The 53,381-nt window shown below is 49.6% G+C and overlaps 1 protein-coding gene across 2 annotated transcripts; it reads left to right on the forward strand.

Annotated features, from left to right (window-relative positions):
• The first annotated feature begins 637 nt into the window (after nt 1-637).
• LOC123823818 (Fc gamma binding protein) lies at nt 638-38,748 on the forward strand. 2 transcript variants are annotated; one of them, XM_045846839.1, is made up of 21 exons: nt 638-857; nt 1,188-1,244; nt 2,423-3,673; nt 5,381-5,730; nt 9,113-9,683; nt 11,734-12,338; nt 14,796-15,363; nt 17,356-17,948; nt 20,127-20,715; nt 20,843-21,042; nt 22,209-22,347; nt 24,246-24,586; nt 25,592-26,165; nt 26,535-27,151; nt 27,510-28,053; nt 28,902-29,473; nt 29,649-30,222; nt 31,194-31,393; nt 34,880-35,260; nt 38,206-38,477; nt 38,579-38,748. In XM_045846839.1, exons 2-21 carry the CDS (start codon nt 1,190-1,192, stop codon nt 38,586-38,588), a joined length of 9,006 nt encoding a protein of 3,001 aa, XP_045702795.1. In that variant the 5' UTR covers nt 638-857; nt 1,188-1,189; the 3' UTR covers nt 38,589-38,748. The 2 variants fall into 2 exon arrangements, with proteins under 2 accessions (XP_045702795.1, XP_045702796.1); XM_045846840.1 differs by lacking the exon at nt 2,423-3,673 and having other exon boundaries at nt 640-857.
• The last annotated feature ends 14,633 nt before the right edge of the window (nt 38,749-53,381 follow it).

A 53,381-nucleotide genomic window follows, 5' to 3' on the forward strand; every position in this document is an offset into this window, starting at 1 on the left:
ACCTCCCAGAAAACAAATAATTCTCCAGGAAGTAGAACCCAGTGTCTGCGTGGAACCAGGAAACAGAGGCCTCTGTCTTTCTTTGCACACAGCCCCAGCCCCCAGTTTCCACACACAGGAGCCTGCCTCTCCCCTACAGTCCTTTAGTTTACAGTGCGTCCTCTGAAAGATAAATAAGCCCAGTGAGGTTAGTTTTACCGATTCCATTTCACAGCCAAGTTCCCCAGGAGTCCCTATGGGATAGGGGTCAGGGAGGGTGGAGGTATTACATCTCACTCCACAGGCCTAAGTAGGGTGCTCAGGTACCTCCCTATCTCAGACACTGCACCCTACCCCCTAGTGGTGCCTGGAAACAGGATGTGGGTGGCTGGGGAAGAGGGATCAGCTTATAGGGACTGGGGAGCAGCCAGCACCCGGATGCAGGTCCTTTGCAATTGTTGCTGGCAGGAGCCAAAAGAAAAATCTGCAGGCAGCTTCTGTTCAGCAAACAAGATCAAATACCATCTTCCGCCCTACTCCCCAGCCCCCAAGGACCCAGGGTCTGAGGACCCTGCTCCCCAGCTGTCTCCCTCAGGGACACCACCCTTCTAGGACTGAAGTTCCCAGCACGATCCCAGGGCACAGTCACCAGCTGTTCTCATTCCCTCAGGACCCAGGCACCCAGGCTTGCTCTCTACCCTTCACCCTTCACAGGTCTTCAGGGTCCCCATTCCTCCTGGCCCTGCGATCAGCAGCCTCCTCCAGGAAGTTGGAACCATCTGCCTGGCATGGGGCCCAGGGTGTGGCCTAAGGAGCCAAAAAAACTCCATTATATAGCCCAGCCCAGGGGCTAACCCTGGAGCTCCAGGGACCTGCAGGTGAGAGAAACTGGGTTCCCTTTGGAAGTGGGACATCAGATCCCCTACTCTTGCCCCTGACTCCAGGCCTCCCCACCCTACCCTTGGACCCAATGGGCATCCAACTCTCCATCTTTGCTCCTTTCGTGCCGTCCCCACCCCATCCCCAGACCCACTGGATATCCAACTACCCTATGCACACATACACTGGCCCTCGATCCAGACCACCATCGCCTTCCTGCTGCCCAGGTGGTCATTGTCCTGAGACTGGGCCCTTTTGTCCTCTGGGACAGTCTCCGGCAGGAGGGGCAGACCAGCCTCCCATGACCCTCTCTGTTTCCCCACTTGCAGACATGGGTTTCCTGTGGAGCTGGTGGACTCTCTGGGCTGGAGCAACCCTCCTGTGGGGTAAGTAAGACCAAGATCTCATCTATCTCCTTGTTCTAGTCTGGGAACTCTGCCTGCCTTTGTCAGCACCATCTTTTGCGCCCCCTTCCACAAACCCCTCTCCCAATGTCACCCCAGGCTAGCTGCAATGGCAGAGAGGCCCCTTGGGCTCTCCAGAGAAGCATGGTGGAATTCAGGTGAACGCCTTATCCTCACATTCAAGATGCAAAAACTACCACTCGTTGATTTTCTGCAACTCAGCAAAAGTTTGGATCCTAACCTTCATTCTGCTGAGTTGGTGGAAAATTTCACTAAAGTTATTATTGGAGGGCTTGGCATCCAGTTCTTCAGGGTTATGTCCAGGGTCTTAGGTAAAGCCGAGGGACTAGGGAAAGGATGGGACACCAGGGAGGGTCACCTGATCCCTTGGCCCCGTAGGACACTAGGATCCCTTTCAAGGCTCCCCTTGTTCGGCAGACACTCCTATAACTCCCACACTCTCCCCAAGAGCCTGTAACTTCTCTCCCTCTCACTCTCTCCCTCCCTTTTCCCCTTCCCCTCCCCGCCTCTCTTCTGGAGAATCTCTTCCCATTTGAGGGTGTTGAAAAGTACCTACTGCTCTCTGTTTCTTGGAGACATTTTGTCCACACTACCATAATCCCCTCTTTCCCTTTACCCACTTCACACTGTCCCCCTCCCCCAATTCTATTAAGACAGAAACCACAAATTGGCAACTGAATCCAGCCACTTTGGGCTCCATAGTGCTTAAAACAATTTTGGGTTGGAAATTTCACATGGAAATTGAGACAGCCAGTTTCTCTTGAAAAATGGTAAGATCTGGCACAAAAAAGGGAAATAAGAACCAATAAGTGATCAAAATAACAACAGGCTAAAGCTAGTAGCAATGCCCCACTTTCAATGGTGTATGAATATTCTGTTTTTACAATCACTACCCGAATTCTTTCCTATTGCCTGGCCCTGTCAGCATTCAAGTTTAAAATCCCTGTCCGAAGCACTCAGGCCTTTGGAAGACAAAAGTCAGAAAGGCTGGTAGGTGAGGACTGCACAAAAAAAGGAGAAATGAAAGAGAAGAGAGGGGGGGAAACTCAAGTTAATATTTAATACATTATCCAGGCCCAGGGCAGGGGGTTACTTCTCTGATGGATAAGTGGACCCACTAGCGCATTTTTCCACTTAAGCATTGACCCAGGAGGCCTCAGCAGACCCCAGCAACACTGGAGGGGAAGAATTCCTCACAGCCTTCCTGCAAAACGACCAGCCAGGGATCAAGAACCGCTTCCACCTCCACCTCCTCCTCTCCAGTCTGTCAAACAGCACTGCCTCGGTCTCCATTCTCAGCCAGGCAGACAACACTTCACAGGATGTCACAGTGAAGCCTGGGCAGTCAGTCACGGTCAGCATCAGCACCGAGGCTGAGATGATCGGCAGCAACATCTTCCAGCATGCAGTGGTAGTCAAATCTGACCACACCATCTCAGTGCAGGCCATAAACACTAAGCCCAACACAGGGGAGGTGACGCTGCTGCGGCCTGTCTGGGCCCTGGGAACTGAGTACTTTGTGTTCACAACCTCTAGCCGTTCAATCAAGAATGTCAAGGAGTTTGCTGTAGTGGCTGGTGCATCAGGTGCCTCCATCAGTGTGCAGCTGAAGGGGGCAGTGACATTCCAGGGCAAGATCTACCCAGCTGGCAGTGTCCTTAGTGTGACTCTGAAGGCCTACCAGGTAGCCCAGGTACAGAGCGAGGCTGATCTCTCAGGGTCAAAGGTCACAGCCAGTAGCCCCGTGGCTGTTCTCTCTGGCCACACCTGTGCCTCGAAACACACAAGCTGCAACCATGTGGTGGAACAGCTGCTACCCACGTCTGCCTGGGGCACCCGCTATGTGGTGCCCCCTCTGGCCTCCCAGGTCCGCTTCGATCTGGCCTATGTCATGGCCAGCCAGGCCACGAAGCTGACCTACTACCATGGGAGCATCAGTAACGTCAGAATGCTCCAAGAGGGTGATGTGATTGAGTTTGAGGTACGGCCATCCCAGCCACTCTACCTGTCTGCAGATGTGGGTATCCAAGTCCTGCTGTTTGGGGCAGGTGGCAATAGGGACAAAATGACCTATGATACCTACCTGGTCCTGATCCCGGATGTGGCAGCCTACTGCTCTGCCTATGTGGTCAGTAGCATCCCAGGCTCTAAGGGTGTGGCCGTGATGGTGGCACCAACAAAGGCTGCTGATGAGTTGACCATGGATGGGCGCAGGATGGGACCAAGGCTCACCTGGGTAGAAGTACCAGGCAGTGAGTTCTCGTATGCCGAAGTGGACCTCAACACTACTAACTTGATCCACGTGAACATGGCCACTACTGACTTCGGACTGCTCACCTTAGGGCTGGTCCAGTCTGGGGGATATGGGACAGCAGCGGCCTGCATCCAGTGTGAGTAATAGGAAATGATACCTGGCCCTATCTACTAGGTGTCCCCTTTGTGGGCTCTCTTGCCGTTCTCCTTTCCCCACCCACCTGCTCCTCTGTGGCTTCTGGCTCGACTGGGCTGTTTTCTTCACCACCACCTCCAGCCTCCTTGCCATCCATCCTTCCTTTCTTCAAGGCTTCCCAGACCCCACTACTTGCACTCCCCTCCCCACCCCAGGAACAAAACTCTAAATGTTTAACAATGGTTGTGACCCAGGGTCCCAATTAGTCAGAAGAGATAGCAGAGCATGAAGTGGCATTCTAGAAGCCCCTGCGGTACCTGGCATCAGCACTTTGTTACTTTTGGGGAGATGTGGGGGAAGGATCCTAGGGGAGAGCCAATGTGCCGAAAGCAGGAATCTTTGGGTAGGGTTGAGTCAGCAGTTTTCTACCAATATTTTTGGAAATATGTTGATATTTTAGCAATTGATACACAACTATACCAGTTGCTAACTGCGGCTCTCTCACAACTGATATTGTAATGTTTATGCCCAAACTCAGGAGGTCTAAAAGTATAATAATAATGATGTCTACCATGCTAGAGGAGTTATCCCTCAGTACAACAGAGACCATTCTAGGTGTCTCGTACATGCTAACATAGCTCATCTCCAGGACCTGGCCCTATGTGTAATCTCAGGCTTAGCACATTGAGAAGCTGGCCCCGGCAAGGCAGTGTTTGAGGGCACAGATGTGAAAGCCGGATTTCTGGGGTTCAAGTCCTACTTCTGCTTGTGTGACCTGAGGCATGTGACTTTACCTCTGTGGGCCTCGGTCTCCACTCCTGTAAAATGAGGATAATAAACTTCACCTTCATAGGTATAATGAGTAAACATTTGTAAAGCACTCGGGAGGTACCGGGCAAATGAGCAGGGCCAAGCTGCTATCACAAACAGACAGAAGGCAAGAGCTGCTGAAAACTAGGAAGCAGAGGAGGAGGGACTGTTTCTCCTTATTTGGAACCCCCTCTCCACCCCTTCAAGCTAGGACCTTAGACACTGGGGTTCCCAGAACTGGCAAAAGTACCCCTCCCACCGCTCCTCTCCAGGGCATAAAAGCCACTCCACTTCAGGGGGTCACTTTGGGCTTGAATAGTAGAGTGGGGAATACCTGGGGGCGTCCCAAACCTGGCAGCAGTTCCTCTCCAAATATCTCTGTGAAGGAGGTGTTGTTGTCACCCCCACGTTGCCAATGAGGAAACCGAGGCACAGAGAGTTTAACATTCCCTGTCCACTGCCACACAGCTGATTGGTTGAGCCAGGATTCTAACCCCAGCAACCTGACTCCACCACCATTTCCATTCTGTTGAACAATCTCCGTCTTCCGTCTTTTGCCCTAAGATGACTCAGTGTTTTGACCTGCGTAAGAAGGTATGAGAGAGGGAGAAACTGGGAGAGGAAATTAACAGCTTAAGATTGCCATGATTATTCCTGATGGTCCTTCTACACTACTTTCCAGTCCTTCTGGGCTGAGCTGGGGAATCAGGAAGCCTGGGCTCCAGCCACGCCTGAGCAGCTCTCCCCCTGTGAGACTCCAGACCTCAGTTTCCCCACTTCCAAAATGGGTAGTTGTGAGCAAACTGCCCAAACTCTGCAGCCGCATTGCTCCAGGATTCCCACTCACATGGACGCATTCCTAACTGCTTATCTCTCACCGCCCCTCTTCCCTCCCCAGCCCAGGGATCTGCGGAGAAGCCTTCCTGCCGAGGTGTGCAGTGCACTTCCTCCGAGCTCTGCCAAGTGGTGGATGAGCAGGCCAGGTGCGTGCCAAGATCCGTGGCCACCTGCCGAGCCCAGGGTGACCCCCATTACACCACCTTCGATGGCCGTCGCTATGACATGATGGGCACATGCTCATATACAATGGTGGAGCTGAACAGTGAGGACCAGACCCTGCCAGCCTTCAGCGTAGAAGCCAAAAATGAGCACCGGGGCAGCCGCCGCGTCTCTTATGTGGGCTTTGTCACCGTGCGTGCCTACAGCCACTTTGTGTCGCTGGCCCGTGGGGAAGTTGGCTTCGCCCGGGTAAGTGTCCAGAGTCTTTAGAATTTAATGCCCATCAGTTAGAAGGAAGACACAAAGCCTGGGTATCAGGCCCCCAACCTGAGCTCTTCATCATGGGTGGACGGTGCCAGAAGCAGACCCAGGGAGTGGGGTCTGGAAAAAAGGAATTTGAAAATCCAGGGCAGAATCTTAAATTCCTTTTGTGCAGCAGTTGTACTGTACTTCTAAAAATGTTAAAGGTGCTCAGAGATATGGGTAGGGAAAAGGTTCATGCCAATGTGGTTTGTAATGGCAAAAACAAAACAAAAGAAAATAAAGGGAGAAAAAAAAGAACAAATTGTCCAAAAATGGGGAATTTCTTAAGTGACCAAACACTAAATTTAGTGAGCATCTACTATATGCCAGATTCGTTTCTTAACATTTTTTAGGTATCAATGCACTTAATTTTCACAGCAATCTGTGGGGCAGGTATTATTATTATTATTGTTATTATTATTATTAAACACTTTCAGATGAGGAAACTGAAGTCCAGAAAAAGGTGTAACTTCTAACAGGCTTCAAGCTATAAGCAATGGAGCTGGGAACACAGGCAGGGTGGCTCCTGAATCCCAGTTCTTAACCTCTAGGTACCTCTGCCTCTGGAAAATGGGTTGCTACTCAGTCAATACAGTAAGAGCCTAGAGCAATTATTCCCTTTTCCTCACTATGTTATTATGAAAATGTCCAAACATCTGAAAAGTTGAAATCACTGTGCAGTGAACACTCTTATGCCAATCACCTAGATTCTAAATATTGCACTGTTCCTGATTTATCCCACTTGCACTATCTGCTCATCCCTCTGCTCATTCAACAATTCATCTTATTTTTTTAAGCACTAGAGTAAGTTCCAGATACCAGTGTATTTCACCCCTACAGACTTCGACATCCATATCATAACAGAGATACAATATTTTGCACTTCTTATTGCTTACTTTTGAAATAAAATTTACACATAATAAAATCCACAAACCTTAACTGTACAGTTCACAGATTTTTGACAAATGTGAAACCCAAACCTGCATTAAGACACAGGATACTTTCGTCACTGTGGATAATTCCTCCACGTCCCTTCCCTGACAATCCCCGACCCACCCTGCATGCAAGCGCAGTTCTGCTTTTTTCCCACCACAGATTAGTTTTGCCTGTTCAAGAACTTCATATTAATGGAATCATCGAGTATAAGAATCCTTTTGTGTAAGTCTTCATTTGTTCAGCATAATACTTTGGAGGTTCTTCCATGTTGCTGCAACTGATTTTTTTAAAATAAGGGACATCTTCACTTAGCTCCAAACAAAGAAGGCATGTTGTGAGGGAGGGGTCTTGTTTCTAGCCTCTCCTCATCTAACCTTCCTCCACTCCCCACAGGTGAGGGCTTTTCGTAATGCCTTGAGTGTTCATAAAGGGTTTCTTTATGCAAATATGAGCAACCACAAACATACACCCTTACCTCTCCCTTTTCTTAGCAAAGTGCCCTGTACTGTATGCTCTGGTTTGCACTGCACCCTCTGCACTGAACCATGCATTCTGGAGCTGCTTGCAAATCAATGGATAAGGAGCCTTCCCTTCTTTCTTGTAGCTGCACCCTTCTCCATTGCATGGGCACATCACAGTTCGTTTCACTCAGTCCCCCATGGATGGACACTTCGTTCTCGAAGGCAAACAAAACTGCAGTGAAGATTCTGATACTTCCCTCATGTTGTGAGTGCGCAGGTGGATCTGTGAACTTCACAGCCGAGCGCATTCAAGTTGATGTTCTTGAGGTCGAGAGGGATTGAGCACAGACTCAGGGGACTTCGAATCCTTGAGATTACACGCAGAATTTTGCACATGTTGTGCCATTATTCAGGGAGCATGTGCCTCACTTTTGTCGATGACTTGACAAAGGTTTAGAGCTTCTGGTGGAATCGTGGCAGGATGTCCACAGGGTGTTGTCAGGAGAGCAGAGGATTTCGTGAAATGATGATATCAGCATGGTCTTATTATTTAAATATCAATGTATTTAAAGATAGAAGAAAAATCTGGCAAGATTTATAAATGTGCATGAGTGTGTGTTTACAGCAATATGGGTGGTTCATCTTTTCTCAGCTTATACACATTTTGTAAGTTTTCCGTAATGAACAAATATTACTTGTACCATTTAAAAATGGAGATCACTACTCCAGGGGAGAGATGGACTTGAAGAGTGGTCCCTGGACTGGGAGCCTGTACGTGTGGGGCCTCAGGCTGTCTTGGTCACTGTTGTGTCCACAGCACTGCCTGGTGCAGACTTGGACACACAGTAGGGCTCATGGAGGCCTTGCTGACGGACTGACTGACTGACTGACTGACTGATCTAGCATAACTTCAGACAATCTCACAGGCTGTTTACTCTGTATGTTACTCCATTTTCATACTCCATCCTCTTGGCTAAGATGAATTTGTGTATAGAAAGAATAAAAAAGAGATGCTCAGGAAGAGGAAATGGGTCCAGGGAACAGAGACATACTCTTTATCTTCTGGCTGGACCCTCTCTCTACTGGGACATTTGTAAAAAAAACACCCTTCCCTGTCCCTATTTTCATGATTCTTCCTTACTGATCTTTTACAGCTCAGCTCAGTTGCCACTTCCTCCAGGAAGCCTCCCCTCACCGGCAAGTTTGGGTCTGGCCCCTTTTTAGGCTCCCACAGCCTCCTGTGCTTCCACTACCCCAGCCTTGTCCATTCTGATGTGTCACTGTCTAGTGACAGGTCTGTCTCTATTATTGGACTGGGAGACCCGTGAGAGCAGGGTCAGTGTTGTCTTAATCAGCCCAGATCTCCGTGACCTCCCGGGAGAGTGAGTGCCCAGGGAGTGTTTATTTGACACAACAGTGCCTTCGTTCGCTCACTGAGCACTTGCTGTTGCATGAGGCACCATCTGAGGCACTGTTCCAGGCATGAGGGATGAAGCAGCCAGCAAAGCAGGTGAAGATCCCTGTTTTCTTGGAGCTGACAGTCTGTGGAGTTAGACAGACGGTACATGTAAATGATATTTTAGAAAGTTAGAAGCTATGGGAACAAAACAGAACAGAAAAGGGGAGTGAGAAGTAGGAGTGAGACGCCATATAAAATAGGGTGGTCAGGGATGGCTTCCCTGAGATGGTGACCTTTGAGCAAAGCTTTTGTAAGAGGTGAGGAAGTGAACAAGCCATGTGTGTGCCTGTGAGAAGAACAATTCAGGCCACGGGGATAGCAACAGCAAAGATCTTGAGGCTTGGCTGGTGGCAATAACAGGAGGGAGGAACCCTCCTGCAGCTGGAGCAGGGAAGTGAGTGGGAGGAGATGAGTGGCTGAAGGCCAGAGCACATAGGATCTGACCACCCCTTCCCTCCTTACCCCTCTGCAGATTGACAACCAGCGCTCGCGGCTGCCTGCCTCATTGGCCAACGGTCGCCTGAGTGTGTACCAGAGTGGGATGCGGGCCGTTGTGGAGCTGGACTTCGGGCTGGTGGTCACCTACGACTGGGATTGCCAGCTGGCACTGACCCTGCCCGCCCGCTTCCAAGACCAGGTGTACGGACTGTGTGGCAACTATAATGGCAACCCCACTGACGACTTCCTCACACCTGATGGGGAGCAGGCTCCTAACGTTGAGGAGTTTGCCACTAGCTGGAAGCTGGATGATGGAGACTACCTGTGTGAGGATGGCTGCCAGAGCAACTGTCCCTCCTGCACCCCAGGGCAGGCCCAGCACTATAAGGGTGACCGTCTCTGCGGCATGCTGGCCAAGCCCAATGGTCCTTTTGCCGCCTGCCATGATGCTCTAGACCCCCAGCCCTTCCTGGAGAATTGTGTGTACGACTTGTGTGTGGCCAACGGAGACCGGTCCAGCCTGTGCCGTGGCCTCAGCGCCTATGCCCAGGCCTGTCTGGAGCTCGGCATCTCTATTGAGGACTGGAGGTCACCATCCAACTGCCGTGAGTGATGCCCTAGTCAGAGCTGGGAGCACATGGTGGGAGGCAGGGGACCCCTTCCATCTGCTCAACATCTGAGCCCTTACTGTGGTACAGCCTGGAGCTGGATCATGTCAGGGACAGGGAGATGGCCAAGATGGCCAGGCTGTGCTCTCAGTGAGCCCAAGGTTGAGGCAGACATATCATCTGACAGTGACAGGCTGGAGGGGTCACAGCTGGGCTGGGGGAGGCACAAGCAGAGTGGTCAGGGCCAGGATGGGAGAAGTCAAAGAAGCCTGTGGGTCACTAAAGAAGCTTCCAGACTCAGCCTTGGGGATTAAGAACGAATTATTAGAGAAAGGGATGCCCAATCTGCAATTCTTAGAAGGACTAGGAACTAGGCAGGAAAAAGGAAGCAGGAAATGAGTTCCAGGCTGGAAGAAGGATATGTGCTAAGTTTGGGCTGAGCGGTCCTCTTCAGAGTCCCGCAGCAGCCATGTGCACATTTCTTCATTTACAGCCCTTCCACGACTCCCCGACATCCTCTGGGTAAAGTCCAAGCTCCCCAGGCAGGTGTCCATTCCCTTAATCCTTCTTTCACTCATTTATTCATTCACGCAACAGGCATGTCCTGAGCCCTTAGCTGGTTCCATCCCCATGCTGGTGATGGACACCCACCTGTCCCTGCCCTTGTGAGGCTCCCAGAAAAATGTTCAGGAGGCAGAAAGGCTAGAAAAGGCAGAGGAGAGGCTTCCAGGCCCAGGCCCAGGCCCCGGCCCCGGCCCAAGGCTTGAGACACACTCTGGAGGGAGAGTACATCTGAGGGAGACACTGAGCCATTTGAGGTTTGTCTTGGTCACTGCTGTGTCCTTACTACCCAGTTCTTACCCCTTTCACCAGAGTTCCTAGTGCCTGGTACAAAAGGAGAAACCAGCCAGTTCACCTATCCACTGGTCCAGGCCCTGTCCTTGGTGCTGAGGACTGAGCACAGACCTGGTCCCCACTCTCACAGAACTTATAAACTATTAGGAAGACAGACAGTAAGCAGTAAACCATGGAGTATCTTCAGAGAGAAAAAAATAAAGTTCATTTAATAAGAGCAATGGGGTGCTCATGGAGAAGGTGCTCAGGGAACACCATTTTGAGGAGGCATTGGGGCAGAGACTGGGGATAAGGCAACACAGTCAGCGAATAATAATAAAGGTGCTTAGTTGGTGTCTCTACATGGATGAACTCATTTACTCCTCACAGCAGCCCTGTGAGGTCAGTACTATTATTATGCCACTTTACTGACAGGGAAACTGAGGCACAAGGTGGTTGGAACTGTTTGCTCATGACCATACAGCTAAGAAGCGAGAGCCAGCATTTGAACCCATGCCTTCTGGGTTTCTGTAGCCTTCTCTCAAACAGAAGCTGCACTGCCTTTCCAGGAAAGGTCAACACAGGCAGAGGGGACAGTCAGAGCCAAGGCGCTGAGCTGGGAGTGTGGCCACCGCACCGGCCAGGAGGCCACTGTGGCTGCCGCAGAGTGAGTCAGAGAGAGAATGAGAGGAGGACAGAGAGGTCATGAGGGCGGGTGGTGTGGGGCCTCATGGGCCAGCGGGAGGGCTTTGGCTTTTACTCTGAGCAGGAGGGAACCACAAAGGGGCTCTGAGCAGGAGAGGGATGTCATCTCATTCAGGTGTTCACAGGGCCCCTCTGGCTGTGTGTGAGGACCCTACAGTAGGTAGGGGTAGGATGGGAGACCAGAGGAGAGCAGGCAGGAGGCTGCTGGGATGGATAGGACCAGGGTGGGGATGGTGGTGAGAGAAGAGGGCAGATTCTGGGTAAACTTTGAATATGGGGCCCGCAGGATTTGTTGACAGATTGATTGTCCAGGGAATAAAGCCGAGAGGGGTCAGCTATGTCTCAGAGGTTGGGGGCCTGATCTCCTGAAAAAGGGAAGTACCTTGAACTAAAAGGGGGTCTCTGGAGGAGGAACAGGGTTCAGGGCGGAAAGTCCTGGCACGTTCCGACCGAGGCTGCCTCGAGGGCCCCAGTGTGCTGGCCTGACCTGGTCCCTGTCTCCCCGCAGCCATGTCCTGCCCCGCCAACAGCCGCTACGAGCCCTGCAGCCCCGCCTGCCCGGCCTCCTGCAATCCCACGGCTGCGCCGGCCAACTGCTCCGAGCTCCCCTGCGTGGAAGGCTGCACTTGCCTCCCGGGCTTCGTGGCCAGCGGCGGCGCCTGTGTGGCGGCCTCGTCCTGCGGCTGCACCTACGAAGGCCGCCCCCTGGCGCCCGGTGAGCAGGTGTGGGCGGACGAGCAGTGCCGGCGTCGCTGCACCTGCGATGGCGCGACCCACAAGGTGAGCTGCAGCGACACGCAGGGCTGTCCCGCCGGCGAGCGCTGCCGCGTACAGAACGACCTCCTGGGTTGCTACCCGGACCGCTTCGGGAGCTGCCAGGCATCTGGGGACCCGCACTACGTGACCTTCGATGGCCGGCGCTTCGACTTCATGGGCACCTGCACCTACCTGCTGTCTGGCTCTTGCGGCCAGAACGCGGCTCTGCCCTCCTTCCGGGTACTGGTGGAAAATGAGCATCGGGGCAGCCCGACTGTGAGCTACACGCGCGCCGTGCGCGTGGAGGCCCTTGGCGTGACGGTGGCGGTGCGCAGAGAGCATCCTGGTCAAGTGCTGGTGAGAAGGAGCACCCAGGGTCGGATGGAGCGGCGGGCGGAGGGGGGAGGGGCGGTGCAGAGAATATCCCTCCAAAGAGTGGGTGGAGCTGCTGGAAGACCCGTGGCCAGGGATTGAAGCCAGGGTCCCCAAGCAGGGCCGTGCTGCCTTTCCCTGGCTGTGTGACTGGCTCTCAGGGGTCCTCAGTTTTCTCCTCTGTCAAATGTGGTAACAAGAGGCCGCCTAAAGTAGAAGCCACTTCACAGGGTGGTTATGGGGATTTGACCAGTTAATGTTAGTAGGGTGTTTAAAAATAAAACACAAACCTTGATGCCCAGTAAATGTTGACTTAATATTGTATTGATATGAACCCTGTAAAGTTATAGATTTGTGCATTTTCTGAAAGATGATTGATTTTCAGATAGTAAGGTGACCTGTAAAAGGTCAGAAATTAGAGGTGTGTGCTTTGGGGGCAGTGGGTGGGGTAGAGAGCCCAAACAATGGCAGGTTCTGGGAAGAGGGCTCTCGGATGGCCCACCACCCAGCAGAAGTCAAGAACCACTGATTGACTCTTTTTAGAAATAAAAATAAAAGTCGTGGGGTTGTTGTAAGATTTACAACATTAGTTAACAAGTATTACTGAGCACTTTGGGACAGTGGCCCATGCTTTCAGGAGGAAGATCAATTGGAAATGGAAAAGAGAGAGAGCTTTCCATATGCCTGGCACTGTGCTAAACCCTTTGCAGTCCTTAACTCTTCATCCTCAGAACGACCTTGGAGCAAAGGAAATTCTGCCCCCTAAAGCCTCGTGTTTGACATAGAGAAGCTCCTCAATAGACAGAGGACAAAATCGTTAATATTGATGTCCTCACCTCTCTGGGATGACATCTAAGCTGAGGTTTGAATAATAATAGCCAACATATATTAAGTTATTTCTATGTATTGAATGCTTGACATGTAGTAACTCATTTGATTTCTACAACAACTTTGTGAAATAGCCAGTCTTGTTAGAAGAGGACACTGAGGCACAGAAAGGTTGTCACTTATTCCAGGTCACACAGCCAATGAGTGGCAGATACGGGATTCGAAGCCAGGCAGTCTGTCTCCAGAGCCCATACTCTCAATCACTATCTTCTACTGACTCTCCTGAAAACAGAGATGGAACAGGCAGGGAAATAAGTGGATGGAAGGGTGTTCTTGCTGGAAGGAACAGCAAGTGCAAAGGCTCTAAGGCAGGAACAAACATGAAGGGCAGAGGAACAGCAGGGAGACCCGTGGGGCTGCAGTGGAGGGAGAGAGGAACGAGCGAGGCAGGGATGATGCAGAGGATGCTGTAGTAGAAGCTTTTGACTTAAGCTGAAATTTAAAGGATGAGGAACAGACCACAAGGTGAAGAGTGGTTATTCTTAGGCAGAGGGAACAACAAGTGCAAAGCCTGAGGGTGGGCTGAGCTTGAAGAGTACAGGACAGCATGCAGCTCACGAGGCTGCCCCTGAGAGACTGAGATTGGGAAGATGGAATGGAAGGTTGGTAGGAGATGAGATCAGGAAGTAGGGACAAGCAGGGCCTGGTGGGTAGAGGGGTTTGAATTTAAGCTAAGAGGTGAAGGATGACAGGGAGGAAGCCAGGCAAAGAATAGGGATGCAGAAGAGGGTAGAAAGGTCACAAGCAGAGGGCGCAGCAAGTGCAAAGGCCCCAACGCTGGGCTGAGCTGGGAGAGTTCGGGGGAGTATCAGAGGACCCGTGTGGCTGGGTTTCAGGGGTGGGGAATGGGACAGTACTGGAGAGCTGGATTGGAGGGTAGTGAGGCTCACATCATTTAAGGCCTTTTAGGCCATTGTGAGGGGTTTGTATCAAAGCTGACACCTGAAAGGTAAAAGAGAGGTAGCCAAGGGAAGAGTGCAAAGCAAGTGTGAAGCAAGTGCAAAGGCCCTGAGGTGGGAGTGCACTTGAGATGTTCTTAGTAAGGAGGCTAAGAGAGTGACGTGCTGGGTGATGCAGGCACAAAGGTGAAGAGAGCCAAGGTTAAGCAGGACCCTTCTATAGTAGGGACTTGCATGTAAGCCAAGTGAAGGGAAACAGCCAGGAGAAAAGTGCTAGATGCTATTCTTGGCAAAGGCAAAAGGCCCCAAGAGTTGGACTGAACTGGGAGAGTTACAGGAATATCAAGAAAGCCAACTTGGCCAGAAGAAAATGAGTCTGGCGCGGGGGGGGTGAAGAGGTGAGGTCAGGGAGGTAATGGGGAGGCAGGGGCTGTAGGCTCTGAAGGCTGTGAGTTAGGGATTTGGATTTAAGTTGATACGTGAAGTATGGAGAGATGTGGAAGGCATGCCAGGCAGGGGGATCTGCAAGTGCAAGGTCTCAGGTGGGACCAAGAATAACGTGCTCAAGAGAATAGCAAGGAGCTGAGTGAATGAGGGGTGGGCCACAGAGCCACGAACACACCCTGACCACTGGCCCTCCTGCATCTCTGCCCAGGTCGATGGCATCCTTCAGTACTTGCCTTTCCAGGCGGCAGATGGGCGGGTGCAGGTGTTCCGCCAGGGCCAAAATGCTGTGGTGCGCACGGACTTTGGCCTGACCGTCACCTATGACTGGGATGCCCGTGTGACTGCCAAGGTGCCTGGAAGCTATGCTGGGGCCCTGTGTGGGCTCTGTGGGAACTTCAACGACAGCCCAGATGATGACCTGGCCCTGCGGGGCGGGGGCCAAGCTGCTGATGCCCTGGCCTTCGGGAAGAGCTGGCAGGAGGAGACAAGGCCAGGCTGTGGAGCAGCCGAGCCAGGTGACTGTCCCAAGCTGGACTCCCTGGTAGCCCAGCAGCTTCAGAGTAAGAAGGAGTGCGGGATCCTTGCTGACCCTGAGGGGCCCTTCCGGGAGTGCCACCACAAGCTGGACCCGCAGGGTGCCATGCGAGACTGTGTCTACGACCGCTGCCTGCTGCCAGGCCAGTCTGGGCCTCTGTGTGATGCACTGGCCGCCTATGCGGACGCTTGCCAGGCCACTGGGGCCACTGTGCACCCTTGGAGGAGCGAGGAACTTTGCCGTGAGTATCAGTAGTGAACACTGGGGTCTCAGCCTTATGTATATTCATTAACATATAAATATCACTAATTCATTTAATTCTTTTAACAGCCTTATGAGGTAGGGACTGTGGCTTTGCCCATTTAACAGATGAGGAGCCTGAGGCTCAGAAAGGATCAGTTGCATGTCCGGGATCCTTACAGCCAGAAAATGATAGATGCAGTAATACATCAGATGGCCCTGGGTCTGATTTCCCTATGGTAGTTGTCATTCAGAGATGAGCAGTGGTATCGCTGTTAGAGGGGGCCCAGCCCCCTCTCCAGTGCTGCTTGGTCCCCTCCTGGTCTGCTGCACTGATGTATAACACCTGCTGAGCCCCCTGGGCAGTCACTCTGAGACCCTTGCATCAGATGCAGATGCAGGAATGGTCTTCAAACGTTTTTGCTTTCCTATAAAAGGAGTTTAGAAAGCCATGCATCCTTTCACCTGATTTTTACATTTTAAAATTTATTGTTAAAATATAATACATATATTAAAAATATGCACATATAATAAGTAGAAGCTTGTTTAATTTTCCACAAGAGAAAGACAGGTTTGCATAAGCTGTCCTAAGAATCATGAAAAAGTACATACTGGGCCCCCCGTCACTTTGGAAGGGATGCCCTTCATGCCCTTTTCCCAGCATTATACCCCAAGTGGTAACCACTATTCTGAGTTCTAAAGTTCCTCTTTTAAAAAAGATTTTATTTATTTATTTTTAGAGAGGGGAAGGGGAGGAGAAACAGAGAAAGAGAAACATCAATGTGTGGTTGCCTCTCACATGCCCCCTACTAGGGATCTGACCTGCAACCAGGCATGTTCCCTGACTGGGAATCGAACCAGCAACCCTTTGGTTCTCAGGCTGGTGCTCAGTCTGCTGAGCTACACCCGCCAGGGCTAATTGCTTCTTTATAACATTACTTAACTTGTTCATCTGTCCAGCCAGATTCTCTTTTAAACTGGATCAGTAGTGCTGTTCAATAGAACTTTAGTGATAATAGAAATGTTCATATTTGAGCTGTATCATATCATATGGTTGCCACTAATAAAATGTAGCTGTTGAACATTTGAAATGGGGCTGTTGTGACCAAAACACTAAGTCTTCAGTTTTATTTCATTTTAATTAAATTTACATTTAAATGGCCACAAGTGACTGTCATATTGGACCACACAGATAGAAGATTGATTTGGTTCAGTTTTGTTTTTTTGTTTTGTTTCACTTTTGAGGAAACTATTTGTCTTTTTTTAATGAATCCTCACCCAAAGATATGTTTATCAATTTTTAGAGAGAGAGGAAGGGGGGAGAGAGAGAGAGAGAAAGTGAGAGAGAGACGTCAATGTGAGAAAGAAACATCAGTGGGTTGCCTTTTGTATGTGCCCTGACCAGGGATCAAACCCACAGCTTAGGTATACATCCTGACTGGGAATCGAACCCTCAAACTTTTGGTGTATGGGACAATGGTCCAACCAACTGAGCCACCCAGCCAGGGCAAAACTGCCTGTCTTCTAATCTGGAGTGAGTGGGGTTTGGAAAGCGGAACAGGGATTCTTTACTTTTTTCTTTACAACATGGACAAATATTTTAATCTATAGAATCATTACTCCTGCTGCAGAATGAAGAAGCTAAGAGTACTGCACTCACAAACACACCACAGAGATCACACACACTCACCACACATACGTATGTTTAAAGTACGTATGGCATAGTCATGCCTTCAACACGCTCGCTGAAGACAGTCCAGATAACCCAGAGCAGGGCTGACCACGATCAGGACCAGCTTAGCTGTGACGTAACCTGTTCCCCAGGCCCCACTCAGCAGAGGAGCTCCTTGCAGCTGGATCACTTCTGTGTGGCCGTGTGTGAGCATGCGTGAGCATGTGTGTGCATGTGTGTGTGCACATGCATGTGTGTCAGGGGGTCAACTGTTTCCCCAGCGTCAGGGTCTCCCAACCCTGACGGCCACTCTCCCCACAGCGCTGACCTGCCCGCCCCACAGTCACTACGAGGCCTGCTCCTATGGCTGCCCGCTGTCCTGCGGGGACCTCCCGGTGCCCGGCGGCTGTGGCTCTGACTGCCGCGAGGGCTGTGTGTGCGACGAGGGCTTTGCGCTCAGTGGTGAGTCCTGCGTGCCCCTGCCCTCCTGTGGCTGCTTGTACCAGGGCACCTACCACCCGCCGGGCCAGACCTTCTATCCTGGACCGGGATGCGAGTCCCTTTGTCACTGCCAGGAGGGTGGCCTGGTGTCCTGTGAGCCCTCCACCTGCGGCCCGCATGAGGCCTGCCAGCCGTCCGGTGGCGTGCTGGGCTGCGTGGCTGTGGGCTCTGTCACCTGCCAAGCATCAGGAGATCCTCATTACACCACCTTCGACGGCCGCCGCTTTGACTTTATGGGCACCTGTGTGTATGTGCTGGCTCGGACCTGTGGGACCCGGCCCGGCCTGGAACAGTTCACCGTCCTGCAGGAGAATGAGGAATGGAACAATAAGAAAGTCAGTGTGACCAAGGTGATCACTGTCCAGGTGGCTAACTTCACCCTGCGGCTGGAACAGAATAAGTGGAAGGTCACGGTGAGAGCAGGGGCTGACCCTGGGGGGCGGGGGGGGGGGCTGGGATAGAGGGCCATCTGTGGGTGGGACCCGGGCAGTGCTCAGCCCAGGGGCAGGAGACACAGGGTTCAGAGTGGATGTGAGAGGCATGGGGTCCCAAAGGAGAGGAGCTGCTGATCAGAACCCAGAGTGGGGAGCCAAGGAGACCCTGGGAGCTGAGATCTGTTCCCCCATGGCCTCAGTATCCCCTCTCCCTGGACTACCCCCTCTGAAGGCCTCTCCCACAGCCCACTCCCTTTCCCTCCATCCCCCCTCCATCCCAGTCCCTGCCCCAGCCACCTCCCTGGTCTCCCAGCCTGTGGCAGCATGTGATGCCACCAGAGGTTGGTGAAGTTCCGGAATGGGAAAGGCTCAAGGACAGAGGACAATCCGAGGGTAGCTCCGCCATTCCTGAACAGCCACAACCACAACAACAGCAGCTGCGGCTTCTGCACAGCTGACCCCAGACCTGGGCTGCTAAGCACTTCAAACCCAAGTGTCATTTTATCCTCATAGTAGTAGCTGGAATGCCTTGATTTGCTTTGGTTTTTAAAGGGGGATGTCCCATCACTGGCCAAAGTCCCCCAGCAAAGGCGGGACTTGAACCCAAGATGGCGTACCAGGAGACAGCAGGCTGGACCCTGGGGCTTCAGGTGCTTTCAGACCGAGACGAGTTCACTCTCACAGGGGAATGGGCATTTCACTTACCCTGGAGGGTTTTCTGCAGAGATCCCACTAAAATTCAGGCACCTGACTGTTGTACTAGTAGCGATATTGATGAGAATGCTGTTGAATAGCTGACTTTTTCAAGTGCTCATGCATTTGATGTTTAAATACACTCCCTGATGCACAGCCATGCTCCTGAAATAGCACCTGGCATACAATTGGCTATCAATACATAAGAGTTGTTGGGTTTTTTTGTTGTGAGGTAGAAACTAGCAATGTCCCCACTTTACAGATGAGGAAACTGAGGCACAGGGGCTAAGTCACTTAGCCTTACCCGCTATCCATCCCTGCTCGGGAAGGACGGTGGAAGACTGTTTTTAGGAGACTCATCCAGGACCACATCCTTCTCCTGCCTTCTTCTCTGATTCCTCACGCTTCCAAAACGATTGAACGCTCATTGTGTCTGTATTAAGGGAGACCTAGCAAGCGTGTTAACCAGGGGGTGGATTTACGAGGCTTTATTAGTGCCTTAAACTGAAACCATGGGTTCTTGGCTCATGGACTTGAAGTTCATTTCTCCAGAAATTTAGCCTGACTTTCCACCCACTGATGGATGCTTAAGGCAAAAACCCTTCACACCCATTTACTCTTCAAAATAAAAACACCCAGTCATAGCTAATAATAATAATAAGCTCTCCCAGAATACCCATTCTATGCTAGATACATGGGCCAGCACTTTGCAAATACTAATTTATTGAGTCCTTATGACAACACTGTGGGGTAGGCACCGTGTTCCCACTCGGTAGATGAGGAAACATGAAAAGGGAGGTGCCTCGCCTGCCCTACTCTTCACAGGAAGAGTAGGGGCGGTGCCGTGTTTGAGCCCAGGCAGGTGTAAAGTCAGTTACTGCATGACTGGCCATTGCAGTTAAGTGGCGATTAAACGGCCCCTGGTAAGGCTGTTATTCCACTGAGACCCGGATCAGTTTCCTGTGGCTGCTGTATAAGTTGCCACCATGTGGTGACTTAAAACAACAGGAATTTAGTTCCTCAGAGTTGTGAATGCCGGAAGTCCCCCGCCCCTTCCAGCTTCGGGGGGTCCCAGTAGCTCCCGGCCGAGGCTGCCGTGCTCCATCTTTGTCTCCATCTCCACGCGGCCTTCCCTGGTCTCTCTTTGTCTCCTCTGCTCCTGGCTCTCACATGGACATGTGACACAGGACAGAGGGCTCACCCTAATCCAGGATGATCGCGTCCCCGGTCATTATCCTCTTACATTTGCAAAGACCCTTATTCTGAATAAGGCCATAGTCTGAGGTCCTGAGTGGACATAGCTTTGGGGGGCCACCATCCAACCCACTAGAAGGCCCTATTATTATACCCATTTTACAAATATAGAAACTAAGGTCCTGCAGATCTTCAGTGTTGGGGGGGCCTTGACTGGGGCCTGCCCTCCCAAAGCGTACCCTCTGAAGCATGGCATCTCCTGCCTCCCAGGTAAACGGCGTGGACATGAAGCCCCCTGTGGTGCTGGCCGAGGGCCGGGTCCGCGCCTTCCAGGAAGGCTCAGATATGGTGATCAAGACTGACTTTGGACTGCGTGTGGTCTACGACCTCGTGTATAATGTGCGGGTCACAGTCCCGGGCAACTACTACAAGCAGTTGTGTGGCCTGTGCGGGGACTACAATGGCGACCCCAAGGACGACTTCCAGAAGCCCGACGGTTCGCAGGCCGCCAACCCCAATGAGTTTGGCAACTCCTGGGAGGAGAAGGTGCCCGGCTCTCCCTGCCTGCCGCCTCCCACCTGCAAGCCTGGCGAAGACTGCCACCCTCAGGAGTGCGGGCCTGAGCTGCAGGAGAAGTACCAGCAGGAGCAGTTCTGTGGGCTCCTCGCCAGCCCCACTGGGCCACTGGCCGCCTGCCACAAGCTGCTGGATCCCCAGGGTCCCTTGCAAAACTGTGTCTTTGATCTCTGTGTCGGTGGTGGAAACCAGAGCATTCTCTGCAGCAACATTCATGCCTATGTGAGTGCTTGCCAGGCAGCTGGAGGCCATGTGGAACCCTGGAGGACCGAATCTTTCTGTCGTGAGTAAGGGGCAGAGACAGGGGACACCAAGAAGCAGAGCGGGGGAGGTTGAGATGCAGAAGGGGCAGACCCTGGACCCCGCAGCCCCTCCTTCCAAGAGGCTCTGACCCGCACCCCTCTTTGCAGCAATGACGTGCGCCCCCAACAGTCACTATGAGCTCTGTGCAGACACCTGCTCCCTGACCTGCTCCGCACTCAGCACGGCCCCTCAGTGCCCAGATGCCTGTGCCGAGGGCTGCCAGTGTGACCCTGGCTTCCTCAGTGACGGCCAAGCCTGCGTGCCCATCCAGAAGTGCGGCTGCTACCACAATGGTATCTACTATGAGGTAGGAACCTGGTCATCCCCAACAGATCTGCGGCCTCATCCTGGACCCCTTCCCACTGCCCATCAGCCCCACAGCCTGTGCACTGGGCCTCCTGGACGTCCCTCCCACCCACTTCTCCTGCACAACCCATGGCCCCACTGTGATCCAGCTTGTCCCCTCCTACCTGGCTCCCTCCCAGCACTCTCTTTTGCTCCCTTCGATCACTGTCCCCATGGCAGTGGGAAAGACCTTTGTAAATATAACTGTAGCTCCTGCAACTTTAAACCCTCCCCTGACTCCTCAGGTCAAGTTTTGGCTCTGTACCTGGGTCCAATTTTTGTCTCTGTTATACCAGCGGCTAACGCCCCCTGCTTCCCTCTCCCTCGCTCACAGTTACTCCTTTCCCTTTGATCTGAGTGTGTTTGTCTGAGGTCTGTTTTTCTCAAAGCACTCCAAGTGCTGTGGCTGGTGGGGCCAAGGGAGGGGGGCTCTCCATTGATCTCATATGAATAATAATAGCAATAATAACAAATAGGCAGCTAGTGCTTACTATGTAGAGGTTTCTGCTTTAAGTGCTATACTATGCTATGATATATAAGCTTTTTATTATGAAAAATTTCAAATATGCAAAAGAGAGCAATGTAATAAATATTCATGTACCCATCACTCAGCTTCAAAAAGAAATCAGCATTTTCCCAATCTTGTTTCATCTCCACTCCTGCATTTTCTCTTCAATCTGGTTGATCTACAGAAAATCCCTTTTCATTTCATCCGTATTTCATAGGTATTACTAACTCGGTTACATTTTCATAGGTAGGTGCTATTATTATCTGCAATTTATGTGGAAACTAAGGCATAAAGAGATTAAATAATTTGCACAGAATGATGTGATCAGCAAATAGCAGGAAAAGGCGTCAGACTCAGGCAATCTGCTCCAGAGCCTTTGCTCTTGATCACTGTTATACCGTTTATCCTACACAGCAGATATTTAGTGGATAGTTTGGAATAAACAAATGAGTAAGTGAATGCAAGTGAGTGAGTGAATGAATGGAACCCCAAGGCCATGCTGTGCTTTAGTTTCACAGACAAGGGGCCACCCTGATGAAACATGTCCCCTTCCTGTCCTCCAGACCGCAGAGGTCTGGGGTGAACGCCCACCCTGATGACTGTGCCCTCTGTCCCCACAGCCGGAGCAGACAGTACTCATCAACAACTGCCAGCAGCAGTGCGTGTGCCACGCCGGGAAAGGCCTGGTGTGCCAGAGCCACTCCTGTAAACCGGGGCACGCGTGCCACTCCACGGCAGGCATCCTGAGCTGCGTCAAAGGTGCTGGGCTAGGTTGGGGCCGGTGTGGCTGGGGACGGAGGACAGTGACTTCGGAGCTGAAGGTGGTGTGACCTGGATCTTTACGGTGGGAGGCGCTGAGGACTGAGGTCTCTGACCTGGGGACCTCTGGGCTGGGATCCCCAGGGCCCTCCAGGCAGGGAGGCAGTGGCCCTCAGGGTGGAGCCCAGGCTGTGGGGGGCCTCAGGCCTGGGTTTCCTGGGCAGATGTCAGAGACCCTCAGCATAAGAGAGGGTCAGGCAAACATTTTCTCTAAAGGTCTTGCTGGTAAATATCTAGACTTGCAGGCCTCACGGCTTTGGTCCCAACCATTCAACTCTGCCATCATGGCACAAAGTCAGCCATAGGGTAGATAAGTAGGGGACACAGTGCCATCAAAAGATTATTTACAAAGACAGGCAGCTGGTGGTGCCATAGTTTTCTGACCATTGGTATGTGGGATTAGTCCTGGGGCTTCAGGCACCATCCCCAAGGGGTTCGAGAGACTGGGGCCCATGGGGGCAGGGGCAGAGTCCTGAGGTCTCAAGCATATACCCCACGAAGTCTCGGGTCTTGGATATAGGGCGCCCCTCGAGTGAAAGACCAAGATTTATATGGATACACTCTCAGACATGGGGACCCCCAGATTAAGCCTAAGACACAGAGCCACCCCAAGACTGGTTTCTTAGGGTGAAGGACAGAAAATGATTTCCTTGTTTCTGAGGATAAGGAAATGGAACCTCCAGAACTAACTGAGACCCCCCAGGGCTAACGGACAGGATAACAGGGACTCCCGGGATGGTGGTATATCAGTCAGGGACCAATCAGGAGACACAAACACAGCAGCACAGCAGCACGAGCAGGGCAAGTTGGACAGAAAGAATCCTTTACCTAAATAGGGGATGGACACTGAGGGACACAGGGAATGGTAAGGAGCACAAAGCAGATACGTGGAGCAGTGCCTGCCCCTCAAGCGAAAGCACAGCAGCACCCAAGCAAAGAAAGGAGGAATTGGGGAGAGGGCCCCTACCCCAAGGCTGAGAGGCAGATCTCATTGGAAAATTCGACTGCGGCTCACTGGATGGCAGAGAGGTCATGCAGGCTGGAGCCGGCAAGCAGGAAAACCCCCACTGCTGAGTGGGTGTCCCACATGCCGCTGGCCCCCCATGCCCACAGGAGACAAGGAGAGCAGAGCCGTTGGAAGCAAGAGGGGTCCCTTTCCTCTTGCTGGGACCCTCCAGTGCCCCCTACGGACAAAGTCTAGCTCTACCAGTGGGTTTGGAGCTAAAAGTCTATAAACTGAAAATTGGCACGGGGGAGAGAGGAGGAGGTTTCAAGGCTGGGGTCTTGGGCATAGGAGTTCCAAAAACTGGGGTCACAGATATAATGGCCCCAGGGACAGAGTCTTGGACAAAGAGACCCTCATAGGTAGGGCCTCAGAAATGAGATCCCCATGGCTAGGGTCTCAGACACAGCAACCCCAGGGAGACGTAGTCTTGTACAAAAGGATCCCCAGGCCATGAGACTTAGATATGGGGACCAGGGTCTCAAATGTTGGGACCTCTGGGGTTAGATTATCACCAGAAAGGTCCTTCATTGCCTTGGTCTTGGGCACAGAGACCTCCAGGACTGGGGTCTCAGATGTGGCTGCCCAGGTAGCTGGGTCGGGAGGACCTGGGCCCAGGTCTTGAACACAGAGAACCGTGGGGCTGTGGATGCCCTCGTGGACACCCTCAGGGCTGGCCACATAGACAGGGGGCCCTTGGGGTTCTGGTCTCAAACCCGAGTCCCCCGGGGCTGCGATCTCAAGCAAGGGGACCCCAGTGCCTGGGGGCAGGTGCTGGGATGCAGCCAGCCTCATGCCAGGCATCCCCTCGAGGTCCTCTCTCCTCTGCCCCCAGACCCGTGCTTTGGTGTGACGTGCCGGCCACAGGAGACATGCCAGGAGAAGAATGGCCAGGGTGTGTGTGTGCCCAACTACGAGGCCACGTGCTGGCTGTGGGGCGACCCCCACTACCACTCCTTCGATGGCTGGAACTTTGACTTCCAGGGCACCTGTAACTACGTGCTGGCGACAACCAGCTGCCCAGGGGTCAGCAACACCCAGGGCCTGACACCCTTCACCATCACCACCAAGAATGAGAACCGGGGCAACCCTGCTGTGTCCTACGCGAGGCTTGTCACTGTGACCACCCTCAACACCAACATCTCCATCCACAAAGGCGAGGTCGGCAAAGTCCGGGTAAGTCCCACAGGATGGTCCCCTGAGCTCCTGTTTGGGTGGGAGGGGTCCTGGCAGCCACAGTTAGGAGCTCAATGCTCTCTCTCTCTTCACCCAGACCTTAAACAAAAGGGCAGCAAAGCAACAATAATCACAGCAAAAACCTCTGTCGGGAATTAAATGAGCTCAAAGGGCTTTTTGCAAAGGGCTTTCACCTAGGACTTCAGCATTTTGCCTTTTTAGAGAACTGGGTTCGAATCCAGGTTCTCCACAGCAGCTGTGTGACATTGGGCAAGTGATGACTTGGTGGGCCTCAGTTTCCTCATCTTAGGAACAGGGGCCGTAGCAGGCTCTGCCTTCAGTGAGGCGGTGCAGTCCAGTGTTCGGCTGGGGGACTGACCTCAGGAAGCCACCGTGAACGTCTGTGAGGAAACGAGTGAGAGGCCTTGAGACTGACGTGGAGCAACACTCAGGGAACTAGAGAGAGAGAAGGGCCGCCCTTTCTGCCCAGGGTAATGGAGACGCAGATGAAGGGCAGCCCACAGGGGGAGAGGGAAGCGCGGAACAGGGTGGGCACTCCATAAATGATGGTGCGTGGGAGAGGTGCCCAGACACGCAGAGGTGCTCAGGGAAAGGGGGGGGGGAGCAAGTGGGTGAAAGACCCAGAGAGAGCACACATGCACACCACACACACACACACACACACACACACACAGTGTGGGAGCGGGGGAGAGAGAGACTCAGAGAAAGGGAAATCTGAGAGAGAGATCTGGATGTAGACAGAGGAAGAGGAAGGGAGGGAGATGAGATCAAGAGAGAAACTCAGAGGAAGCAGCAGAGATAGGTTGCATTCCCCTGGCCAGACTGCAGCCGATGTCAGTGTTAGTTAAGTGACTCTACAGCTGTCAGTCATGAGGAAGGCCTTGGCGGGCCAAGTGAGGGAGGCAGAGGCCAGAGCCGAGCCTCCACACCTCGAGTGATCTCTGTTTGCGCCCCCTCCTCACCCCCGATCTCCCCTTCCTCCAGGTGAATGGCGTGCTGACAGCGTTGCCTGTCTCTGTGGCCGGCGGGAGGCTTTCAGTGACCCAGGGCCCATCAAAAGCAATGCTGGCAACCGACTTCGGGCTGCAGGTCAGCTATGACTGGAACTGGCGAGTGGAAGTGACTCTGCCCAGTAGCTACCACGGCGCAGTGTGTGGGCTCTGTGGGAACATGGACCGCAACCCTGGCAACGACCAAGCCTTCCCTAATGGCACCCTGGCTCCCTCTATACCCATCTGGGGTGGCAGCTGGCGAGCCCCAGGCTGGGACCCACTGTGCTGGGACGAATGTCAGGGGTCCTGCCCAACATGTCCTGAGGACCGGCTGGAAGAGTACAAGGGCCCTGGGTTTTGTGGACCCCTGGCTGCCGGTGCAGGAGGCCCCTTTGCTGCCTGCCATGCCCACGTGGCACCTGATAGCTTCTTTAAGGGCTGCGTTCTGGATGTCTGCCTGGGCGGTGGGTCCCACAACATCCTTTGCCAGGCTCTGGCAACCTATGCTGCTGCCTGCCAGGCTGCTGGCATTGTCATCGAGGACTGGAGGGCACAGGCTGGCTGTGGTGAGTGTCAGGGTGAACTGGGCAGGACTTGGGGGTGGGGATCCTGTCTCTGCAGGGCTGGTTTGGTTTCCCAGTTCTTCTGGGCCTTTTTGTTTCTTCCTACGTCTCTTTGTTTTTATCTTGGTGTCTAACTCTGTCTCCCTCTGATTGTTTCTCTGTCTCTCTGTTTCTCATTCACTCACTCCTATCACTGTTTGGGTCTTTGTTCCTCTCTCTTTTTGTCTCTCTGTGTCTTTTGTTCTGTCTCTCTCAGTCTCTCTGTCTGTCCCTCTTTGTCCCTCTCTCTGTCTCTTCCCACTCTGTGCTCAGACCCCACCCTCTGATACCATTGTTTCTCTCTCCCCCTCCCACTCTTTCATCTGCCTGCAGAGATCTCCTGCCCCAACAACAGCCACTACGAGCTCTGTGGCCCACTGTGCCCTGCCAGCTGCCCGTCCCCTGTGCCCCCCACGACCCCAGTCCCCTGCGAGGGCCCCTGCGCCGAGGGCTGCCAGTGTGACCCGGGCTTTGTGTTGAGCGTAGACCGCTGTGTTCCTCTGGATGGCGGCTGTGGCTGCTGGGTCAACAACACCTACCACGAGGCAGGCAGCGAGTTCTGGCCCAGTGCCACCTGCTCCCAGAGGTGCCAGTGTGGACCTGGGGGTGGCTCCCTGGTCTGCAAGCCTGCCAAGTGTGGGCTAGGCGAAGCGTGCGCCCTGCTGCCCTCAGGCCAGTATGGCTGCCAACCTGTCAGTACGGCTGAATGTCAAGCCTGGGGCGACCCCCATTACATCACCCTGGACGGGCACCGATTCGACTTCCAAGGTGCCTGTGAGTACCTGTTGAGTGCACCTTGCAGTGAACCGCCTGCGGGGGTTGAGAACTTCACCGTCACTGTAGCCAATGAGCACCGGGGCAGCCAGGCCGTCAGCTACACCCGCAGCGTCACCCTGCACATCTACAACCACAACTTGACCCTCAGTGCCCGCTGGCCCCGACAGCTGCAGGTGAGGGGTCCGTGGTCAAGGCAGGAGTAGTGCCAGCCCTGAGTTGCCTGGGGATTGGTGGTGTGCCATTCTCCTGATTGCCTTTCACAGGTCAGCCAGAGCGTGATGGAGGGGTTCAGAGTGTAGGTCTTACAGCCAGATGGCTTGGGGCAGTGGCTTCCCCGCCTTTGAGCTTTTGTTTATTCTTCTGTAAAATGGGCCTAAGAAAAGCACCTACTACAGAGGGTAATGTGAAGAGCCAGTGAAATCGAGTCTAAAGATTAGTATTATTGAGAGGAGGGCTCATTAAGTAGCAGAGATGGGATTTGGACCTTTGTCCTGGCCATTCACTACCTCCACCTCTGCCCCACGCCCGCAGGTGGACGGCAAGCTCGTGGCGCTGCCCTTCCAGCTGGACTCGCGCCTGCGCGCCTACCTGAGTGGCCCCGACGTGGTGGTGACAGCGGCCACAGGGCTCTCACTGGCTTTCGACGGGGACAGCAACGTGCGCCTGCGCGTGCCAGCGGCGTATGCAGGCGCCCTTTGTGGCCTGTGTGGGAACTACAACCGGGACCCTGCGGACGACCTGCAGGCAGTGGGCAGGAATCCCGGCCAATGGCAGGTGGGCGGCGACGAGGGCTGTGGAGAGTGCATGCCCGGGCCGTGTCCCCCGCCTTGCACGCCAGAGCAGCAGGAGCCTTTCGGTGGTCCCGATGCCTGCGGCGTGATCTCGGCCCCTGACGGCCCGCTGGCCCCCTGCCACCGCCTCTTGCCGCCCGCGCAGTACTTCCAGGCCTGCTTGCTGGACGCCTGCCAGGCTCAGGGCCATCCCGGAGGCCTCTGCCCTGCTGTGGCCGCCTATGTGGCAGCCTGCCAGGCCGCTGGGGCCCAACTCGGCGAGTGGAGGCGGCCGGATTTCTGTCGTGAGTACTCACCCATGCATGGGCCATATAGTGGGGATCTCCCCATTCTGTCTTTACACAGGACTCTAAGACAGGAGCCTTCTTCAAGGTGTGCCTTAGACACCACCCTGCCTGCCCTGAGCCAGATATCTCCTGTTGGAGAAATACCTTGGCATTCGCCCACTAAATGCACCAGGGCACATACTGCAGTGAGAGAGACTGATACACCCAGGCAGAACCCTGGGTCCGGCAGACTGTCGGGGAGCATGCACTCAGTGTCCTAGCCAGATGAAGTGATTGGCAGACCCTGTCAGAGCTAGACAGTGAGATTCACCTGGTCAAATAGATTCTCTCAGGTACCCCTGGTCAGAGAGACCTGGAAAGTTCCACCTGCTCAGATGCCCCTGGACTGTTGCACACGCTGAAATACACAGGAATTGGCCTGATAACATCAGACAGGGGCTCTGGTTAGAGACACTGGGCAGACACACCCAGACGGAATCATGACCCTGACATAGCCCTATGCAGATACGTACATAGTCACGGGGAGTCACACCCCAGGATACATCTGCCCCATGCCTCAGTCAGATGCACGCCCTGAGTACTGCTGCTGGTTCGGACACACATAGTTTAGTCAGTCACACATGGTCAGGTTGATCAGGTTGACCCACAACCTGGTCAAAGAGCCCTGGTTCCCAGAGCCCTGCACTGAACCCCCCAGTTAGACGCACTGGGTCTCACACCCCTCTCACATCCCTGGACAGATTCGCTCACACATTGTGCTAGGGCAGAGCACACAGATCCACCTGGGCAGGTTCCTCCACTCCGCACCTCCCCCCGCCCAGCTCACTTCCCGCTTGTCCCCACAGCCTTCCAGTGCCCTGCCCACAGCCACTACAAGCTCTGCGGTGACTCCTGCCCTGTGAGCTGCCCCAGCCTCTCGGCGCCCGAGGGCTGCGAGCCAGCCTGCCGTGAAGGCTGTGTCTGCGATGCCGGCTTTGTGCTCAGTGGTGACACCTGCGTGCCTCTGGGCCAGTGTGGCTGCCTCCATGAGGGCCACTACTACCCACTAGGCGAGGCCTTCTACCCAGGCCCCGAGTGCGAGCGGCGCTGTGAATGTGGGCCGGGTGGCCAAGTCACCTGCCAGGAGGGCACAGCCTGCCAGCCCCATGAAGAGTGCCGGCTACAGGATGGCGTCCAGGCCTGTCACCCTAAAGGCTGTGGCCATTGCCTGGCCAGTGGTGGCATCCACTACGTTACCCTGGATGGACGCGTCTATGATATGCATGGCTCCTGCTCCTATATCTTGGCTCAAGTCTGCCACCCACAGCCTGGGGACGAGGACTTTGCCATTGTGCTTGAGAAGAACTCGGCTGGAGATCCCCAGCGCCTGATAGTTACTGTGGCTGGCCAGGTTGTGAGCCTGGCTCAGGGCCCGCGGGTAAGTGGACATGGCCCTGCCCTGGGGACTCTGAGGGGACACAACCCTGCCCTGGGAAGTCTGAAGGGGATATGGCCTCACCCCATAGGGGCTGAAAGAGATGCAGCTCTACCCTGGAAGTCTAAGGGGACTGCCTTACCTGTGGGTCCCTGACCCGCCTGACCCTTCCACACAGGTCACTGTGGACGGCGAGGCTGTGGCCCTGCCCATGGCTGTGGACCACGTGCGGGTGACCGCTGAGGGCCGGAACATGATTCTGCAGACGACCAAGGGGCTGCGGCTTCTCTTCGATGGTGACGCCCACATCCTCATATCCATCCCTGGCTCCTTCCGTGGCCGTCTCTGTGGCCTTTGTGGGAACTTCAATGGCAACTGGAGTGATGACTTTGTCCTGCCCAGTGGCACCGTGGCCCCCAGTGTGGATGCCTTTGGAGCTGCGTGGCGGGTGCCAGGCTCCTCCCAGGGCTGTGGCGAGGGCTTCGGGCCCCAGGGCTGGCCAGTGTGCTCAGCAGAGGAGACAGCACCCTATGAGAGCATCAAGGCCTGCGGGCAACTCCGGGACCCCCAGGGGCCCTTCTCGGCCTGCCATGCGGTGCTGAGCCCCTCTGAGTACTTCCGCCAGTGTGTGTTTGACCTGTGTGCCCACAAGGGCAACAGCACCTTCCTCTGCCGCAGCCTGGCTGCCTATACAGCATCCTGTCAGGCAGCTGGCCAGGCCGTGAAGCCCTGGAGGACAAACAGTTTCTGCCGTGAGTACCCACAGGATTCTCACCAGGCTCGGGCTTGCCTCCTGATCCGCTCCCAGTCCTGTCTGCATCTTAGGGGCAGCCTCTTCCCTGTTAAAGGTCCCCCACCCCAGTTTCTCCCACAGCGCACCCTGCTGGCTTCCCTCTGGCTGGTCTGCTAGCTGACTGACCCTTCTCAGACTCCTTTCAGGGGCCCGCCCACTCTCTGAAACCTCAGACACACTTCTTCCTTAGAGCCCTTCCTGGACTTTTTCTGTGGTGACCTGGGAGGGTAGGTTCTTGGATCTCTAGTTCACACACTAAAGCCTGAGTCCGTGACTAACCCAGACCCCAAAGCATGGGGACATACCCCTCACATCCCCCAAGACAAGGCTGCAGCCCCCAGATCCCCAGAACTCTACCTCTCTGATCCCCCAGCCAGTGGACATCTGTTTCCTGCAAACCCCCAGGGCAGGGCCATGTCTCCTCATTCTCTTCAGGGCAGAGCCTGTTTTCAGGATCATCATCCACCTCCACGGCCGCAGATTTGTCTTCAGTGCTGAGTGTGGGCACTGTCTCTAGACCTGGCCTCTCTCCTGACTGCCAGCCTCAGGGGTCCAGCAGCCTACTGGACACTTCCCCCGGGTGTCCTTAGGGTCCTTCACACCTGCTGTGCTCCCATGGGACATTAGTGTTTCATCCTAAACTCGATCCTCGTATCCCCCATCTCAGCACAGCCGTACCACCCACCAGCTGCTCAGCCGGAGCCCAGCTCCCCACCCTGGATGCCTCCCTTGGGTCGTTAGCTCCCTGTTTTTGCCCCATCCTGGCCCTGACCACTCTGTCTGTGCTCCTCAGTGCAACCCCGATCACACTGGGCTGGCACTATTTACCCCACCGAGAGGAGGTCCCGAGCAGAGCCGGGGGCTGTCTTCACCTCCTGTCGCCAGGGCTGGTGTGCAGGTGTGACCCCACTCTGCCTCCTCTCTCCGCAGCGCTCCAGTGCCCCGCCAACAGCCACTACTCCACCTGCACGCACTCCTGCCAGGGCTCCTGTGCGGCTCTCTCCGGCCTCACCGGCTGCACCTCCCGCTGCTTTGAGGGCTGTGAGTGTGATGACCGCTTCCTGCTCTCCCAGGGCGTCTGCATCCCTGTCAAGGACTGTGGCTGCACCCATGATGGCCGATACTTGCCGGTGAGCGGAACCTGAGGTGGGCAGGTGGAGGGGCTTGAGGGAGACTCAAAGCTTCTGTGCTGACCCCCTTAAGGACAGGGACAGTGGGGCTGCCAGCATCTCTCAGCTGTGTGACTCGGTGCTGGTGACATCGCTGTGTAAGTTCCTTTGGCTGCTGGGACAAATGACCATAAATTTGGTGGCTTGAAACAGGAGAAATGTATCCTCCCACCATTCTAGAAGCCATAAAACAGAAAGCCTATCACTGGGTCAAAATCCAGGTGTCCTCAGGGTGGCACCCTCCAGAGGCTCCAGAAGAGAATCCGTTCCTTGCCACTCTCTGCCCCAGCTTTTGGTGGCTGCAGGCATTCCTCAGTTTATGGCTACACCACTGCAGTTCCTGCTTCTGTCACATTCCCCCTCCTCTTCTGTGTGCAACAGAAAATCTCCCTCTGCCTCCCTCTTAGGATACCTGTGGCTGCATTTAAGGCCCAGACAGATAATCCAGAGTAATCTCTTTATCTCAAGACCTTTAATTTAATCACATCTGCAAATTCCCCATATAAGGTCACATTTACTAGTTCCAGGCATTAGGACTTGATATCTTTGGGAGCTGTTATTCACCTACTACAGTACCTTCCCTAAGCCTCAGTTTTTCATCTGTAAAATGAGATTTACCCTCCTGGCACCACAGGTGTTTGAGGACTAGGGGCAATTACACAGGAAAGGCACCCACAGAGCACCGAGCCTTGTCCTCTGCACTCGGTAAAACTTACGACAGCACGGTGGACAGCACAGCTAACAACAGTTTAATAATGTGTGTTGAAAGTTCTTTCATTTTTGTTATAGTTGATTTATTTTTATTATTCATGTTGTTTGAGCTCTTGCTGTTCCTGGACTGCTCCTGTGCCAGGGGCTGGCCCTGCCCTGGCATGGTCCGGGGACTTTTGCATGTCTGGTGACTTCTAGGCTCTTGACTCGTGCAGGAGAAAATTCAAGAAGCAAGTCCAGGTGGCAGTGACAGGGAGTTCATTAAAGCTTAGGGCAGTGAAGCCAAAGAAGGGCCCTTGGACACAGGATCAGGGGCCAAACCTAGGGTGAGCTGCCACTGCCCACTGCTCCCCTGGTGACAAGTCTCATGGAAACCTGCAGAGCTTGGGATAAGAAGAGCAAAAATATGTACCCAAGGAAGGGGCGTGTACATGTTCAAAGTAAAGCACTAGCTGCCCTTCTCTGTCCTGAGGGGTTTTATCTATTTTCCATGGACGGGAATTTTAGGGGATGTCTCGGGGAGGATCTCAATAGTATTCGCCAGATTCACAGTGTGTCATTCAGTGTGCTCATCTATGGAAATAACACACAATGGGGCCTGCGGTCATTTTCTGGTCAGTTTTACCTCTGCCTTGAGTTAGTCTGGCTCTGATTGGTTTTCATTATCTACCTTCCTGACGAGGGTGATTGAAACCGTCTGTTCTTCGGCATCTTCAGTTAGGGAGTACAGGGTCTTGTGATTTATTAGTTGCTGTCAATTGCCCAGCCATTCTGGCCCTTTGTTCAACGGTGGGTCTCAGTGTCCTCATTCCACTTGCCAGGGAGTTTTCCCAGTTTCTTACTAACCTGCCTCATTACTATGCACCAAGTTTGTTACAGGCATTAATTTGCTTAATAACTGCAACAATCCTGGCAGACAGGTACCATCGTCATTTTCCCCATGTTACAGATAAAGAAATTGAGATAAAGAGATGTCAGCCCAAGGCTACCCATTAACAAGTGGCGATGCTGGGAGGTACCCCCAGCAGCCCGGGCTCACCCTCTGAGCTGCTGGGCATCCTACTTTCTCTGATTAAATAAAAGAAAGGTGGGTTACCACATCCATCCTCATTCATCCCAGTTTTACTAGTGGCAGAAACAGAGGCTAGAGGGTCTGGAAATGCAGGACTTCTGCAGAAGGAGATGCCCAACTTCTTCCTTCAGGCTTCGAACTTGCAAGAACAGAACAAAGAACTCAGCTGCTGACTTTCCGCCGTGTGCACTTCACCACTCATCCTCCTCTCCATGTAAACACATGTGCATACTTTTCTGACCCATTTGAGAGTGTGTTACAGACACAGCGCCCCTTTTCCTGTCAATACTTTAGCGGGAATTTTCTAAGAATAAGGGAATTCATTTGATGTGACCACAGTATAATTCAAACTCAAAGAATTAACGCTGATTCAATACTATTATATAATCTGAAGATTTTGTTCTAATTTTACCAGTTGCCCCTATAATGTCCTCTGTAGCAATCACCCCTCCCAGAGTCAGAGTCCATTTGAGGATCAGACACTTTCTGTTCTCATGAGGTTTGATGAGATCACCAGGTAGTGAATATAGATGGAAAAAGAAGGTTTAAGGGCTGAGCCCTGGTCAAGGAAGCGTTGAGAATTTGGGAGGAACTTGAGAACATGGTGAAGAAAGAGCAACTGGTTAGGTGGGAGGGGTGGGGGAGAAAGCAGGAAAAATGTTCCTGGAATTGGGTTTCCAGGGCCCCTGTGATCTGCGCTGTGGGTGCCAGGACTGGGACATGTCTCCTGCCCACCCGACCTGTGTCCATTAGCTTTTGCTGGGTGACAAACTACCCTAGAGCTTAGTGGCTTAAAACAGCTATTTGTTTAGTTCACAATTCTGCAACCCTGCGATTGGGGTTGGGCTCAGCTGGGTGGCTCTTCTGTCATTCTCTGAGCTCACTCACTCACATATCTCTAGTTCCCCAGTGGGTCAGCTGGGGCTGGTTTATCTTGTTGTTTTTTTAATTTTTAAAATTGTGTTTGTTCGTTCTTGTTTATTCTGTTATAACTGTCCCAATTTTTCACCCTTTGCCTTCCCCCATCCTGCCCATCCCCCCACTCCCACAGTGCATCATCAAGCCATTGTCCATGTCCATGGGCCACTCATACATGTTCTTTAACTACTCCCTTCCCCTTCTTTCCACCACCCCCTGCTTCCCCATTTCCTCTGGCAGCTGTCAGTCTGTTCCCTGTTTCCATGTCTCTGGTTCTGTTTCACTCATTAGTTTATTTTGTTCACTAGATTCCTCTCATAAGTGAGATCATACAGTATTTGTCTTTGACTGACTGGCTTATTTCACTTAGCAAAATAGTCTAGCTGGGGCTGGGTTAGTGACGTCAGTGGGGATTGTTGTCTCTCTTACATGGGGTGTCTTGTCCTCTGACAGTCCCATGCTTGTTCTCATGGTAGCCAGGAAAGAGAGAGGGAGAGAGAGAGAGAGAAAAGCTATCATGTTGTTTGAGGTCTAGGCTTGAATGTGGCCCAGCACTGCTTCTGCTACATTGTGATAACCAAAGCATAGTTTTAAGGCCAACCTAGATCCATAGGGAAGGGGAAATGAACTCCATTTCTTAATGGGTGTTGCTGCAAAGTGATCTGCATGGATCCACAGGGTTGAAGGACTGTGGCCATTGTTGCAATCCACCACACCACTGTAACCTGGCCCTTTTCTGTGCACAGGTGAACTCCTCCCTGCTGAGCTCAGACTGCAATGAGCGCTGCTCCTGTTCCTCAAGCACCGGCCTGACATGCCAGGCAGTGGGCTGCCCTCTAGGTCGTGTATGCGAGGTCGAGGCTGGGACCCGGGACTGCTGGGTCCCCGCTGGTCTCTGTTCCCTCTCTAGGAACACCAGTCTCACCACCTTCGATGGGGTCCACAGTGCCGTCAGCATCCCTGGTATCTACGAGCTCTCTTTCCGCTGCCCAGGAATACAGAACATCCCCTGGTACCGTGTGCTTGCTGATGTCCAGTTCTGCCATGGCAAAGTTGAAACTGTGAAGCAGGCTCACGTCTTCTTCCAGGGTGGGCTGGTGACTCTGACCCCAAACAGGGGCATATGGGTAAGCCTGAGCACGGGGCATGTCTTACCTGGGCTTTGTCTTCCTATTGCAGTGTCCCTCCATTCCTGGCTGCCCATCTGTCTTCCTATCTCTTTCCTTTATCCAGATCTCTGTAGTTTGGTCACTAAATTTGTATTTGTCTCAATATTTCAAATGTATTCCCTCTGTTGTGGCTGAGTTTTTGAGGAGCAAAAACACACTCAAGTAGCTTACTAGTTTTGATGTCAGTGTTAATCAAGACTCTTCATTGCAAGTGATGGAAAACCAGATGCAAATTGCCTTGAGAAAAATGAATTCATTGGCCCACATAACTAGTAAATGCAGGGAGAGAGCCTAAGAAGTGGCTGGATCCAGGTGCCCTGTCAGTACTGTCTGAATTTGTACCTTCATCTTTTAGACTTGCTGTTTTACAAATCAGCTCCATTCTCTGACACTCTACAACATTCCCACAACACAGGATTCTCCTCATTTTACACAGAGGGGAACCTAGGGCCCAAGGAGGTGAAGTCATTTGCTCAAGTCACTCAGGGAATACCTGGGAGATCTGGGCTTGAACCCACCAGCACCCATGCTCCTAACCACTTTGATGGGAATGGGCACTAGTGGCAACTGTGTGGGTACAAGGGACCCACCAAGGGACCCACCAAGGGACCAAGGTGGATTCCAAGTACAGTGCTAAGTGGGAACTTCCTCTGGAAACTGTCAATTGCAGGCCACTGGATCCTTCCCTCAACTGTCCTTCCACTTTCTCTTAAAGGCCCCTCAGGCCTACTGTTTGCATCATGACTCCATTCCAGCCCCAGTGCCCCTCCGTTCTGCCCCTTGAATTCCTGTTACTTACAACTGCCTTTTATTTGCCAAACCCCCAATTTGTTCTCATCACCTCAATTCCAAATTTCTGAGAGAGGGAATCTGTCTGGCCTAAGGAAGAGATGACACTGACTCATAGTCTCATCACTCACAGCTTGTGTGCAAGAGCCCAAGACCCAAACACAGATGTCAGGCCACACTAAAGTTCCCAGATGAGCACGTCTCTATTTCCAAGATCTGTTTATTGATTGTAGACACATCCACTGGTGTCTTCTGGGTCCAGTGGGGAGAGATAGCCAATGCTCCTCACACCCCTCCCTCCGTGGATGGTCCACATCCTTCCACCAAGCGCAGCAATGGTCCGACACTCAGCCCTGGTGGAAGCAGGGCCTGGAGTTCTGTCTTTAGTGTGCTCTAGACCAATCACTCCTTTTCTCTGGCCATCTGCTTAATTGATAATTCAGTTAACAGACAGCTCCTCTGTTAAGAAATGATTCTCTACACAGCCAGTAGAGGTTCTAAGATTGTAATTAAGGATCAGGTCATTCTGCTGTTTAAAACTCTACAATGGCTTCCCCAGAACAGCGTTCCAAAACTGAAGCAAACTCCCTTCTGTGGCCTACAAGCCTCGTGTGATCAACTGCTTGTCCAACCTCGTCTCCCACTACTCCCTCGCTCATTATGCTAATAACAGGACAAACTGGCCTTTATGCTATTTGTGCAGCAGACCAAGCTTGTTCCTACCTCAGGGCCTTCACATTGGCTGTTCCCACTACAGCAGCACACTTCTCCCAGCTCCTCTCGGAGCTGGCTCCTTCTCATCCTGCTGGTCTCAGTCGGTTCCCGCACTGCCTCTACAGAGAGGCCTTTCCTGACCACCTGCAATGCTCTCCTTCTTCGTCCCAGTCTCGATGCTGTTATTCTCTCTCTTTTTTTCCCTTCAAGGCTCTTATCACTATCTGAAGTTATCCGTTATTTCTTTGTTTGTGTTTGTTGCCTTCCTTCATCACTAGAATATGGTCCTCTGGTGAGCATGGGTCCTATCCATCTCAGTCATTACTTTGTCCCCAGTACCCAGATCAGGGCCTGGAACCTCACAGGTACACAGGAAAAGTTTGGTTTTTTGAATACATTCAGCCCTGTTCCCTCTGCACCGTCCATGTGCTGGGTAACACAGATGACTCAGACCCAGTCCTCAGACTTGCAAAGCTTGCACCCTGGTTAAACTTTCTATTCACCTCCAGCTCTCCCTCACTGCATCCATCCCTACTCCTTCTCTTCCCCCTCTGGCCGTGTATTTTCTCATCTCTCTCTTCATTGTTTCCTTTCTCTCTCCCTCCCTCCCTTCTCTGCATTCCTTCCTTCCTTCCTCTCTTCCACCATCAGTGCATTTATCCATCCGCCCTTCTTTGCAGATCCCTTTACTTATCTTTTCTGTCTACCTTGCTCTTCAGTCATCTGGCAGAGGAAGACTTAGATATCAGAGCATTTAGAAAAAAAAATAACTATTCTTTCAAACAAGGTTCCCTAAGGAGTTTAACTTGAGAAGGATTAACTCATTAATGAAAACAAACAACAGTTATTTAAAAGAAAAAACTCACAAGGTACCAAATTAACTGAGTCCACAGCCTATGACAGAGAAACAGTAATTTTCTCACATGATCATTATGCTTGCTAGGTCACTTGGCTTCAGACATCAATATCGAAAAAAAAAAAAAATAAGGATGACGTTGTTTTTGTTAGGGAACCAGTAACTTAGACAACATGCTCAAGGGTTCTTTGGCTTTGAAAACTAGAACCACACAGGATGACACTGGGATTTGATTGATTGTCTATCTGGTACACAGTACCCACTCGTCCTCAGCCTCCTCTGGAATGTTTTGTGTGTGCCCATTTATTCACTGATCCCTCTCTCCTTTCATCCACTCTGTCTCGTCTTCTACTCATCCTTCCAAATCTCCAAATAGTTTATGTATCCATCTCTCCATCCCTCCAGGTTTTCATCTCTTTCAGCATCTGCCTCTCTGCTTTTGCTCCTTGAACTTGTTATCTTGCTTGGGGTCTCCATCCTGGTAACACCATGGCTCTTCTATGGCCCGAGTCTCACCTGTGTGCCCCACCCCGCCCCACACCAGGTGAATGGCCTCCGAGTGGATCTCCCAGCTGAAGTGTTGACATCTGTGTCTGTGAGTCGGAATCGTGATGGCACCCTGCTCGTTCAGCAGAAGGCAGGGGTCCGGGTGCAGCTGGGCAGCAATGGGCAGCTGGTCGTGATGGTCGGCAGTGACCATGCTGGGATACTGTGTGGCGCCTGCGGAAACTTTGACGGGAACAAGAGCAATGATGGGCATGACTCCCAGGGGAATACAGCAGTGGAACAGTGGCGAGCGCAGGACTTCTCCCCATGGTGAGGACGTAGTGTGGAGGCCCTGGGTGCTCATGGGAAGGAGGCACTTGGGGTGGGTGCTCAGTCTGTTAGCAGAAGTGCTAAGTGTCTGTCTCTTGCAGTCATAACTGATCAGCCATCCACCAGAAAAGAGGATTTCAGGACCTGATCCCCCTGGAGGTTGCAGTAACTGAAGGATGCACTGTGTCACTGTGTGTCCCTTCCCTGCTGTCCTCCTCTGCTGAGCCACTGGGGCTGACTGTGGGAGCATTAAATAAATATCTTAAGCTAAGCTGCATGCCCGTGTGTCTTATCCCTGACTTTCCTGCCCTCACAGTAGGGGTCAGATGCCTGGGGAATCTGGCACATGGTGAATATTTATTGGGGGCTGAGAGGATGGATGGATGGATGGATGGATGGATGGAGACATGGATGCATGGATTGGGACACGGATGAGTGAGAAAATGGGGAGATAGAGAAATATATGGTTAGAAGAATGGGTGGATAAAAAGATGAATGATTAGATGGAGAGGGGAAGAGAAAGTGGCAAGACAGATCACCAGATTCTAGCTTTACCATTTGTAACCCTAGCAAGTTCATTTCTCTTTCTCTCAGTTTCCTCACATGTCTTAGTTCATTCAGGCAGCTATAACAAAATACCATGGAATTGGGGGGAGGGGAGGCTTATAAACAACAGGAATTTATTTCTCAGAGCTCTGGAGGCTGGGGAGTCGAGATCAAGTCACCGGCAGATTCAGTGTCTGCCTAGAGCCTGCTTCCTGGTTCTCCGATGGCTGTCTTCTCCTGTGTCCTCACATGCAGGAGGGCAAGGGAATTTTCTGGGCTCTGTTTTACAAAGGCCCTAATCTTGTTCATGAAGGTGCCACCCTAATAACCTAACTACCTCCCAAAGGCCTCATTTCCAAATACCTTCTTACTGGGGACTGGGCTCCCACGTAAGAATTTTGAATTGTATCCAAAGGCTATTATTTCTGAGTCCTTTCAGTGGACAGAAGTAGCAAACATACACATATAAATACAAGTCCGGGAGTTCTTGCTGATCCCTCTAGTTCCAGCCCAGTACTGCAGTGTTATTGGCCGCCCCATTTTCATAGCTGCATCTCCTTTGATAACAGCAAGAGACTTGGCTCTCAACATCCTCAACACATTTTTGTCTTTTTCTCGACCCTCCAATCCATGGAGAGCATTTCAGAACTGCTAATCCATGCCGCTATGGAAAAACAAGCCCCTTAGGTAGAGTGCAATATTCGTTTGCCATTCTTTTCATCTTTAGACTACGGGTACACAGTACATCAAAGTTCTGTGTTCGAAAGTTACTTGGGTTAGTTCCTTTTTTCCCTTCAGTGTGGTTTATTATTCATTTGAAATATAACTCGATAATTTATAAACACAGAGCTACTTTACTTCGTTCAAGATTTTTGTTTTTTTATAGCTTATTTTAGTTCCTTGTTAAAGATGCAACTAGAATTAAAAAAAAAATAGAATTTTGAGGGAACGCAAACAGTCAATAGCTTTGTATTTAAACTAGTACCTATCACACAGAGTTGGAGTGAGGGTTTAGTATGTTCATCCAATCCACTAGGCAACAACTGAAGTTTCCCTTCCCTCCCAGACCAGTCCCCACCCTTCCCATGATGGCCTTCCAACCTCAGTGAGTAGCACTACTCAGTCTAGTAGCTAGAAAATGGGCAATTATTCTTGATTTCTCCCTTCCCCTTGCCCTCCACTCAGTCCATCAACCAATCCTGCTGGATTATATCAGTACACCTGAAACCTGCCTGTCTTTCTGATCATGCCCTCTGTCACCACCGTCATCACCGTCACCACCAGCTGCAGCCACCATCCTGACTCATGGGGACAGCACCTGTAGCCTACCATCTGCTCGTCCCTGCCTGCATTCCATTCTCACAGCCACTGGAGGACTCTTCTTAACACATAAATAGAACCATTTACTATAAATTCTTACAATAAAATCAACTTCCTTTACCTTGTCCTAATATACCCCTGCCAATCTCCACTGACTCACCTCCTATCACTGTCCTCCTTGTCAATTATGATTTGGGACCCTGATCTTTTAGTGTATTGAACATGCCTAATTTTCTCACTTCAATAATTTCCCAGTTTCCCTTTGCAATATGCTGTTCCTTTCACTCATCACAGGATTAGCTGCTTCTCCTTCAAATGTCAGCTTCTTACTACGTAGAGAGGCCTTCCATGACCACCTCACTTGAAGTAGATTGCCTCCCATTACCCACGGTCCCAAACACTGGCTTCCTTCCTTCCTTTACTTTAAATTTACTTTTATTTGACTTTCTGACCAATTAAAAGTAACTCAAGGGCAGAGACTCTCTCATTCACCACTTTATCCCCCGCAGCTAGCATATAGTAGGTGCCCAGGACATATTTATTGAATTAATAAGTGACCAACAACAAACATGGAGGAAAGATTTACAACACACCTAATAAAGGATTATTCTCTACAATATGCAGAGAGGTCCTTCAGCCCTGGCTGGTGTGGCTCAGTGGATTGAGCACCGCCTGTGAACCAAATGGTTGTCGGTTTGATTCTCGGGCATGCCTTGGTTGAGGACAAGGTACCCAGTAGGGGGCACTCTAGAGGCAACCACACATTGATGTTTCTCTCCCTTTATCCGTGCCGTCTCTTCCCCTCTCTAGAAATAAATAAATAAAATCTTTTTTTAAAGAGTTCCTTCAAGTCAATAAGAAAAACACAACAATTAGAAAACAAAACCCAATTAGAAAAAAATGGTTCCATTTATAAACAAGCAAGTAACAGAAAAAGAAATCTAAACATGTTGAATGCATTTAATATGCCTGGTTTTGCTGGGTTCACAACAACTCTGCAAAATGAGTATGGATATAAATAAATAGCCAGAGTGAGGTTAAATAACTTGCCCAAGGGCAAAGAGTGGATAATGATGGAGCCCGGATTTGAATCCACGTATTTCACTGAACATAGTCCTTACCAGTGATTCTTGCTGTTGAGTCTCACCCACACTCAATTTCCTTTCAAGAAAAATAATTGAGAAATCCTAAAAGTAGACAAGAATAAGCAACAATCCAACAGAAAAGTGGACAAAGGATCTAAACAGCTCATAGAAAAAAATAGAGTCCTTAAAGATGAGAAATGTTCAATCTTGCCCATATTAAGAGAAATGCAACTTAAATTATCTCGAGACACCACTTCTCACCTATCAGATAGGCAAAAACACAAAAACTCAACATTATTTTTATTGAGAAGGGTATGGGGGAAAGAATACCTTCATGTTGCCAGTGAGAATGCAAAGTGTCTATTAGGTTCAGTGCAGGGAAATTTGGCAGAATCTGGCAAAATGACAGATGCATTTTTCTCTTGACCCAGCACTCTCATCACTAAGACTCAGACCCAAAGATAGAATGGCAATAAAAGGATGTACGCCCAAGGATGTTCTTTGTATCGCTCTTTATCATGGAAAAAGACGGAAACAACTCAGATGTCCATCAGTGGGGGATTGGTTGGGTAAACTACACTTCATCTACATGATGGACAGCTACGCAGATGAACGAAAAATATAAAAGATCTCTAGACACACTATTCTGGAGTCATCTCCAGGATGTATTGTGAGGTAAAGAAAGCAAGGTTAGAACAGCGTACTTAATAGAAGGGACATGAGAGAAGGAGCAAGGGGGCTCTTGGAGTCCTGGAGATGTCCTGTTTGTTGACCTGGGTGGTGGTCATGTGAGCCGTCTCCTTTGTGATAGTTCACAGAGCTGCACAGTTACATGCACTTTTCTGTAAGCATGTTGTACTTCAAAAAAAAACAGTTTTAAAATCAATAAATTTTTATCTCATTATAATCTCTGAAGATTCTTGACCAAAGAAATGGATGTGTGTGTGTATGTGTTATGTGTGTGTTATGTGTGTGGGAGAGGGACAAAACAAACAAAGAACAGGAACGTGTTAGGACCCTGATTTCAACAAGCAGCAATTTTTTAAAATCACATTTTTAGATCATTCAGGAAATATGAATACAGACACTACTAGATTATCAAAAGGATTTCTTGCTAATTTTGTTAGATGTAATAGTGTATGAAAATGTTTTCTTCTTTTTTTAAGAGATGCATACTTAAGTATATGGGGTAAACAGGCAAAAGGTTGGGATTTGCTCTAGGACACCATAACCAGAACAAGGTGGTGCGATATGCAAGGCTGACCAATTGCTGATAATTGCTGGGGTTGTGCGACACATAAGTGGAGGTTTCTGATATTCTCTACTTTCATGTGGGATTTTAAATTTCATTTAAAATATTTTTAATTAGCCCTGGCTGGTGTGGCTCAGTGGATTGAATGCCAGCCTGTGAACTAAAAAGTCACTGGTTTGATTCCCAGTCAGGGCACATGCCTGGGTTGCAGGCCAGGTCCCCAGCATGCAAGAGACAACCGCACATTGATGTTCCTCTCCCTCTTTCTCCCTCCCTTCCCTCCTCTCTAAAAACAAATTAATTAATAAAATTTATTTATTTATTTATTTTTATTTTTAATCATTTTTCAAATACAGTTTTCTCCTTTTTACTCCCAATCCATTCCCCCCTCCCACCCCTCCCCACTTCCCTCCCATTACCACCCTCCCCTTAGTTTATGACCATGTGTCCTTTAAGTTTGTTCCTGTGAACCCTTCCCACTGTCCCCTTAAATTCCCTCTACTCTCCCCTGTGGCCACTGTCAGCCTGTCCTCTATTTCAGTGTCTTTGGTTACATTTTGTTTGTTTCTTTGTTTTGTTATTTAGGTTCCTGTTAAAGGTGAGATCATATGGTATTTGTCTTTCACTGCCTGGCTTGTTTCGCTTAGCATAATGTTTTCCAGCTCCATCCACGCTGTTGCGTAGGGTAGGAGCTCCTTCTTTCTTTCTGCTGCATAGAATTCCATTGTGTAAATGTACCATAGTTTTTTGATCCATTCATTTACTGATGGGCATCTTGGTTGCTTCCAACATCTAGCTATTGTAAATTGTGCTGCTATGAACATTGGGATGCATAGGTTCTTTTGAACTGGTGTTTTAGTATTGTTAGGATAGAGTTCCAGCAGTGGAATTGCAGGGTCAAAAGGCAGATCCATTTTTAGTTTTTTGAGAAAGTTCCATACTGCTTTCCATAGTGGTTGTACCAGTCTGCAGTCCCACCAGCAGTGCACTAGGGATCCCTTTTCTCCACAACCTCTCCAACACTTGTTGTTTGTTGCTTTGTTTATGATGGCCATTCTGTCTGGTGTGAAGTGGTATCTCATTGTGGTTTTAATTTGCATCTCTCTGATAGCTAGTGATATTGAACATTGTTTCATGTGTCTTTGGATTTTCTGTATGTCCTCCTTGGAGAAGTGTCTGTTCAAGTCCTTCACCCACTTTTTAATTGGATTCCTTGTCTTCTTAGAGTACAGTCTTGTAAGTTCTTTATATATTTTGTTGGTGTAAGTTCTTTATATATCTTGTAAGTTCTTCATATATTTTGTTGGTGTACAGAAATGCCTTTGATTTCTGGATATTGACTTTGTATCCCGCTGTTTTGCCAAATTCATTTATTAGGTCAAGCAGTTTTTTGTTAGAGTCTATAGGATTTTCTATGTATACTATCATGTCATCTGCAAACAGTGACAGTTTTGTTTCCTCCTTTCCAATTTGGATGCCTTTTATTTCTTTTTTCTTGTCTGATTGCTGTGGCTAAAACTTCCAGTACTATATTGAACAGAAGTGGTGAAAGTGGACAGCCTTGCCTTGTTCCTGATCTTAGTGGAAAACATTTTAATTTTTGCCCATTGAGTATGATGCTGGCTGTAGGTCTCTCATATATGGCCTTTATTATGTTGAGGGAATGTTCCCTCTATTCCCACTTTGCCGAGTGTTTTTATCATGAATGGGTGCTGTACCTTGTCAAATGCTTTTTCTGCATCAATTGATATAATCATGTGGTTTTTGTCTTTGCTTTTGTTTATGTGATGTATTACATTTACTGACTTGCAAATATTGAACCATCCTTGCATCCCTGGAATGAATCCCACTTAGTCATGATGTATGATCTTTTTAATGTATTGTTGGATGCGGTTTACCAGTATTTTGTTGAGGATTTTAGCATCAATGTTCATCAGTGATATTGACCTGAAGTTTTCTTTCTTTGTTGTGTCTTTATCTGTTTTTGGAATTAGGATGATGTTGGTCTCATTAAAAGAGTTTGGGAGACTCCCATCTTTTTGGATTTTTTTGGAATAGTCTGTGAAGGATAGGGGTTAGCTCTTCCTTAAATGCTTTGTAGAATTCTCCTGTGAAACCATCTGGTCCAGGGCTTTTGTGTGTTGGGAGTTTTTTTGATTACTGCTTCAATTTCTTTTGTTGTTATTGGTCTGTTCAGGCTTTCTGATTCTTTTTCATTGAGTTTTGGAAGATTATATTTTTCTAGAAATTTGTCCATTTCACCTAGGTTTTCAAATTTCTTGGCATACAGTTCTTTGTAGTAATTTCTTACAATCCTTTGTATTTCTGTGGTATCTGTTGTAATCTCTCCTCTTTCATTTCTGATTGTGTTTATTTGGGTCTTCTCTTTTTTTTCTTGATGAGTCTGCTTAAAGGGCTTGTCGATTTTGTTTATCTTTTCGAAGAACCAGCTCTTGGATTCATTGATCCTTAGAATTGTGCTTTTAGTCTCTATGTCATTTAATTCTGTTCTGATCTTGGTTATTTCCTTCCTTCTGCTTGCTCTGGGCTGTCTTTGTTGTTGTTCCTCTAGTTCTTGTAGATGTAGGGTTAGGTTGTTTGTTTGGAATGTTTCTAACCTTTTTAGGTGGGCCTGTATCGCTATGAACTTCCCTCTCAGGACTGCCTTGGCTGTGTCCCATAAGTTTTGGGTTTGTTGTGAGTTCGTTTTCATTTGTTTCCAGAAACGTTTTGATTTCTTCCCTAATGTCATTCTTGACCCATTCATTGTTTAATAGCATGCTATTTAATCTCCATGAGTTTGAGTGTTTTGGTTTTTTTCCTTAGGGTTGGTTTCTAGCTTCAGTCCCTTGTGGTCTGAGAAAATGCTTGGTATGATTTCCATTTTCTTGAAATTCTTGAGGCTTGTTTTGTGTCCTATCATGTGGTCTATCTTTGAGAAATGTTCTGTGTACATTTGAAAAGAATGTATATTTAGCTTCTTTTGGATGGAGGGCTCTGTATATATCAGTAAAGTCCATTTCCTCAAGGGTATTGTTCAATGCCACAATATCTTTGTTGATATTTTGTTTAGAAGATCTGTCCATTTTTGACAGTGGGGTGTTAAAATCTCCCACTATAATTGTGTTGCTGTCCATATCTTTCTTGAAGTCCTCTAAGATTTTCTTTATGTATTTCGGTGCTCCTATGTTGGGTGCATGTATATTTACAATATTTATGTCTTCTTGATGGATTCTTCCCTTGAGTATTATGAAGTGACCTTCTGGGTCTCTCTTTATGGACCTTCTTTGGAAGTCTATTTTGTCTGATATGAGTATTGCTACCCCCGGCTTTTTTTTCCTGTCCATTTGCTTGGAAGATTTGTTTCCAGCCCTTCACTTTCAGCCTGTGTAGGTCTTTTATCCTGAGGTGGGTCTCTTGTAGACAGCAGATATGTGGGTCATTTTTTTCTTATCCATTCAGCTATTCTGTGTCTTTTGATTGGAGCATTTAATCCATTTACGTTTAAGGTTATTATTGATAGGTACTTATTCATTTTCTTTTATGTACGTGTGTTCCCCCCCCCTCTCTCTTTTCCTTCCTTTCCTTAAAGCAGTCCCTTTAGGATCTCTTGAAGAGCTGGTTTGGTCGAGACATATTCTTTTAGACTTCATTTGTCTGGGAAGCTTCTTATTTGGCCTTCTATCTTGATCGAGAGCCTTGCTGGATACAGCAGCCTTGGTTGCAGACCTCTGGTTCTCATTACCTGGAGTATTTCTTGCCATTATCTTCTGGCTTGAAGTGTTTCCATTGAGAAGTTGGCTGTTAGCCTTATTGGGGCTCCCTTGTATGTTACTTCCTTTTTCTCCCTTGCTGCCTTTAAGATTCTCTCTTTGTCTTGAAATTTTTGCCATTTTAATTATGATGTGTCTTGAGGTGGGTTTCTTTGGGTTCCTCTTGATTGGGACTCTCTGTGTTTCCTGGATTTGTGTGACTTTTTCTCTCATCAAATTAGGAAAGTTCTCCTTCATTACTTGTTCAACTAGGTTTTCGATCCCTTGCTCTTCTTCTCCTTCTGGTATCCCTATTATACGGATATTATTATGTTTCATATTGTCTTGCATTTCTCTTAATCCCTCTTCATTCTTTCTGAGCCTCTTTTCCTTTTCTTGCTCTTTCTGGATGTTGTTTTCTACTTTGCCCTCAGCTCGCTAATCCGATCTTCTGCTTCATCAATCCTGCTTTTCATTCCTTCTACTGTGCTCTTCAGTTCAGAAATTGTATTCTTCATTTCCTCTTGGCCTTTGTTGAGAGTTTCTATTTCCTTTTTCATGTTTATATAGTTTGCAGTGAGATTGATGTAGTTTCCCTCTAATTTCTGAAAACTCAATGTGAGTTCATTGAACTTCCTGGTAATCATTGTTTTGAACTCACTGTCTGATAGTTGAGTTGCTTCTATTTCATTTAGCATTTTTCCTGAGGCTTCCTCGTTTCCCTTCAGTTGGGGGTTGTTTCTTTGTTTTCTCATTGTTTGTGTGTTTCTTCTTTTTTCTTCTTGTTTGTTAATTTGATCTGTTCTGATTCCCTGTAATTATGGTGTGAACTTCTGTGGTAGAATATTTGTGAGATTCAGTGGTGCAATCTCCTTCATGTATCCTGGTGTTCACAGCTTCCCCCTATTCTTTTTTGTGATCAGTTGGAGGAATAAGGCACAATGGTTTAAGACAGCAAGACAGTGTACTATGATATTTACATTAGCATCCAGTAGAGAAGGGATGGGTTATCCTTTGGCTCCTTATAGTGTTAACCATGATCCTCCACCCCACTATCCACGTTTTAGAAATGGTGGAAAGAAGGTAAGACTCTTATTGGGGACGAGAGGATTGTTAGTTGGATCTAGAAAGCTGTGAGGCTGTGGGAGGTCAGATTCTAAAGTAGGGTTGGATTAAAGATTAGTATATAGGAGTAGTGTGTAAAAGAATAGAGACAACCCCCCACAATAGTATAGTTCAGAAAATTGCAAAGTGGGCTGAGATCAGGTAGGGGGTATTGAGAAGTATTTACAATTGTATAGACTAGGTCTTACTAACAGTAATAGTAAAGTGACAGTCTTGTGGCAGAATCGATGAGGTCTAGATAACAAGAATAAAGAGTATAGAACCTTGAGAGGTGTATTAATGGAACACAGATGAAGGATAGTAACTTATCAACACCTTGTAACTGAGATACCAGGGGGAACCTATCAAATGACAGTATAACCAGCCAAGCAAAGAAGATTATACAGAAAGAAGAAGAATACCAAAATAATATTAAAATAAAAAATGTCGGAAAAGTGAGAAAAAGATAATACAAATTTTCAGTAACTTGCAAGATAAAAAAAAAGAAAAAAGGAAAGAAAAGCAGAAGATGTAGTGCAGGAGAGAGAAATTTGGAGTGGAAAGAATAATATTAGGATGAATGGAAGAGAAACATAAGGGATTGCGAGATAAAAATAATAAGAATTGAAAAATAAAATGTCACATAAAACACAAGATAAAATCAATCAACTAACAGCCACAAAAACCAAACCAAACCAAACAAAACCAAACAAAACTAAACAAAACAAAAAAAGAGAAAAAAAGAAAAGAAAAACAAACAAACAAACAAACAAACAAAAAACCCTCTTGTTGGTTTCTAACTGGCCAGACCAGTTTTTCTGATCTTGCTGGCTTCAGCTGGCTGAGGGACCTTTGAAATGCTTCTCTCTCTCCCAGCCCAAATCTCAGCAAGTCTGTCAGAATACAGACTTGCTGTACCCTGGGCGCTCCCGAGCACACTGGCTCTCTGGATCTCACTTCCACGTTCTTCCAGACTCCGGGGTCCTGCAGGATTCCAGCTCTATGATTTCAGGAGGCACCCGCGACTTTTTGGGATTCACTGCGCCCTCCCTGGGAATCGTAAAAGGGCACGCCCTTCCCCCAAATTTTTGAAATTCGGGGTCTAGGATCGCCCTAAGCGCCTCGCCGCGCCCGTTCCGGGTTCACAGCGAGCGCGAGACAGTCTTCCCGTTGGTGCGCAGGCCGAGCCCTTTCCAGCTCCGTGGTCACCGCCGAACCGCGGTCGGGCTGGCTGGAAGTTTCTGAGCCACTACTGTAGGAACGCACCAAGCACCATGTCCCTCCGGGGATCCCGAAGCAAGATTCAGGCCTCCCTATGGGGCGCGAACCCAGCGCATTCCGACTCTGTGTTCTCCACCGATCTGTACTTCCTCCAGGCTAGGAGTGCGGCCTAGGGGTGCAGGCGCTCTTCCAGGCTGCCCCGGTCCCATTGGCTAGAGGCCCTCACTTCTCCCAAGTCTCTGGGTGGCTGTTTATAGTCCCTGGGCGATTTTTTCCCAGTCCAACTGGCCAATCTGTTCCTTCTAGCAACACGTTCTCCCCTGGAGTGGCTCACTCCCCCGTATTCGGGGGAGGGAGCAGCGACTCCCCTCTCCCGAGAGCCCCGAGCACTGGGCCTGGGGACTGCACACCCCTAGTCCCGGCGCCGATCCCTGGGCCCCTTTTGTCCTGAAGAAGTCTCCTTACCGTCTGGTTTTTCCGTGATTACAATAATTTTTGATGTCCTGTTTTCAAAAGTGATTCGGTAACCTAGTCCACTTGCTCTGTTTCTCCACCGATCTGCGAGTTTCCCTCCTCTTCACAGAAGCCGAGAAAAACGCTGCCTAGAGTAAAGCCACCATCTTCCCATCCCCCCCAGAATTTATTTTTTTAAATTAAGTGACTGAATTCATTGTAAATGATTAGATTACAGTTTAAACCATTAAATTAAATGTACTTCATTACAATGTATTGATGTGCCAGATACTTTACTATTTTTTAGTTTTATTTATTTTTTAATTAAATTTATGGGGGTGACAATGGTTAATAATATCAGTTTCAAATGTACATACAATTCTATAACACGTCATCTGTTCAACACTCAAAGTCAAATCTCCTTCCATCACCATATATTTGACCCCCGTTACCCTTTACTATATATATATATATACACACTACTATAAATATATATACATTTTCTCAGCGTGCTTTTCCAAATCTGTTTGGCACACCCATATCTCACCCTCCTCAGGCCATCAGAAGTGAAAAGGTGAGTATTGGCTATGTCACATCCAAGGTCATATCCATTGTGGAGAGAAAGTACTTTCACAAATGAACAGATCTTGTGGCCAAAACAGTTTTGTGGGGTTTTTTTTTTCATTTTAGCTGGTTTATTACAGCTCTTTCTGAAGCCAATAAAACTTTTCCATAGGATTTTTTCCTGAACTTCCCAACAAAGACAAAATTAATGGACCATGCTAACATGGGCCCTGCCTCACCACAGTCAACTGGTTCATTAGTAAATATTTTTGAAAGATGAAGGGAAATAATACAAATGTATGAAACAGAATCATTTGTGAAATATTGAACTTTGGGGTTTTTTTCTCTCTGTACTCTCAATAGTCTTCTCCCAAATCAGCAATTTGGCCACACATTAAAATTACAGAGTTTTTTGCTTCCCCGCGACTCTTAGAAAAAAGACATGATTCTGTCAGGTATCTTGTTAGAAAATGAAGAACAGACACAGAGGTTCTTTCCCCAGTCTACAGGGGGTGCCCTTCAGCCTTGGGCACAGGGAGGGAGAGCATTGGAGGCTTGGTATTTCACCTTGTGAAAGGTGATATCACCTTGTGATATTTCACCTTTTTCCCATTTCCACAAGATATTTCACCTTAAAAATGCAAAGAGTTTATGTGCCTAATTACATGCCATTCCCATTGCCAAACAGTGAGCTCCCAAATATAAGGGTGATGCTGTCCTAATGTAAAGACATGTGAAAAGCAAGTTGGATGAAAGACATAATTCAATTAAAAAAATTTTGAGACAAGTCATCACTGGCCATGCGCTGAGGTAGAAGAAGGGTCCAGACATGTAGGACCCCCACCCCCGGCCAGTCCCACCCCAGGGGGAACATTAACCTGGAACACAGGTGAGAAATTTAAGATGTCAGGGAACCACACAATTTCCTATCTGCTTCATCAGTAGAAAATAGAAATAGAATAGAGGGCACATCAGTGTATTAGAATACACAAAATAAAAGAGTGAAATAAATTTAAATATATTTTATTTAAGCCAAGGTATCTGAAATAATATCATTTCTACATGTGTCAGCAGCCACACTTCAAATGTTTAACAGCCTCATGGAACTGGTGGCTACCATATTGGATAGCACAGTTAGAGGTCATTTCTATCACATACATTTGGATTGGACAGCGCCATCCAGAACACCCTAGGCTGTACATTGATTTTTGAAAATATTGAAATAAGCCACTTCTTCAATCTGGGTATTAAAATTTAGCCCTAGCTTGTGTGGTTCAGTGGATTAAGCGCTAGACTACAAAGCAAAGGGTCACTGGTTTGATTCCCAGTCAGGGCACGTGCCTGGGCTGCAGGCCAGGTCCCCAGTGGGGGGCTCGCAAGAAGCAACCACACACTGTTGTTTCCCTCCCTCTCTTTCTCCTTCCCTTCCCCTCTGTCTAAAAATAAATGAATAAAGTCTTTAAAAATATATTTTTAATTAATCAAGTTGTGAAGTTCCCAGTCATGACAGCTTCTGAAGAATTCTGAATACTTGGTCCTAATTTGGTTTTTCACTGAAACATGTATGCAACACTAACCCTTAGGACTTGGCTGTGACCATTTTTTATTCAACAAACATGTCTGAGCATCTACTCTGTGTTCAGTGTGAGATGTCTTGGGTTTGGCTGAAATATCCTCCAGAAAGACCAACCATGTGACTAAGAGGGCTACAACTTTCATCACCTCCCACTTCTAGGAAAGGGAAGGGGACAAAGGTTGAGTTCATCACTAATGGTCAATGACTTAATGAATTGTTCCTCCGTAATGAAACTTCTGTAAAAACTCTAAACAACAAGGTTCGGAGAGCTGCTGGGTTGGTGGCCACACCGAGTGGCTTGAAGGGCGGCACTCCTAGAAAGGCATGGAAGATGCGTGCTGCTTCTTCCACAACTTGCTCTGTACATCTCTTTCATTTACCTGTTCCTGAGTTGTATCCTTTATAATAAACCAGTAAAAGTACCCACTGCATTTTCCTGAGTCTTATGAGCTATTCTAGCAAATTATTGGACAGAGGAGAAGTTCATGAAAACTGACTTACAGCCAGTCAGGCAGAAGTATGGGGGGTGGGGAGCTAGACTTGCCATGGGTGTCTGAAGCACAGGCGGTCTTGAGGGACTGAGCCATTAGCCTGTGAGGTCTCATGCTAACTCCAGGGAGTTAGTGTCCCGATTAACCTTGAATTGTAGGACACCATTTGGAGTCTTCAGAGACTTGGAGATTTGCTTGGTGTGTGGACAAACCACACGGTTGGTGTCATCGTGAAATGTGTGACTACAGAAAGTTTTCTTTTACAGCATATAAGGGAACGGGTGCAGTTGGCTGGCAAATAGAGAATAGTGAAGTTCTACCTCCTCATTCAAGTGGGGAGCAAGGTCATCAGCTAGGAGTAACAAAGGAAGGGGAGGGAGGTCTTTGAGACAGGAGAAAGTATAAAATAATCTTTCCAGAAAAGAGGCCCAACCACTTAGGAAAACAGTGTGTCAGTTTCTTAAAAAGGTAAACATACTCTTACCACGGGACTCAGCCATTCGACTCCTAGGACTCTTCTCAAGAAAAATGGAAGTTCCCGTCCACACAAACGTTTGTACATAAATGTTCGTAGCAATGTTAGTCTTAATACTCCCCAAACTGGAAACCACTTAAATGTCCATCAACATGTTAATGGATAAACATAATGTGACATAGCCATGCAATGAAATCCTTAGCGATAAAAGGAATGAACTACTGAAACACTTAGTGACGTGGGACATTATGCCAAGTGACAACAACCAGGCACAAAAGGCTGCATAGTGTATGATTCCATTTGTAAGCAATGGAATGACGGAAGTGTCCTGAAACTGCATTACAGTGATGGTTGAACAACTCTATAAATTTACTAAAACTCACTGAGCTGCACATTTGAAACAGGTGGATTTTATGATATACAAACTGTGCCTTAACAAAGCATTTAAAAATCAACACAGGTTATGAATACAACTAATAGGGAAAATAATAAAATGGGAAATGAATGGGTTAGGGACATGTGACGGAATGGCTGGGCAGCATGAGGCCCCACATGGGCTTGTGGTCGCAGCAAGTACAGAGTGAGACCAGTCAGGGTGTGTGTTTTTCTCCATCCACATTCAGCCACCAGGGTGCAGCTGCAGAGGAGAGTGGACTCCATGGGGTGGAAAAGACAAAGTTAGAAAAGAGCACATAGTGTGAGGGTGTGAGCAAAGGAGTGGTGACTATGATGGGTGGGGGCTGGGCTGGGTGGTGGAAGTAGTGTGTTCCTGAGCAGGTGGGGACAGGGAGAAGGTGGTCAGCTTAGTGAATTGTTGGGGCTGGGATTGTTGGAGCAATAGCTTTGGAGGGAGGGAGCTGGAGAGATAGGAGGCGATGGGCAGACAGTGAGGTACCTGTAACTGAAATTCTGTTTGGGGCTGTGGTTTGGGGGCTGTTCCTCTCTGGGGGTAGGTTATTCTCCCCAACTGGGTTGGGACCTCTGGGTTGCTATGATCACCACTGCATCCTCAGCACAAAGTCTAGGTGTAACCATGAGAAGGAAGGGTTGAGTGGACAACAAGAT

This window comes from Phyllostomus hastatus, unplaced genomic scaffold (assembly GCF_019186645.2).
Source record: "Phyllostomus hastatus isolate PE091 unplaced genomic scaffold, TTU_PhHast_1.1 phas_contig_5, whole genome shotgun sequence".
NCBI lineage: Eukaryota > Metazoa > Chordata > Mammalia > Chiroptera > Phyllostomidae > Phyllostomus > Phyllostomus hastatus.

Excerpts from the sequence above, each read along its gene's own strand:
- LOC123823818 (XM_045846839.1), top strand. The coding sequence starts at position 1,190 with ATGGGTTTCCTGTGGAGCTGGTGGACTCTCTGGGCTGGAGCAACCCTC. Across the intron at positions 1,245-2,422 it reads TGGAGCAACCCTCCTGTGGG|CATTGACCCAGGAGGCCTCA; the intron begins GTAAGTAAGACC and ends TTTCCACTTAAG. Across the intron at positions 28,054-28,901 it reads GAGGCGGCCGGATTTCTGTC|CCTTCCAGTGCCCTGCCCAC; the intron begins GTGAGTACTCAC and ends TTGTCCCCACAG.